We start from the raw sequence: 72,089 nt of genomic DNA, 5'->3' as shown, positions 1-72,089 counted from the left end.
TTCTCTGCCTACATTTCCCACAGGAATCTGGTGGTGAACTTGATCAATCCACTATTTGACCAGCTCTTTCCTTTTATTTCTTCCTAACCCTGGATAACTACTGGGACTTATACCATAAAATTTAAAAAAGGGTTCTGTTTACTGTGGTTAGCCACAGAAGACTTTTGTAAAACTATCAGGGATTGACCAAATTGTTAAAAAGCCAACTTTAAAAAATGTGCTTTTAGCGCGCGCGCAAACACACACACACACACACACACACACACACACACACACACACACACATGCCCTTACAAGAAGCATACGGCAGAATTGACTTGCACAATTTGACTCCTTCTACCCTCAGTTAACCCAGTTTGATCTGAAATTTAAATCCAAATACTTGAATGAAGAATTTAAGTATCCCCTCAATATTTAAAATATATATGGGAAAGCACAATTTTCTAGAAGTGGGTGTCCTATGGATGAGATTTTGGGTGGGCCGTAAGAACCAGTCAGCAGATGTGGGATGGTGAAGCGACAGAAGAAATGAGAGAAATGCAAAACTCCAATGAAAGACGCCGGGGTCTCAGAGGTGTCACTATCTAAATGCTTTGCTGTAAATTGGTTTTAGATCATAAACAGATTCTTTGCGAACAGGATGCTCTATATTTTACTGTGTTCCATCTTGCTGTAAAGATTCATGGGGCAAATCCTAGAAAGTAACCTTTCTATGAATGTTTTCTTTCCTCTTCTTTCACTTCTATGTACATCCCAGAAACATTCTGATCTCAGGGATGACTAGAGAGAAAAGAAAGACCAGAAATGAGGAAAGGTTACGCTAAAAAGAAGTGTTCTTCAAGTGCAAATGCTATTTGCTACTGGGCAAAGCCTCCTTTCCGAGGAATGGAAAATAATTAAGATAACCAAAGACTCAACAGAAATGGCCTCACTTTTGAAGGTGGAAAAATGGCAAATTTATAAACCTTAATGCAAAGGATTCTGTTAAATAACAGAAGCCCAAAGAGAACATTTTGTACTAATTATACAACAAAAATCTGTGCAGATGTCTTAAGACAAAAGGAGAGATAAAAACTGGCTCTAAATTCAACAACAGAAAGTGATAGAAATTTCAAACTTGAAGCTGCCAAATTACTGCAGACTAAACAGATTTTATTTTTCCTTGTGAGGTTTAAGGACAGAAACTGTGGGGTTTTATCTTCCGTACTTTGATTATTTTGAAGAAATATTGTAACTGATCTTTTCTCAAGCAATTTAAGAAACTAGGTAACAGCCATATACACCCAACTAAGAATCCTGGTGTTTCCTAAGCTGAGCTCCATGTCGGCCTCTGAAAAATGGATTCATCTTTTATCACTTCACCTGGGACCAGAACTGCTATAACTCATGGTAATGGGAAGCAGGCCAGAACCTGACTTCCAGATCCCCAGCAAGGCTAGTATCCACACAGATAAGAGAAAGATATTAGTTACTTTTCTCTTGCAGTGATAAAACCATGGCCAAGGGCAACTTAAAGAACAGAGAGTTTATTTCGGTTTTGGAGAGAGAATCCATCATGTCTGTGAGACATGGTAGCAAACTATTGGAAGAGCAAGAAGCTGAGGGATCACATGCCAACCACAACCACAATCATGAAGCAGAGATGGGAAACTGGAAGTAGGGTGAGGCTATATAAGCCCATAGTCCATCCACAGTGACATACAACCTCCAGCAAAGCTTGGCCTCCTAAACATCAACGGGAAACACCAGTAACTGGGGATCAGGTGTTGGCTGAATATTGAACCTATGGGGGGGGGAGTTTTCCTTTAAAAACACCACAGATTGCTTATGTAAAATAAAGTACAAAGGATTTCACACTAACCACACAGATCCCTACATGATACATTAGCAACCTCTATCACAAACACAGCCTCTATAAGCAAATATATATGTATAGCTGCCTATTTATTCAAGGTGTGTGTGTGTGTGTTCCTCGGATGCAAATTCTAAAATGTTACACTAAAATCTGAGCAACAATTTCTTCATTAACAAGAGTTGTAAACATTTTGAGGTATGAGACCATGAGTAGTAACTCAATTTAAATTTTCTTACTTTCAGCACAGGGAGACACAATGGTTAGGATCACGAACACTACAGTCACACATACTACCTGGCTTTGCATCCTGGACTTCCCCATGTTTACCTGTGGAATAGAGTGCTCTACTATATAATCCAAACAGCCTTCTCATTTGTAGGACAGTGCTAATGCCAATACTTCAGTCTAATATTGTTTATATGGCTCAGATGAAAGCAACATAATTCGTGTAAAAATGGCACAAAGTAGTGCATTCATGAAGAATAAGTAGAAATACCAAAGAACACAGTTTAGGGACCATACAGGACTTTCTTTAGAGATTTTTAATGTTATTTATTATTTAATAACTTATAGAGAAAAAATGCTCATTTTGTCCATGAAGGACAAGTTGTTATTGTTATCGGTAACTCATGGGTCAATAAAGAGTAAACATGAATTTGCACACTTCAGGCATTCTTCCTGGCTGGGACGAAGAGTGGCAGCATGTGTAAGCCACAGTTGCTTCTGGAGATGTTGGTTTGCTCCTCCAAAATGTGTCAGGCAATGAGTACCATCTTCCAGCTGGACTCAGCGTGGTAATTTCCAAAGATAGGAGAGGACAATTGGTGAACATAAACTTGCTAATTCCAACTGAATTAGTAAAACTAGCATATAATTCATTCATTAGATAGGAGAGATAAATAAGTCACTAATCATTACATCTATCTATTATTAAGTACTTTCCTAATTTATGTCCTAACATAACACTTTCTCCTTCATTGCCACATAGCTACTCTTAAGAAACAGAGGTAAAGACTACCCTTTAGGCAATAAGACAGGAAATATCCCCATAACTTAGCAATAGTATACATGGCATCCAAAAAAGACAAATCTAAAGAAGGCTATATTGTCACCAATTCAATGAACGGTGTCAGTTTTGTACATTAGCTAGTCATACAGCATGGAGGCCATGCGAATGCTTTGGCTAACAGCATTTGTGAGAATAAAGGACTCTGTGACCTTTAATGTTTACTAAGTCTCAGTTTGTTCACATATAAAATGGGTAATAACATCTCCAACACAGGGTGACTGATTTAATCACCTGAGATAAAGACACAAAATAAAGGACTGTTCATGTTGCCAAAATGCATTACTGTAATTATTTGCTGCTTAAGATATTCAGGATAGGTTAATTATGTCTATTATTATTATTATTATTATTATTATTATTATTATATTCTGGATTTTAATTAGAAAGTAAAATTCTCAAAGCAGGACCACATTCACACCCGGGTGAAATCAATGAGTCAGAATTTAAGCATATTCACGTGTGTTTAAATGTTATTCAAAACAACACTAGTGCTTTCACGGAATGGAAATGCTCTGTACAAATTCATGGAGACATTGACTCATATGGTTCCGAAGCTGGTGAGATGTAGAGGGACTGAACACCACACTCATCCTTGAACAAGTGTATTCATCCCTAGAAAAAGTGCCATGGTTAGCCTTCAGCATCTGAAGTCAAGAGTCTGCCAGTATTTTCACCCAGACTAACAGTTTCCCATACAAGCAAAAGTATGGTCTTTACTTCCCGCTGTGGAGAACGTCTTTTTAGGAAGAGCAGACCCCTGAAAAGATCCCAGAGTGTTTTTGAGCTCTGCGAAAACGAGGTGTTAAGACAGTAGCGCTCCTACAGAAGACCTGCGCGTGTTTTAGGTGATGTCATTTCCCATCGTCATCATCAGGTAATAATTCTACTTTTGTTCTGATGGCACAAAACAACAAAAGAAAGGCAGATAAAGACACCAGTGTTTACCTGGATAATTGGAATGGATTCTTAGAAGCTGCTTAACTTATACTTTGGGTAAATACATTTATTATTCAAGAAGATTAAGCATTACATATTTATATAACATTTTGAATGCATATGATTTTATAAACCCTGTCTAAAGTACATTGCACGGTAACAATAATTACTATAACCGGAAGCATGTCATAAAATCTTTATGAAACTTCATCACATTCCCAGCCTCTTTTGTATTGTTCCTGGGATAACCATGAAGGGCATGAGGGTTTTAGACTGCCATTGTGAAATAATCTCAAAGAACAATAATGATTTTAGTTACATATTTACCTTCAAACACAGATCTTATTATAAAATAAACTCACAAAACTGAGGTTGACTTATATGCTAATTGCAAAAATAATTCCAGACTGTAATTCAATCCTACTTATTGCATGTGGCAAATATTTTCTTTACTTTTCCTATTTGGCAAACTCGGTTGAGTATGTTGTGTTGTATGGGAGATTTTCTGCTGCTGTGGGGGCTTTTCTGTAAAGTGTGCAAAGTTTTAGAAAGTCAAAACTTCCACCTTCCAAACATTGCTCCCTGTCATAGACCTGGAATGCTGCCTGACACGGTCACGTGTATCCTGGTGGCAAAACTGTGACCATTAATAATGATTGTTTTGCTCTCTGAATCCTCTCAATAATCACGTGAAGCAATGTATCATTGTCTCCATTTTCTAGATGAGATGGCACAACCTTCAAGAGTTTGAATATTTGCCTGATATAATACAGAGAGAAATGGAAATCAAATCAGCTGCAGATCCAATAATTTAATCATTGCATTGAGCGATGCCTCACTCAAAGACTAGGCTGAATATTATACTAAGTTCTATGTACCCATGGAAATTTCCCTGGGCCCCACTAGATTGAAGACTTTGTTCCTTTGAAAAAGCAGACATCATTTCCCTGAAGTCTTTTGAGTAATTCTAAAGGCTCAAAGGCTATGAATTTTCAGTGGCTTCAAACACTGGCGTCTGCTATATTGTCATTGTGAAGTGACACGGACTCTGTTCTGTTACTCCAGGATGTAGGCCAAGGCGGAGGAGGACCTGCTGGGGACATGCCACCTCTGGTAGAGTGGTAATAGCAAGCTTCTTTGATAGGTCTTGCCCAGAAAGGACATAAATCTTTTTCATTAAATTTACATCATCAAAAATGTCAACATGAGAAGCCAGTGGACAAAGAAGAGGATCCCTCGCTCCTGTAAGGGAGGATTGGATAGACAGGGCCAAGATGGGCACCCTGCTAGGAAAGAAAAGTGGACTGGAAAGTCATACAGGGTGCATACAGTGAAACTGAAAAGAGAAAACAGGAACTACCTTACAGAAAGACACCTTTAAAATGTTCATGCCTGCATGGTTTAGGGCTTCTATTTGAAAATATCATCCCAATGAGGCAGCCAAGTGGAAGAGCTGAATCTGAGATCTCAGAGCCCTGAAGGCATCACGAGACAGGGACGCAGCATCAGGTTCCTCCCTGTGACTTTTCTGTGGAAGTAGACAAGTTCCCCTTCTTTGTAAATCTGTCCCATGATCTTGTTACTGGTAGGTCTCAAAAATTTAGTTTCTGTTTGCTTCCTAGATCATCCTGAGAAACAGCAGATAAAATGTCTGTTCCATGAGAAGTCATTTTATCAATCACAGGGCTCAAGGGGAGCAGCACCCTCCACCATGGTCTATTCACAATAATACCTGCACCGCTGGAAACTTCCATCCAGTCCTCCATCCTACTTTCTCCTTTATTCTCCTTGTACCATCTCATACATAGAAATAAACTCCACATACTGTCAGAGAAAATAACAAAAAATCATAAAATTGTATAAAACTTATTAAAATATTTTTGAACATTAAAAATAAGTCACTTTGACTTTTCCTTTTTTATTAAGAATTTTTTAATACAATCTTTTCTCATTTTATATAGTTATCTTAGTTCCCAATCCCTCCTCTTCTCCCACCCACCTTTCCCACCCCCACCTCCATCTGCTTCTCAGAAAGGATCAGGTTTCCCCATAGAGAGTCAACATAGTCTGACACATCACTTTAGAGACAAGAACAAGGCACTCCCTTTAAAACAAAAAGCTACCCTTCAAATATTCTTATATAATAATTGTGTTGTGTAGTTGCATCATAAATAAATTCCTGATCGAGAATTAAATTATAGTCAGAAGAGGGGAGGGGCAATAAAAGGAAAGGAAGGAGATTGGAAGAGGAAAGAGGATTTGACAGGTTAAAAACAGCAACAAACCCTGTCTTTAAGAGCTTCACATTGTTAGCCTAGGTCTTTGACAGTGTGTTTGGCAGATAAAATTGTGTTCCTCCAAAATTATTTTGAATTCTCACCCCTAATACATGTGAACGTGATGCTACGAAGCAATAAAGATTTTAAATGATCAAATGAAGGTGAAACTTATCTGGACTAGAAGGTGTGTGCCAGACTCTTCCTGGGGGGATAAGGTACACACATGTCTATTCATCTTAGAAAGACAACCCATGACAGACTACAATCAGTCACAATGATTGCACCCAAGTCCAGTTTGGTGAGCCAGTGAGATCACACTGAGCTTACCAACAGGGGTATGGGGATGGGGGTAGCAGACAGGAGCTGGAATTAAATCAAAGAAGCAGCTGCAACACTGAGAATCCCACTCCAGCACAGGGAACTATTCTCAAAAGATATGACCCTGGAAGTCTCTGCACAGCTTGAAGACACTCGGACAGTGGGAGACTCTCTCCTCTGCTGTTTTCCTGGTCAAAACTTCCCCCATCCCCAGTTGTTTACTCCTCCTACAAAGCTAGGAGGGACCTTCCAGAATCTTCCAAGATTCCACCGGCCCACACAAGACCTTTCGTTTTACTTCCTGAGTCTCAGGTGCCTTCTCTTCCCTCCTGGAGAGAATGCTGCAATTCAGAAAAAAATTGCTAGACTACAGAAAAGACTTTTAATTCAATGGCTGATACCTTTCCATGGAGTGAGATTTGGAGACACAAAAAAAATCACATAGGGAAGAAAGGACCACCATGAAGATTAGGACAAAAGAGAGAGAGAGAGAGAGAGAGAGAGAGAGAGAGAGAGAGAGAGAGAGAGAGAGAGAGAAGAGAGAGAGATTTAGTATTAAGCAAAGAAAAGAGAGATACAATATCAAGCCACAAAATGCCAAAGATTGTCAGCAGTCACCCTGCTGGGAGACAACAACCCTAGGGTCCTCAGCATATCCCTCCAGACACTGGAACTTCAAATTTCCAGTCTTCCAACCAGTGGGGAAAAGAGTAAAATTAAAATAAAATACGAATGTTCTGTTATTTGAGCAACTCAGGCTTAAGAAATTTGTTTTATTATTTTTGATATTTAATCTTGATTGTCAATTTTCTTAGAATAAAAAAATCCTGAACAGTTCTGTAAGCTGCTGGGAGAAGGAGAGACTTTTTTTTTTCTTCAGGCCAACCATGATAAGGTAAATAGAAACAGACCATCCAAAGGAAGTTCTTTACTTCCAACCATTATCACCCGCCAGTGTAGGACTCAGCCATCAATAAGTTTGATGGAGGCCTAGTCTCCGTAGTTTACCCTGAAGCAACACCTGGTTGCAGGAAGAACCACAAACTGAGATTACCCAAGCACCACTCAAAATCAGACCACCCAAAGGAAATACCCAATGTTCCAATCATTGTAGGTAGAATCACCTGCCAGCTCACATTCACCAGGACACCCGTAGACAAATGTCAGCCAATCAGGGATCCCGAACCTTAGGTATCCCTCACCCCCACCTTTACTACTATAAAAACCCAACTCTTACTGAGTTTGGGGCTCTCCAATTATTCCAATACATTGAACATGAGGAGAAACTAGGTTTACAAACTTAAATAAAATAAAGGTTCTTTGCTTTTTACGTACAGTATTTGGTCTCCTTGTTGGTTTTTGGGAGACTTCGTGGCTCTGGGCATAACACTAGCCTCACACAGGTTGTCCACACTCCCAAAGATGGCTACACATTCGTGTATGAACAGTGCAAACTGGATTCAGTAGGTAATTTTTTTAAAAAGCAAGAGAGGATAAGAAATTTGGATAGGGTGTATAGCAGGGTTTGGGAAAAGCTGAATGGGTCCAGGAGTGAAAGGTTAAAGTCTAATTTCCCTACCCATGCAACCTCAGTAGGTTTCTGAACAATTTATCAAAAAGTAATAAGTAAGCGGGATAGAGAATAATAGAAGGGAAGCTTAGTTTTATTAGTGCTTTTTCATGCTCTAGCATGAAACTAAAATAGAGCTCTAACTCATTCTCTTAATGCCTATAGAATATTATCCAAATATTTAAAGATTATAGATACGATCACTTGTGTCTTCAACACAAATCAACTTCTCAACACTATTAAGAGGTTTTTGCCCCCTGATAAGGAGTTTCTCCACCGACAAGTAAGTCAAACCAAGCCAAATTAAAATATAACAGTGGAGAGCATCTCCTGGTCAGGTCCTCTGGTCTTTAAGACGGGGGCCAGGGGAGTGGCACCTTCAAAGGGAAACAGGGAGGTTGGAGGCAAGGGGTGATATGTGCTCACCACAAGCTGGGTTTGTGACCAAGTATGATCAAAAACTTGATGCTTAGGTGGGGACTTGGGTGGCTGGCAACTTTTAGGAGAGTAAGTAACAGTAACAACCAAGAATGCAGAATGGGAGGCTCTCTGAGAAGGCAGGGTTTGAAGAGAGATGGGGGAGGGAAGAAAGGAGGGAGAGGTAGTGGCAAGCAAAAGGCTCCAACCAGGCAATTATATTTAGAACAAATGAATGAGTATTTGTATAATTCTGGATGAATATTTAACTGTAAAAATTTATTGACATCTGCTATTATTTCTTTCAAACAAACTATCTTTCTGGAAAATTCTAAGTGGTGATCATGACTTAGACACTGATTTCCTAGGTTAAACTTCACAAAGTTCAGGAAAATTTCTTCTAATAGAAAGGATTCAGAGTAGAACATTCATGACTAAAATGTTTGGCTACTAAATAATGAAGATAGAATTCATACACATGAACTCTTCTATAGTTAAGTTTCCGCTTTCCACACATATCCCGATAGCTCATAGGGTGCATAGTTCATAATCTATGAAAATATGTAAAACTGTGGAACCAGAGGGAAAAAAACAAGGTAGAATAAAAGTAATAAACTATGAAGAAATAGTTTAATTGATGTTACACAGTTATTAGGTTGAGTCTTATTCAGAATTTCCAGTAGATCGAACTATATGTAGAATAGCTCTCTTTGGCACCAAGGAGAGACTATATCAAGTGCAAAAGAGAAGCAATATTATTTATGTGATTCGATTCTAGAATAACATTTCTTGATAGGCAAGATGCCTGCACATTAAAGGTGCTTGCCACCAAGCTTGATCTCTTTTTTTATCTCTAACTTATCATTTCATATTAGATTCTCATTTCCATTCAATTTCCAGCATTATAAATGGACAAAATGCCACTGTTTACAGGCACTATGTTTTCTGCATCTGTTCATCTCTGACTGGTATCCAGTCTGATTCCATAAGTTGGTTGTTGTGAATGAGGTGCTGAAAAATGTTATGTAGGTAATGCTTACAGTAATTTGATTGTTTTCAGTGTAACCCCGATGTAGTATGACTTGACTAGAGTAAGGCTTGCTTTTATAGAAGTGCTATGTCAACATTCCAAAGAATCCGTACACTGATTTCCATAGGGAGAGATCTCATTTCCATTGCGGAAACCTTTCAGTGGTATAAGTTTCACCCTCCTCGTAGCCTCATCAAGAATTGCTGTATCTGCTTAGGTGTTGTTGTTTTGTTTTGTTTTAATGGTAGCATTCTGACTAGGATGGGACCTCAAAGAAGTTCTGATTGTCATTTCTTTCTTTGATTGGTAAAGATGTTCAGGTCTTTTCTGCCCATGTGTACTTAGGCTGATTGCTGCCTGATGAGTTTGCCTCTTTATTGATGGCATCATTAGCTCTTTTGGAGTTTACCGTTTTAGTTCCTTAAATATTCTGGCTAAAGGGAAAACCGGCACAGTGACGGGCTCGCTCCCAAATCATAGATTAGGCACAAATAGCACCTAAACACCTGTTTTCACAGAGAGATCGTTTATTACAAAAAATTAAAGTGACTGCTCTCTGATTCAGTCAGAAAAACAGCAGCCAATGTAATTTTTAGGAGGACTAAAGGGGAGGTCTGTATTAGAATGGGCTAGGATGCAGGGGAATGTTTTTATTGGGTATGCTAATGAGGTGAGCCAAAGGGGGTTTTTGACTGCTGACTTAGGTACTCAGCTTCAGGAAGGAGTCTGGCATAGGAAAGTGTCCAAATAAAGAAATAGACCTTGATGATTAGCGTTAAGGATGTAATCTACGGTTTACATGGGAGAAAGCAGAGTAAAGGGTGTGGCCTGCTGGTGCTATGTTTGCTAAACTCGGGCCTGCTAGAGCCCTTCACAGGCTATTGATTCTGTCCTGGATGGATAACAGCAAAGATTCACTCTGTTCAGCAAGGTTTCTTTTTCACTGTGTCGATAATTTCTTTTGCTGTGCAGAAGCTTTTTAATTTCATGCAGTGATGTTTCCTAAAGTGTGAAGAGTCCTATTCATAAAAACCATTGGCTATGCTTAGATCTAAAAGCGTTTACCCTCTGTTGTCTCTAGTAACTTGAAACTACAGGTGTTACAGTAAGATCGTTGGCCCATTTGAGTATTTTATACAGTGTAAGAGATGGGTGTCTAGTTTTAGTTCTCTACATATTTTACCTAACTTTTCGAGAACAACTCATTAAAGAGTATATGTTTTTTTTCCAACATGATTTGTGACTGTTTGTTTGCTTTTATAGTTTTATTCATAATCAGAGGAGTATAGATCTGAACCTATTTAACTCTATTGGTCTGTTATCTGCTTTTATGTTAGTACCTTCCTGGATTTATTACCTTATTACTAGTACTAAGCACTATAGTTTGATATTGGAAGTATCACAATAATATGTGTGTGTGTGTGTGTGTGTGTGTGTGTGTGTGTGAGAGAGAGAGAGAGAGAGAGAGAGAGAGAGAGAGAGAGAGAGAGAGAGAAATAGAAGGTCTATGATGCATGGCATAGCTAGTGGACAGCAGTACTTCTTATCTTATTCATTGGTGTCATGACAGGGAATCATAGTAACCAAGGTCTTAGAAACAAAAGAGAAGGGACACTCATTCATTTTGTATATTGAGAGACTAGCCACAAAGGCTTGTTTTATTTAAGGTTGCTCTCAATCTATTAGTTGCTTTTCACCCTACCCATCTTTCCTAAGAGGCATAAACCTAACAGTATAATTCAGACTCAAGAGGACACAAGAAAGTACTTCTGGTAATTTCCCTCTCCTCAAAATTGTGTTCTATCTTTAGAATTAAAAAAAAAAGTACAAGATAATCTGTGTACATTGTACAGAAATTCATAACAATGCATAGCTGTGAGTGATTGTTTATTTGCACATGGTATTCTGGCAAACAGAATTATTTGTAGTGGGGAGTTAACTCAATGCACTTCTCTTTCCTTTTTCACAATGCATTATAGTGTAAAATGTTTATAGCCTGTGGCTCATGACAAAGTAAAGCAGAACCCCTATTGCTAGAATCTTAGGAAATAAGGTGCCCATGGTGGTTAAACCAAGAACCCAGAATGTTGGAGGGAAAAAAATCAAAACTACAAGTGTCATTAAGAAATAGACATAATCAGTAGCAACCTCACTCTTAAGACTAAGAGAAGGGATGGGAAGAAGAAATCACTGCGTGCAGAAGCTTGGTGAAGACTTGTAAGAAGAGCTATACAGGGCTGTTTAATGCTCAGAGAGCTGACTTTTGTTATCAGCTCAAGGGCCAGATCTGGTTAAACTCTTCCCAGTTTTCACTCTGTATTCTGATAAAGTGGATTGATCATCTAAGCAAAGGGATGTAATGTTCGTAGCGTTTGGAGGGCACTAAGAGACTCTGCCCAGTACATACAACACTTAGCCACCCCAATAAAGACTAACACAGACCATTAGTGATGTGCTGACTTTTTTTTCTCAATTGATTATATGGATTCTGGGCTCCAGACAGACAGATTGGAGTGGGAAAATGTTCTGTGGTTCATATTTGGAAAAACCATGTGTATGCCCCACAAAAGAACCTTGCTGTGTGGGTGCATTCTCAAATTAATTGACAATCACCAATAAGAGTGAAAAAGTGAACATACTATTCTCCCAGGGGAGGTTATAGACTATTCAGAAGGAAGAAGACACAACACTATGTGCTATTGGGAAAGATCCTAAGAGATTATTTGATCAACTGACTTCCAGATTCTCCTCATGCACACCCTAGGCTGCCAGCACGGCAAGAGCATGAGAAGCTATTCAGGACATCTCTACTTTACCTGCAGCCACCACGGGCATCAATAGTGATGACTTTGATGTGCCTTACATTTTGAAGTTCTTTAGAACATTCCCGTTTGTACTGGGCATAGTGACAATAAATTTGGAAGCAGTTCGGAGAATATAGGAGATCTTCCCTGTTTGTGTCAACATCTGTTTCCCCTGCTTTGGGTCCCCAATTTTCAGAATAACATGACAGCTTCTCTGTTCTATCTGACTCAGGGAGAATGGATCTTTTGATTCACGAAGGAAGTAGTAAGTCAATTGGTTTATTTTATCCAGCCACTCTGGTCACTGTAACGGATTAGAGGAAGAATAAGACCAGCGAAGAAAGACAGAAGAGGGAGGAGGATGAGGAGGAAGAGGAGGATAAACAAACAAAAAACCTGGATCCAAAGACTGAGAGCTGTCAGATTAGCTATTATTCATTAGGGTCACATAGCATGGAGGCTGGAGCTAAGCGTACACCTAGAGCTGAACAATACAGGATGGTACCCACCTGAGCAAAGTACGCATGCTCTCCTCTGTTGAAAGTTAACCCTGAAATAGTATGCTTGAGGTTTTAGTTATGTAATAAATCATCATTTTCTTTTATAAGGGTTAATTTTCCTTTTCCTTTTCAATCCAGGAACCTTTCCCTAGGTTGGCTTTTTAAATGGAGAGAGCCAGGCTCCTTGTTAAGTAAAATGATTTCTCCTGAGTTTCAAACTTTACAGCGAATCACAAGCTGAGAATTCTCTTTGCCTTGCGCTTCCTCCTCTGGAACCTCGAAGCATAGTTGGTGCTTCTAAACCTGATGCAAGGATCTAAAACTCCTGTCTTACTTCAAATTCACTAAAGGAAGACACAGTCTCGTGTTTCCTCTTCACTGTATTTGTAAATTCTTATTTTTATAAATTTTAACTCAAATACTTGATTTCATTCTAACTGAGTTAGAGGTGCCTTGCCAACTCATGACTGTGGTTCAAAGACCAAAGAAGAAAGCCTGGCTAAGCTTTAGCTCCCTTGACCATTACTATTTGAGACTGTTTTTGCTCACCCAGAATTATTGAATCCTTAACTCTCTCTTGCTCAAAGGAGCAGAAATACAGCAGCAATAATCGACTGTGTCAAAGTTAAACAGAATGTTTCATGGGGATTATGTGCATTTGGCTTCTGAAATCTGCACATGACTGGGAAAATAGCCCCGGTCTTCTTTCCTTTTCACATTATCTTTCATTTTACAAAGGCGGTCTGTAAAATGTACATACTACCATAGTTCATTTGTGCTACTTAACTAACTAGTCCCTAAACTTGAACCAGGAAGATTACTTGTGTTGACCTTTCATGTGTTTTTGGTAGAATAAATCTTCTCAAACGCCCCCTTAAGATCCAGTAATTCCTCAAACTATATCCTTAAAATAGATTCTAAGCACCTCAGAGCTAAAATGTGGTGAAGGTCAGACAACCACACTTGGAGAAGATGGGGAATGACTTGGCCTGAAATCAGAGCTCAGCTAGAAATTTGCTAGAAAAGATCTTAGGTAAGTTGCTGAAATTCTCTAAAGTTCAATGTATAATTCTATTCATGCAGTGTATCTATATATGTGTGCTGGCCAGTGCCAGTAATATCGAGCATACAGACTTATTGAAGGATTAACATTTTAAGTAACATGTCAAATACTTCACTAAATATAGGTTTATTTTTTGAACTCTCAAACTGTCCTTTCCCTACATGCTCCAAAGAAATATACAATGGAACATCTCAAAGATGTTCAGTTCTGTACAGCACTGTGGGATGTAGTCATTGTTGACTGACATGTTGTTTCCATGGCTTGGTCCAATGACTGGTATCTCGAGGAAGGGACAGTGAGTCCTTTCTGTGTACCTGTTATTAACTAGGGGAATTTTACATTTGTTGTTCCTGTTGATCTCTCAGGACTGGGGGTTGTGAACACCTGCAGTGTTCATGTGTTGCCACAGAACCTATGACGGCCCCTTCTGATACCACTCACACCTTTGATTAATCCATCCAGCTCTAGGCTTGCAAACTTCAATCATCTGTATAAATTCTTCCCTAGATGATTGACGGTACCAATTCCAACCTCTGATATATGAGGAAATTGCTATATCATAGAAATATTTCAAGTATTTAAACTCTCAACCACATAGCATGACACTTTAAATGGCACACAAAATTGCTTTCTGGCATTTCCCACACTCTTCTTAGAGAGGTTTTTTCCCATTTACACCAAGTTCCCAATACTTGGTTGCACAGAATTCACTTCTTGGCTTTGTTCAGAGTTCTTCCCACTTCCTAGATCAAATAGAAACATCTGGTCTCTTGTTTTCTTTCTTCAGCCTTTCACCCTTGCTTCCTTACCTGGGTCCCTGTGGTTTTCCTCTTACTAACCCGGCTTATGTGTAACTCCTTCCCTACCTCAATTACTGAGCTTTCATTAAGGTTGTTCTGGCATCTTGGCTTCTGATTCCTGCTGTACTTCAATTATAGCAACAGAATTAATCACACCAGAAACTACATAGCAAAAGGATATTTTTTCTGGGTATACAGCAGCTCTTTGGGAAACAGAAGAGGAACACTGGGGAAGTAAAAACTTTCCAAGGTTCAATTGCCTTATATAGTATTTACTGTGTCATTTGAAGGCTCCCAAATCCCCCCAAGGGTAACCGGTCATGAGTTTGTAAGAGGAGATAGGAAAAAAATAAAACAAAACAAAAAAAACCTTCTCCTGAAGAGAGAACAGAGAAAAGAAACTTCTTTATATGAACTATTTTGAATGCCCTCTTCAGACATCCCAATTTAGTCACAATGAAAGCTCTTATTCAAAATTAAAGGAGAAATGTAGACCACTTCTTCGTTTCTTATTAGACACAGTTAGCAGCCAATTTCTTCAGAACTTGAAAGTTGAGAGGATTAAACACAAAAGCTAAACCAAAGAAATTATCATTCTTAGGACACATTTTTTATATAATCCATTCAGAGAAAAATAATATTTACTTTGCCCATTATAAATTTTTAATCAGGGATCATATTAAAATTTTAGAAGCCAGTATTCAGTTAGTGGAATTAAAAGTTTTTTAAAATTATTTTCTTTCTACTCATTGGAAAGCTTTACTTAAGTAAATCTGCAGCCATTTAAGTGGTGTGATTTTCTGTTAGTGACACCTGTCTTCTGAAATGCCATTCTCATGCACCATGAAGGACCCTGTCAGCGTATACCAGTCTAAGCCATCAGAGGAAATACTGTCCAAACTCAGGCTTCTAAAAGCATCTACTTAACTGTTCTCGCTACCTATTTGTCCTGAATCAGCTGATGGTCACACTGTGAAGTTGGCTAAATTAGCTGCCATCTTGAACGTTCTTCATGACTGAGGGTGAGAGTGCTCTGACCAGGCTCACACAAGAAACTTAAGGTTCTGGCCTCTCAGAAGAGGTCATTGATGCATTTGCTTAATCATTCAGTAATTATCTGTTGAACTCTATAGTAGATAGACAGGTACTAGTTAACTTGCCAGAATATGTCAAAAGAAAGACAACAATTAATTTTCAAAACAAAAATTGTAGCATACCACTTCAATGAATAAATGTTTTACTTAGGGCCAAAGCCACAAGGGAGTATGCACTCAATTCTGCTGATACAAAGATCAAGAAATGTTTAAGTAACTGTCTTGGGGGATGGGCACGGTAGCACACTTGTGTCATTCTGGCACTCGGGAAGCAGAGACAAGAGGATCAGCGGGATTGTGAGTTTAAAACCAGACTGAGCCAAATAGCAAAAGCCTATCTTAAAAATAAATGAATAAAATTGTGACTTTAGTGGATACACTGAAAGTAATATTGTAATAACCTATGTAATAACCCTGGAAATTACTGAGAAACTTCCTTAAATGTTTTCTGTTTGAGGGGACAGCAATATGATAGGAAGCTGCAATTTCCAAGCCTATGTCCCTCCGCACAAGCATCAATTTGAACAATGATCAGCCCATGGAAAAATCTTCTGCCCAAGAGCAAAGCTAATCAGGAGCCAGGTGACAAGGTATAGCATATGGGCATAGCACAATATTAGAAGATGCCCTGAGAAGTTTGAAAGGATAGCTTTATATTACCTAAGGCTCCTTCTCTAGTCTCAGGCAGCACTGTTAAAGGAAAACTCCCTACTTGAGGAAAAAAAAATGAACATTGGGCCTTTCTTTAGACTCTTTAATCCAGCCTGTCTTAACAAACACAGTGGCAGACAGGAGCTACAACCTCAGATTTCAGGCCTATAAACTACAGACTGAACATCAAGCACTGAGTCCTTGGGTTCTGACAGAGCAACCTCGACAGTGGTCCTGGAACTCAGGTTTATCCGGCAAACAGAACCATCTATTTGCTGGCATCATGTACACAGATTCTGAATATGTTTAGAGGTCAGTCTTGATCCCAACATCCTGACTGTCGCTAAAATCAAAACAATAAAACTACCCAAGGTCACAGGTTTGCCACAATTCCAAGCTGACCCTTGAATCCTTTGTTATTATGTTGGTACCACATACCAACAACCATGCCAGCTCCCATGGATATGACTCAGGAATCACCTAAGGCCAGACAGGCCTCTATGACTTTAGATTGTGTACCATACCTATCTTCGTCCTAGTAGAGATACTTGGCTTTAGGAGGTTTCAAGCAGAGGTAGTGAATAGAGGTTCTAGACCTACCAAGTCAGTGGTTCCAAGTGCATGCTCTAGAAAACACAGTGTTTATCTTATCTCAGAATAGCTCTGTGACATCTAAGTTTGATTATCAGCTTGGTTGTATTAAGAAGCATCGAGAAGACCAAGAATGCACATCTCTGAGTGAGTTTAGGAAGTCTTCTTCAGAGATCATTTGTTCATGCGGGCCCTGACATAATGAATGAGTGATTCTCCTTATGGATTCATAGTCTAATGGAGTTACTGGGAAGTAGTAAAAGCAATGAGACAGGGGCTAGTAAGGGAAAATAGGCCAATTGGAGAACAACCCTGGGACTAATACCTTTTCTACAATTCTCTTCTTCATTCTGGGTTCATTTCTTTATTTATATTCCACTAAGAAGCCTCGGCACACTTTCATCTTTGGAGCCCAAAAGTACTGAGCAAAATTAAGTCTATCCATCCTTAAGTCAACTTCTGTTAGCCATTTTGTCAAGGCATTGAGAAAAGGGGCTCATAGAAGTCCAGGTATAATCTGGATCTTATGGTTATAAACTGTATAATCATCCCTGTCCTTCAGTAGCTTTAGCCAGCCATAATGGCCCCAGGATTTAGGACACTGTACTTAACTAGTCTTCTTGGACAGCAAACTCAAACATCACACCCATTCCTTACATCTCCAGGCCACGGTGTGAGTCCTGACTATCTAGGCATTAGGCCAGCTCATCTCATCAGTTCATAAGAGCAGGTTTCAAACTAGAACCCATGGACCCAGGTTACATGGCTTCCCCATTACCAAGCAGTTCCTAGGTTACAAGCTAGTCCATATACCATTGGCTACAGTATACTCGAGGCAGGGACCTGTTGTAAGAGACTCTGAGAACTCACACATGGATCCACCCTCACAATTTAAGTTAAGAACATATCTAGTACCCTCGTAGTACCTATGGAATCAGGCTACAGGGTTATCCTAGTGGGCACCTATCCCAGGCCTATGCACCTGCCATCTGACTGGCACAATTGCAGGCGGCATTAAGCACACTGGTATTCACTCTCATGAATTTTAAAAGAGAACAGTCCAGTGATGCTATAGATTTTTATCAATCCTCGGTCAACTTTAAAGGATACCATTCAGTGTAGTTAGAGAAATGGATTTCCGTTCTGAGTCAAAGTCTTACTACATATCCCTGATTGGTTTTAAATTTCTAGTGATGTATCTATGTCTGTATTCAGAGTGCTTGAAGTACCAGGGGTGTGCTAGTCTGCCTGGAAGAGAAAGAGAGTTAGAAACACAATGTAAGCTTTGCTAAGAGTACTTAAAAGAAACAAAGTAAGAGACGTAACTATATAGTTTATTCTACATGCATGTAAATAAAGATCATTAATCTAGAAAGGTTTGAAATCGAGGATTATATAGATAAGCAGTGGTAAAACTGAGGAAAGATCAAAGACTTAGGTAGCAGAGAACTGCTTCTGGATGAAGAATCTGGAAATATGGGAAGCTTCAAATCTATCCATTATAAAAAATAACATTTGTAACATTTATTATCAAAACCACATCCCACAGGGTAAAAGTAGAATGAGTGTCTTGTTTAAGAATTATGTCAGGGCCACACAAGTCCGGTAAGGGAACACACAATCTTCCCGCCATTCTTATCTCCCTGGCTACTCCAAAGGGGCGGCTTCCCCCAGCTAAACCCCCTCTCCTCCTACACCATCCCGGCTATCTGCCTGGAACCCCTACCCTTCCTCTATCCTTTTTTCGGGGCTTAAATTCCTACAACTCAGCCTGGGTGGGCGCCGCGGCCGGGACGGGCAGTGAGTGCAAACGGGAGGGAGTTCCTTTGTTTTAATAGCCTGCCTGCAGCAAGGTAGGACTGCAGGCAAAGTGATTCCTGGATAGCAAGGGGCACTAATCCGGTAGCAGAAGACCCAGCAGAGGGAAGAGCCATTGGAGAGCATCTGAAGAAAGAGATGGGCAGGCGCCAAGGCAAGAATTCCTCCAACAATCTGAAAAACAACATGAAAACACCAGATCCCAGCGATCTTACGACAGAAGGACTTGAACACCCTATTCCGGAAGAAGTGGAAAACAGTGTCATTATGAAAGCAATAGAGTCTCTTAAACAGGGTATGAATAACTCACTTAAAGAAATAGAAGAGAAATATAACAAAAAGATGGAAGAAATGAGTAAAGAAATGGAAGAGAAATATAACAAAAAGTTTGAAGAAATGAGTAAATTCGTAAATGATACCCTGAGAAACCAAGAAAAAACAATCAAACAGGTAATGGAATCAGTTCAAGAATTGAAAACTGAAGTGGAGGCAGTAAAGAAAACACAAACCGAGGGCCAGCTGGATATGGAAAATCTAGGTAAACAAACAGAGACTTCAGTAACAAGCATAACCAATAGAATACAAGAGATAAAAGAACGAATCTCAGATTATGAAGACACCATAGAGAAAATAAACGCTCTGACCAAAAAAAAAAAAAAACAGCAAATCCAACAAATTCTAATCACAAAACATTCAAGAAATCTGGGACATAATAAAAAAAAACAAATCTAAGAATAATAGGAGTAGAAGAAGGAGAAGAATTGCAGATCAAAGGTCAAGAAAATATATTCAACAAAATTATAGAAGAAAACTTTCCCATCCTAAAGAACGATATTCCTATGAAGGTTCAAGAAGCGTACAGAACACCAAATAGACTGGATCAGAAAAAAAAAATCCCCTCAACATATAATAATCAAAACACAAAACATTCAGATTAAAGAAAGGATATTAAGAGCTGTAAAGGAAAAAGGTCAAGTAACTTATAAAGGTAAACCTATCAGACTTACACCAGACTACTCTATGGAAACCATGAAAGCCAGAAGGTCCTGGATAGAGGTACTGCAGAAACTAAGAGACCATGGATGCAAGCCCAGACTACTATACCCAGCCAAGCTATTGTTCACTATCAACGGAGAAAACAAATTATTCCAGGATAAAAACAAATTTAAACAATACGTAGCTACTAATCCAGCCTTACAGAGAATATTAGAAGGAAAATCACAACCCAAGGAATCCAACATTCCCAACACTGCCTACAATAACTCAGACATCTAGCTACACTTCACAAGCGCAACTCAAAGAAGGAAAACACATACATGCTACTACCCAAAAAAAAATGACCGGAGTCAACAACCACTGGTCATTAATATCACTTAATATCAATGGACTCAATTCACCTATAAAGAGGCACAGACTTAGAGATTGGATACGAAAACAGGATCCAACATTCTGCTGTTTAAAAGAAACACACCTCAACCACAAAGACAGACACCTACTCAGAGTAAAGGGTCGGGAAAAGGTTTTCCAAGCAAATGGACCTAAGAAACAAGCGGGTGTGGCCATTCTAATATCTAACAAAATTGACTTCAAACTAAAATAAATCAGAAGAGATGGAGATGAACATTTCATACTCATAAAAGGAAAATTCATCAGGAAGAAGTCTCAATCCTGAATATCTATGCCCCTAATATAAAGGCACCCACATATGTAAAAGAAACTTTTCTAGAACTCAAGGCAGTCATCAAACCACACACACTAATAGTAGGAGACTTCAACATTCCTCTTTCACCAATGGACAGGTCAATCAGAGAGAAACCTAACAGAGAAATAAGAGATTTATTGGAGGTATTGAATCAAATGGACTTAACAGACATCTATAGATCACCCCACCCAAATAGGAAAGAATATACCTTCTTCTCTGCAGCTCATGGAACCTTCTCAAAAATTGACCACATACTCGGTAACAAAGCAAACTTCCACAGATACAAAAAAATATTAGTAACCACCTGTGTCTTGTCAGATCACCATGGATTAAAATTAGAATTCAACAACAATGCTACCTCCAGGAAGCCAACAAACTCATGGAAGTTGAACAGTCAACTACTAAATCACCCCTGGGTCAAGGAAGAAATAAAGAAAGAAATTAAAGTCTTCCTTGAATTTAATGAAAACAAAGACACAACATACTCAAACATATGGGACACTATGAAAGCAGTGCTAAGAGGAAAGTTCATAGGACTAAGTGCCCAATTAAAGAAAACAGAGAAAGCACACATTGGAGACTTAACAGCACACTTGAAAGCTCAAGAAAAAAAAAGAAGCTGATTCACCCAGGAGGAGTAGAAGACTGGAAATAATCAAACTGAGGGCTGAAATCAACAAAATAGAAACACAGAAAACAATACAAAGAATCAATGAAACAAAAAGCTGGTTCTTGGAGAAAATCAACAAGATTGACAGACCCCTATCCAAACTAATCAAACAGCAGAGAGAGAACATGCAAATTAATAGGATCAGAAATGAAAAGGGGGACATAACCACAGACACAGAGGAAATTCAGAGAATCATTAGATCTTAATACAAAAGTTTATATGCCACAAAGTTAAAAAATGTAAAAGAAATGGACATTTTTTTAGATAAGTACCATATACCAAAGTTGAACCAAGACCAGGTGAACAATCTAAATAGGCCTGTTAGTTGTGAAGAATTAGAAGCTGTTATCAAAAATCTCCCTACCAAAAAAAGCCCAGGACCAGATGGTTTCAATGCAGAATTCTACCAGAACTTCCTGGAAGAGCTAATACCTATACTCCTTAATGTATTTCACAATGTAGAAACAGAAGAGTCATTGACAAATTCCTTTTATGAAGCTACAGTTACCCTAATACCAAAACCACACAAAGACACAACCAAGAAAGAGAATTACAGGCCAATCTCACCCATGAACATCGATGCGAAAATTCTCAATAAAATACTGGCAAACCGAATCCAAGAACACATTAGAAAAATTATCTATTATGATCAAGTACGCTTCATCCCAGAATGCAGGGCTGGTTCAATATACGCAAATCTATAAATGTAATCCATCATATAAATAAATTGAAAGAAAAAAACCATATGATTATTTCATTGATTGCTGAAAAAGCATTTGACAAAATTTAACATCCATTTATGATAAAGGTGTTGGAGAGACTGGGGATACAAGGATCATACCTAAATATAATAAAAGCAATATACAGCAAGCCAACAGCTAACATCAAATTGAATGGAGAGAAACTCAAAGTATTTCCACTAAAATCAGGAACACGACAAGGCTGTCCACTGTCTCCATACCTCTTCAATATAGTGCTTGAAGTTCTAGCAATAGCAATAAGACAACATAAGGAGATCAAGGGGATTCGAATTGGAAAGGATTAAGTTAAACTTTCGTTATTTGCTGACGATATGCTAGTATACATAAGTGACCCCAAAAACTCTACCAAAGAACTCCTACAGCTGATAAACACCTTTAGTAACATGGCAGGATACAAGATCAGCTCCAAAAAATCAGTGCCCCTCCTATACACAAAGGATAAAGAAGCAGAGAGGGAAATCAGAGAAAGATCACCTTTCACGATAGCCACAAATAGCATAAAATATCTTGGGGTTACTCTAACCAAGGAAGTGAAAGACCTATTTGAGAAGAACTTTAAGTCTTTGAAGAAAGAAATTGAGGAGGATACCAGAAAATGGAAAGACCTCCCCTGCTCTTGGATTGGGAGAATCAACATAGTTAAAATGGCAATTCTACCAAGAGCAATCTGTAGATTCAATGCAATCCCCATCAAAATCCCATCAAACTTCCTCACAGACCTTGAGAGAACAATAATCAAGTTTATATGGCAAAGCAAAAAACCCAGGATAGCCAAAACAATCTTATACAATAAAGGAACTTCTGGAGGCATTACCATCCCTGACTTCAAACTCTATTACAGAGCTACAGTATTGAAAACAGCTTGGTATTGGCATAAGAACAGAGAAGTCGACCTATGGAATCGAATAGAAGACCCGGATACTAACCCACAAACCTATGAACACCTAATATTCGACAAGGGAGCTAATGGTATACAATGGAAGAAGGAAAGCATCTTTAACAAATGGTGCTGGCATAACTGAATGTCAACCTGTAGAAGAATGAAAATAGATCCATATCTATCACCATGCAAAAAACTCAAGTCCAAATGGATTAAAGACATCAACATTAATCTGTCCACTTTAAACCTGATAGAAGAGAAAGTGGTAAGTAGTCTACAAGATATAGGAACAGGAGGCCACTTCCTAAGTTGGACCCCAGTAGCACAGAAAATAAGAGAATCAATGAATAAATGGGACCTACTGAAACTGAGAAGCTTCTGTAAAGCAAAGGACACTGTCAGTAAGACAAAAAGGCTGCCTTCTGACTGAGAGAAGATCTTCACCAACCCCTCATCAGACAAAGGTCTGATCTCCAAAATATACAAAGAACTCAAGAAACTAGACACTAAAACTCTAATTAACCCAATTAAAAAATGGGGTACTGAACTGAACAGACAATTCACAACAGATGAACTTCGAATGGCCAGAAGACACTTAAGGTCATGCTCAACCTCCTTAGCGATCAGGGAAATGCAAATCAAAACCACTTTGAGATACCATCTTACACCTGTCAGAATAGCTAAAGTCAAAAACACCAATGATAGCCTATGCTGGAGAGGATGTGGAGTGAGGGGAACACTCATCCATTGTTGGTGGGAATGCAAACGTTTGCAGCCACTGTGGAAATCAGTGTGGCGGTTTCTCAGAAAACTGGGAGTCAACCTCCCTCAGGACCCATCAATTCCACTCTTGGGAATATACCCAAGAGATGCCCTATCATACTACAAAAGTATTTGTTCAACTATGTTCATAGCTGCACTATTTGTAATAGCCAGAACCTGGAAACAACCTAGGTGCCCCTCAATAGAAGAATGGTTAAAGAAGGTGTGGAACATATATACATTAGAGTTTTACTCAGTGGTAAAAAACAATGACATCTTAAATTTTGCATGCAAATGGATGGAAATAGAAAACGCTTTACTGAGTGAGGTAACCCAGACCCAAAAAGAGGAATATGGTATGTATTCACTCATAAGTGGATTCTAGCCATAGTTAAAGGTCTTTGAGTCTAGAATTTGTCATCCTCGAGAAGCTAAATAAGAAGGTGAACCTGAAGAAAATCATATAGTTATCCTCCTGGATAGTGGAAGTAGGCAAAATTGCCAGGCAAACTCGGGTGCATGGGGGGTGGGGTGGGTGGAAGAAAGGGAAGATGGTCAGGGATAGGGGAGAGGGGGAGGATTGGGGATGGCTTGGGGGAATGGGAGGTGGGAGGGAGGAAGGATGGTTGTGGGAGCAGGGAGGTTTATATCTCAGCTAAGGGAGCCATTTTATGGCTTGCAAGAGACTTGATTCTCTACGGGTTCCCAGTAAAAATTAAATAAAAAAATAAAAAAATTTAAAAAAAATAATAAAAAAAAAGAAAATGCTTTACTGAGTCAGGTAAGCCAGACCCAAAAAGAGGAATATGGTATGTATTCACTCATAAGTGGATTCTAGCCATAATTAAAGGTCTTTCAGCCTATTATTCGTGATCCTAGAGAAGCTGGATAGGAGGATGAACCTGAAGAAAATTCAGGTAGTTTTCCTCCTGGAGATTGGAAATAGACAAGAGTCCCAGGTAACCTCGGGTGCATGGGGGGGGGGAAGGGTTGTTGGAAGGGGAGAGGGTTAGAGAGAAGGGAGCAGGGGAGGAATGGGGAATGATCGGGGGACTGGGAGGGGGGGAGGGAGGAAGGATAGATATGGGATCAGGGAAGAATATATCTCAACTAAGGGAGTCAGTTTAGGATTTACTAGAGACTTGATTATAAATGGGATCCCAGGTCCAAGGAGAGATCCCCAGATTGTTCTCTGGACAGAGGAGAGGGTGCCTGAACTGGCCTTGGCCCATAACCATACTGATGAATATTTTGCTTATCTCCATAGATCCTTCATCTGGCGATGGATAGAGATGGAGACGGAGACCCACATTGGAACACTGGACTTAACTTCCTAGGTCTAAACGAGAAGCAGAAGGAAAGAGAACGTGAGCAAGGAAGGCAAGATCAGAGGGAACCTTCATCCGACGAGGGATGGCCATACAGATGGAGACCCACATTGGAGCACTGGACTGAGTCCCCAAAGGTCCAAATGAGGAACAGAAGGAGGAAGAACATGAAAAAGGAAATCAGGACCGCGAGGGGTGCGATCACCCACTGATACAAGGGGACTGAACTAATGAGAGTTCACCAAGGTCAGTTGCCTGGGACTGAGCGAGCACATAATCCAGCCAGATTCTCTGAAAGAGGTCGGATTCTCTGAATGTGGCTGGCCTGGAGTCTTTCTGAAAAGCCATTGACAATGACACTGGGACTTATTTCCTAGGCATATACTGGATTTTTGGGATCCAGTCTGTTTGGATGCTCACCTTCCTGGACCTGGAGGGAGAGGGGAGGAGCTTGAACTACCCACAGGGTGGGAGACCCTGACTGCTCTTGGGGATGGAGAGGGAGGAGGGAAGGGAGTGGGGGAGTGGGAGGGTGTTTGGAGGAGGGGCAGAAATGGAGACGTTTGTATTTTAATAAACTTTGAGAAAAAAATAAAAAATAAAAAAAGAATTATGTCAGGATCACTGAGGATGAAAATTCAATGACTGACAGGGAAGAGTGTTAGAGAAGACAATTGAAATGTATTTAGGCAATACCAGTACTAGAGAGCACTGGAATTAATATTCTTAAGAAATTGCAGCCTTTTGAATGATTGACTAGGAACACTACAGACCATTTCCAAGGCTATTGGTTACTCTCCACTACTTGACAGTGAGACCTTATTGGTGAAGATACCAGAATCTTATGTCACATAACATGGAGAAATCTAGCTGATATTCAACTGGAAATCCCTAGCTAGTGAACTGGCTAGTTTTCATACTAAAAAATGACACTACACATGCTGCTGGAGGAGGAATAATAACCATCAATTTATGAACTTGGTAAGCCACTGATATAAATCTGCCTGTAAGGCATGCCTACTACTACCATGGTGGTACAGACTGTAGGATAGTAACCAAACACTTTTGGTTGAATTTAAGGAGTGCTCCACAAAGTGGGACTTATACCTGACACTGTCAAGGAAGCCAAGAACCTGAGGCTAGGAAGGTCACTACTTCAAGGGGAAAACCAGTGACTATAATCTGCTAAATAGACACAGAAAGAAAAGAACTCCTAATGGCTTATTGCTATGACCACATGTCTTCAATAGAGATGCTTGTTCTTACAGTAAATAAAAATCAACTATAAAAACTTACAGCCAGACAGCATGCAGAAAATAATGCCCCGACATGGAAACACAAAAATAAGCACAAAGTCCTATCTAAGGCCAAGAAGATATTTGCAGTTACTAGCTTCTGGGAAGTAAAAAATTAGTTTTCTTTAATGGAGCAACATTGCTAGAAGGGCCAGTCAACCCAAAGGAGACTCATTGTTTTTTTTTCCTGTTTTGAAGAGAGATAGAAAAAACATGAAATTGGGAAGGTAAGGAGGTAGGGTATCATCTGGGAGAAGTTGTGAGAGCAGAAAGAATACTGTCAAAATATGTTTTATGGAATTCTCGAAGAATAAATAAAAATATATGTAAAGGAATAAGAGAAAATGTAGGTTCTTCACAGAATTTGAATTCTTAAGTTGTGTGTTAGAACTTGGAGAATGCTTGTGTCTATGTAGATATTGATCATATATATATATATATATATTAATATAAAGTAATTTAAAATAAATACCCAAGCTTAAAAACTTATATAATATATATATTAATATAAAGTAATTTAAAATAAATACCCAAGCTTAAAAACTCAAGCACAAACCAATATAAATAAGTTCTGCTAGCTGAATGATTGTGCCTCCTCCAATTCATATGCTGCTGTCCCAATCCATGATTTGAAAGCATTTGAATGATGAGTAGTTCATGAAGGCAGTGTTTTCATCCATGGTATTTGTGCCTGCAAAACAAGAGCTAAGCTGTTGGTTATAAGGATTATTCATCATGAAACTTCTTTTAATACAAAAACGTTTGAAGGCCAGAGACCAAGGATTTCCTTTCAAAGTTACTGATAAGGAGCTATCTGCCTTCTGCACAAGGATGCAAACTGCTTGGGAATTTACCACTTCATTACATGTGCGGTGGTTCCAGCTTTTTGAAAGTTCTTACACTAAGCTAAAATCTGCCTCCCTATAACTTTGATCAATTGGTTCACATTCTTGCTTGGGGCTATTTAATTGCTAGTAGAGATTTTAGTTGTTTCCCTAAAGGTAGAAGACTTAATGTTTTGTAGCTATTATTGATCTTTGGCCAGCATTGGCCTGTAGCTGGACAGTTAGATAATTTATTTCTCTTTGAGGTTCTCTGATAATATCTCTGGGGAACATTTTCTATTTTGCTTCTTGAAGATTTCATTTCTTTATGCAAAAAATTGAACACATGTTTTTTTTTTATTTGAGCTAAACTTTCTTTTATGCATAGGTACCAATTAGCTCTTATTTAATAAGTGTATAAGTGAGAGGGCACTGATATATATTTACAGCCAAATGAAAACTTGAGATAATTTATATTAAATATTATTAACTCTGTACAACACTAATGCTAAGAAATTAAGTAATGCAACAAGCAGCCGAGAAGGGGTGCATAATGACTGTCCTTAGAGGTATTAAATGTAGAAATAGCCACCTGTTGGAAAATATTATTTTTGAGCTAATTCCATCTTCCCATTATCTTCTCTAGATGTATGAATAGACTATCCTGCTCAGGTTATTTAAAGTTTAGTTATATTAGAAAGTTAAATTTGAGCATATTTATATAAACACATACCTAAACTATTATATCAAAAGTACTTTAAAATTGCTACTCAGTATGTATTTATTAGTTCGTTAAATCCTCAGAAAATAAACAAAAAGCAAATAATAACTAATATATATTATAACATTCACTACAGCAAATTTGTAAGGGTTTATAACTTATAAAAACATTAAATGTCAAAGTAATAAAATGGTTGCATAATATATGGATCATCCAAACAAGGAAATATTAGATTGGATAGTCACTAAAGTTGTAGGCATAGTATATTATGAAATAAAACTTACATTTCTAACATTCAGTAGTGCATCAAAGTTTTAACTTGCTTTTAAAACAACTTGATTTTAATAAATATCCATAAATATATAAATATTTCTAAATAAAATATTATTTATTATAAATTTGGTATTAAGCCTGAGTTGGATGCTTCAAAGAGGCATCATGAAAAATCTAAAATTTAAGTGTATGGAAAATGATAAATCAGGATTCAAGTTAAATGGCATTGCCAGGTACTACACAGAGATATAGCATTATTATTTAGGGAACAATTTATCCATAAAGATATGATTTTGAACCAAGATAAACACAAAAGTATAGAGTATAAAAATTATCAACCAAAAACCAAAACAAGCTGCACAAAAATAAACTCCAAATGGATCAAATACCTCGACATAAAAAGCTATAAAGCTGATAGAAAAAAAGTCAGAAATACAATAATCATAAGTAAGGGCTTTCTAAACACTATACCAATAGCTCGGGACAAAAGGCCACCAATTGTCAAATGGCATTACGTGAAAGTAAAGGGGTTTTGTACAGCATCACTTGATTGAATAAAAATGCAGCCTATTGGATGGGAGAAAGCACATGTCACCAATATATCTGATAAAGAATTAGTATCTAGAATATATAAAGAACCCAAAAACTAAATATTGTAGTAATGAGGCAAGGAGGCCTGCTTTTCATCCCACCCGGTTCCCACACGGCTAGCTTTACACTTGAAATATTGCAGCCTATTGGATGGGAGAAAGCACATGTCACCAATATATCTGATAAAGAATTAGTATCTAGAATATATAAAGAACCCAAAAACTAAATATTGTAGTAATGAGGCAAGCAGGCCTGCTTTTCATCCCGCCCGGTTCCCGCACGGCTAGCTTTACACTTGAAATAACAACACACAAATTGTATTCATTTAAAAACTGCCTGGCTCATTTGTTCTAGCCTCTTATTGGCTAATTCTCATATCTTGATTAATCCATTTCTAATAATGTGTGTAGAACCATAAGGTGGTGGCTTACCAGGAAAGATGTCTGATGTGGCAGCTGGTTCCATGGCGTCTGCCTGACTCTGCTTTCTTTCTCCCAGAATTCTGTTCTGTCTACTCCACCCACCTATGTTCTGACCTATCAGGACAAGCAGTTTCTTTATTAATTAACCAATGAAAGCAACACATAGAAAGAAGATCCACCTATATCACAATATCAAAAAATAAATAGTAAAAAAAAAACCAGAAAAATGAAAAGGAATTATTAACTCAGAATCTGAACAGAGTTTCACAAACAAAAAGTATTAGTGGTTTATAAGCACTTTTAATAGTATTCAATATTCTTAACCATCATAAAAATAAAACCTAAAACTAATTTGAAATTCCATCTTACCCCAAACACAATGGCAGTTATTTAAAAAAAAATCAAATGGCAGCAGATATTGACTAAATTGTGGGGAAAAGGAAACTCTTATCTACTGTTCATGCGTATGTAGGTGGTTCGGTTGAAATCATTATGAACCTTCCTCTAGATGCTGGAAATAGATTTCATGACCCATTACACCTCTTCTACGAATATATCCAAAGGACACACTCTGTCTACTACAGAGATGTTGCTGATTCATGTCTATTGAAGTTGTCTTCACAATAGCTGAAAAATGGAATCAGTATAGATGACAAGTGGCAAATGAATGGATAATGTAAATGTGGTACAAATAAGCAATAACATTCTATTCATCTGTAATGAAAAATGAACTATGAAGCTTGCAGGTAGATGAATGGAACTGGCACAAATTATACCGAGTAAGTTAACCAAAGGCTCAAAGTGACAAACACCTCATGTAGTCCCTCATATGTAGACCCTAGCTTCAAGTCTACAGCTTTGTAGGTTTAATTTGGCACACATATAGGAATCAGAAGACCAGAAAGGGCCTATGGCACAGGAAGAGAAGATGACTTAAGGAAGGGAAGAGTAGTAGAATGTAAGTGTTATGAATATAGAAAAAGGGAAATATGAGAAGTGGAAAGATTCAAATAGGGATGGAGAGAATGCTTAAAGAATTATTTATCATCCTTAGCCATGAAGGAAATGCAAATCAAAGCAATCCTACTATTCCATTTTAAACCTGTCAGAAGGGCTAATATCAAAACCACAAATGAGAGCTTAAGCTAAAGAGTATGTGGAGGAAAGGGAACATATCTCTACCTGTGGCCAGGTCAGAGGATCATCAAGTGGCAATTGAAGTTCAAAGTGACAGCCCACTAGGAAGCAAATCCCTGACAGATGAATGTTGGATAGGCAAGGCCCTGAGACCAAAGATTTTAGGATGTCTTTTGCTTCTGCTGTGCCTTCACATGTGTGCTGCTCCCATCTTTTTTCCGCTATCTGGAATGGTATGAATAGATGTGGGGAGCGCCCCACTGCCTGTAATGTAGTGTGTTTATCTTATGGAAACATCCTGTCCTACTGGGCATTTTTCCCTGTGGATTATTTTTTTAACCAGTGGATTATTATGAAGATGATTTCTTCTTAAACTGTACTGTCTAATTGATAATAATGTTAGTTTAAATAGTGTGCTAATGATAAAAAAATAAAACAAGGGAGTGTCACACAGCTAGAACACATGAGTTTCTTTTAAGGAGCCATATAGACTGTAGGTTAGGTTAATGATTAAGGAAAACGATAGAGTTCTAGTAGCCCAGCTGGTTTAAACTCTTTTAATCTTAATGTTGGGAGATGTGTTCACAGCTTTCAGTGAGCATTATGACTGAAACAGTGCTTTGGAAACAACTTAAAATTAGTCTGAGATCTTTTTGTTAAACAGTTTTAAGGTGAAAAACCTAGGAAGACAATCTAAAGCTTGAGAAACGTATCTAGTTGAGTGTGGAACTCATCAAGGTCAGGGAACAAGAACAAAGCAGCCCAATTATTATTAGTTGATGTCCCTTTTTTGATAGGATTGGTTGATGATCAAAGGTGATAATTATTCTATATACCCATTTTTCCCTCAATATCCTGACACACACACACACACACACACACACACACACGATGAGTGGGGATGTACCTAAAGATTTAAAGTATAAAAGTTTAGGTTTGTGATTTCTTAAAAAATTACCTTTCAAGATAAGTAATAAAGTGATGGTTCCTTCTTTGTAACAACAGCCTGACAGTAAAAGAAATCATGCTTGCTACATAGTTAGTAACAAGCTACTTGAGTATGAATGTGTGTGGGTTCTTGGATATTTGTTTTTCACCTATAATATGGAAAATGTTTAATCATGTAAGGAATATGGATAGTGTGCTGTGTTTTACTTGTATTCACTGTAGTTATTCACTTGAAAAACAGATGTAGCCACATTGTAATTTTTAGATTACTTGAAAGATTTTGCTGGGACATATAAACTGAAAGGAAAAGATAGAGAGAAGAAAGAAAACAATCAAGAATGAGAGAATTAGGAGGAAGACATCAAGAGAGACAGAAAATACATTTCTGGATAGAGATAAAAACAGAAGAAGAAGAATAGAATAAAGAAGAAAACTACCAAGAGAGTTTGTGAGTATTTCTTTCCCCTTACCCCCTCAGATTAAAAAAAGTCACAGTATATCAACTCTGCTGATTTCTGTTTGAAACTTGTGCTGCTGGAGGCTGATCCCTGTAAACGGAGACTGTGCTTCAGTTTCCCACCATCCAGACCAGAATAATCACACAGAAATTATATTAATTACAACACTGTTTGGCCAATGGCTCTTGCACATTTCTATCTAGTTCGTACATCTTAAATTAAGCCATTTCTATCAATCTGTATATCACCACAAAGTTGTGGCTTACCAGAAAGCTTCCACTGGTGTCTTTCTCCTTCAGTAGCTACATGTCATCTCCTTGACTCTGCCTACTCTCTCTCGCTCTATCTCTTTTAGCTCAGCTATATTCTGCTTTGCCATGAGCCAAAACAGCTTTATCCATTAACCAATAAGAGCAACACATATACAGAAGGACATCCCACATCATCTCCCCTTTTCTGTAAAATTAAAAAGGAATTTTAATATAGTAAAATTACATATACAAAACAGTTATCAAGCAAGAATTATAGTTACAATATTTAGTCCATCTACATTTGTCAAATTAAAGAAAATACTCTGTCATCTAGCCTATCTTCTGAGGCTAAAGTTTTACACCTAATATATCTTTTATCATAACTAAGAAAAATTATAATTATAACTATCTAGACTTCAACTCCATGAAAGATCCCAGAAAAACATAATATTAACTAAGTAAACAAGAAGTACTTTGTTGATACCCATGGGAGATCTGCCATTTTCTGAACAGAAATATAAGAGGAGTGGATAAGGGGGGAGCAGAGGGGAGATGGGGAATGGAATGGGAGAAGTGGAGGGAAGGGGAAACTGTGGTTAGTATGTAAAATAAATAAATTATAAGAAAAGAGACATGGAAGTGATGGAGAATTAATCAAAGTGAAGACAAAACCTACAGAGAAGCCGCGTGCAAATCTATGATTATGTCACCAAATTAAAATATGTGTTAAAAGTATTTAGAAAGAAATTTTCTGTATACTAAATAACAAAAGCCATTGTTTCTCAAAAAAGTCTCAGTGCCAGTGGTGAGGTACCTCCTTCTGAGTGGTGGTTTTGATATAGTCTCAGATGCCCCTAAAAGAATACAGGTGTTACATTCCTCTTAGTTGCCTACCAGAACAACATGATGAGATCCTATTGCCGAAAATACCATACATTTATACTTCAATATAAAAATAATGCAAGCTGGAATTAATATGGAAGCATCCTTCATGTTGACTAGTCTTCATTATTCTGGAAAGTGTTATCCAAGCTGCTGTGGAGTATAGGGTAGCAATAGTGTTGCCCAGCTGTGTATCCAAAGAATTACAATGCCAATCTTCATAGCAAGATATGCCCACACTTGCAATGATGGCAAAAACGTTATAGGTATAACCAAGACCTCTTAGATTGGATTTGAGTCCAAGGTACTGTGAACTCAGTCAAAAATCTCTGATTACGGAGGTCCTAAGGCTTATTGGGGAACTCACTACCTATGTTCTGATAAATTAGCATGTCCTCGAAGTGCCTTATAAATAATAGTGCTTATCCAGAAAGAAAATTGCTGTTCTCATTTTTAATCAGAAAAACTTCCCTTTGCACTGAACGGTGGTGAATTAAGAGACTCATAACTGTTCAAGACACTTAGAATCAAAACCTGTTGCATGATTAACCCTAAACATAACATTGACAAAGTCCAGGAACATATTAGAAGAGGGAACAGCAGAAAGAATATCAGAGCCTAAAGGTAGCTAGAAGGGCTATGACACACTCTGTTCGGGTCAGCTATTGCAAGCATGATCTCACAGCAGCTGTGAGGGCTTGTGCTGGCCGTGCACAAGTCTGGATAACCACGGACCTTGGAAGGACTTGTGGATTCTAATCCTCTCTAATGAACTATTGGCAACTTTGGAATTTCACAGAGGAATAGCCATTGCCTACACTTGGGAACTAAACTGTGAGCCCACCAGTCTTCAACGGATACAAATGCTTGACCACACAGATGGTTCCTGTTAAAATCACTCATCACAAAAATAAAGCTAAAAAGTATAAGTGTGGGAAAGAGACTTTTGGGGAAGTGGAGGGGAATAACGGGAGTGAGAGGGAGGTTTTTTTTTTTTTTTAAAAAAAAGTGAGGGTGAGAGTAAACAGAACACACTACGTACATGGATAAAATTATTAAAGCATAATTTTAATCAATAAAAAGTCTCACAAGCCAAAACAATCAAAAGATTGCAATAAAGAGCCCCTGAGGAAATGATACAGCAAAAGACCAAAGATACATTTAGCCACCTGAAAACAGACAGCGTGAAACAACAGCACTGCGGAAATGTTTTGAAGCTCTGGAACTTTTCAGAGACTTAAACTCCCAGGAGAAAGGCATAAATGTTAAAGTGATTGATTGAGCTTCATCAATTACTATTCCTAAGTCCTCAGTGTAGCTTCAGTTATCCATTTTCTGTCACCTTGACCCATGACAGAAAGTTCTATCTATCTATCTATCTATCTATCTATCTATCTATCTATCTATCTATCTACCTACCTACCAACCTACCTATCTTTCTATGTATCATCTATCTATCTTATAGCTATATAACATATATCTATGTATAAATAGATATAGATATAGCCTGAAGCCTATACAGAACTGGACACTCCTTAATTCTCAGGGATTTCTTCCTTGAGTGCAGACTGATGCCTCTCATCACACAGGACAAACAGGAGGTAGTTACTGTTAAGCACCACCCTCCATGGCTACAGGCCACTTCTGTCTGGGTAAAGTGAACTTATGATGATCGAAGAGAAATCCATCAGTGTGTCTTTAACCTCTGCCTTTTTTATATTCTCCTCTTATGATCCAGATGTTAAAGACAACAATATTAAAGACCGCAGTTTTCAAAAGCCACTACCCACAAAGGGAAAATTTGGAAACATTGAGCAGACCCACAGAAAAGGTTGGCTCTCAAAAGATTAGAAAGACATTAGGTTTATACTTCTTAGTACATGTTTCCAAGACAAGAACAAAAAAGAAACCCATGGCATAGAAAGAAAAAGAAAAATATATAATATCTTCAAAGGAAAAACAATAACAAAACCAAAACAAACTAGGAACTGACCTGAAAACAGCTGATGGCAGATCCACTACAAAGAGATTTTTCAATGAACTATTTTTTTATACCAGTTAACTAAAGGAATAAAGGAAGTCAGTAAATCCAGTTATAAATGGAATACAAATATCCGTAAAAAGATAAAAAACATGAAAAAATCAGAAAGGAATTCTAGCTGGGAAGTACAATAAACTGAGATTTTAAAAAGGTGAAAACAAAAACAACCCTTCCACAGAAAAGATTCAAAAGCAGATTTGAGAAGGGCGAAGAATCAGAAAATTAAAGATAAAGACAGGACAAAGAACCCTACCATGTGTGAAGAAAAAAAAATCTGAAAGACTGAGAATAAGCAAAAGGTGCCTACAAGACTGTAGGAGAGCATTCAGCATACGCAATGTGGCACTGTCTAAGAAGAGGGGACAGAGAAGCAACTGAAACAGTAATGTCTGAAAACCTTCCAAATCCCATGAAAAACATCAATCTAAATGCCCAAGGAACTCAAGAACTACAAGAAAATAAAACTCTAAAATACATCAAGATAAATTAAAATCAAACTGTTTATTAGAACAAGAGAATGTTTAAAACAAAGAGAAAAGTGAGCTGTTGCACACAAACCATCATCAGCAACGGAATTAGATCAGGTCACCGAACAGTAATTTTGGAGGAAAGGAAGAAGAAGTAAGATGATGTATTCAAAGTGAAGACGGCAAAACATCTATCAAACCGAACCTTACCCCAATCAAAACTGTCAAAAGTGAAGGGAAAACCTCAACATTCCCAAGTAAAAAAAAGTTGAGCATGCTTGTAATTATTAACCCAATCCTGAAAGAAATATTAAAGAAAGTCTTACAGGTTGGTATAAAATGATACTACAAAAAAACCTGAAAAGCAAGTAGGATAAATAAAGATCTAACATAAAAGACCTGGGAGAGTAATAAAGGCTGTATTTCTGTTTTCTTTATCATTTTAAAATTAACATTTACAGTAAGAGAGAAAAATGTAGGAAGTGTTTAAAGATTCTGAATTCTAAAGCTTTCTGATCATTTCTTTATATGGGAGAACCTTGAAGCATTGAAGTTTCTCTAAGGGAAGGTTGTTGCCGCACAGCCAGAACGGACTCTCTTCTGGTTGGGAACCTGCTGCTGTCTCTTCCCAATCCAGGAAGAAGGCTTGACCACTGCAAGGCACGCTGAGTGAAAAAAAAGCTAGCCATAAAATGACAAGCACAAATCAAACAAACAAACAGAAGATAAATAAGCATAATTCTACGTACACCTCTTATCTAAAGTACTTAAAACAGGCAAAGTTGCAATGACAGGAATAAAATGGTAATTGTCATAGCTAGGAGGATGGTGGAATGGGATTTATTACTTAGTGAGCATAGACTTCCACTTTTGCAATATGAAGAGAGTTTGGGGAAAATATGGTTGTAAAGACTGGGCAACAGTCTGGATATATTTACTATTACGGCATGAACTCAAAAAAATTAAGATAATAAAGTGTGATTTTATTTTATCAGAATAGAAAAATATTAGAAAAATCAAGAGAATGCCATTGTAGGACTAATAATATTAGAATAATCCCCCAGATTCCTTTTAACTGTGCCAGGGCTCCCATTTGATTCTGAAACTATTTCATATTTAATCTTAGGTACTTAAAAGCTTGCTATGTATAGTACTCAGTCTGAGAATGTATTTGTAAAAGGAATATTGTTATTATATATGTTGGTATGCTTTATTAAATACACATATAATGGAATTACTATGAGTCACACATACAGTTCCCAAAGTGAACAGTGAGTGTGTGAAGTCTTTACTCTGAACTATGTAAAGATATCCAAACAGTATGTGGTTCCTAATTTGCAGCTCCTGAGCTTCAGAAGACTGTCTTCCAGTTTAGATGACAGAGGTGTTTTTCCAAGTGAAGTTTCCTTTTCTCATGACTTTCCCAGCATCTGCTACCTGCAGCTCTCCTCAGCTGGCTTGAGATTATTCAGCAAGATCTCTGACCAGTAAAATCTTCTGCCTCCTTTCTACTACTCCAATGATCTGTTCTGGTTTTGCACTAAGGGTTGTATTTAGTGAGATTTATATCATGTGAGTAATCCTAAGTACACATCTCCTTCCAACTTCTAAATTTATTAACAAGCCTTGAGAGTAGCAGCAATGATATTTCTTCTTATTGTGAAGGCACAATATTTGACCAGTGTTACTATACTCCGTTGTACTTCTAAAATGAGTAGACGTAACATTTTCATTTGGGCCTTGCATATGGATACATTTTGTGACTGTTGTGTGTGTTTTGATAAGAATGCATCTATTATTATATCCCTAATTCAGCTTTATCATAATAAAATGCAAAATCTAAATTTTCACAATTCTTATCTGCTATTTCATTTATTCTTTAGAAAATATTTATCAAAATGAGCATGGAGTTGGTAGATAGAGTGTAATTTCTATAAATTTTTAAGCTACAGGCATAGGCTCATGTGGAAACAGCTCATTAGAAGTGTTCCATTGTTTCCAAGTATAAAGACCCACGTCCCATTTCTTCAAGATGAGCACAAAACATGGAACAGAGTATTCACAATACAAGAAAATAACTGATTACGGGCTTATTTATTTATATTAGTGTCATAAATTAGCAACCATAACTCAAGGGAAAGAATAAAGCCTTCTGGAAAGAAAGAGAGGAGAACCAAAACACAATAGTGGTCTTACCTAGAGATAGGAATGGTGGGCATATTTAAATATTCTTTTTACTAAATGTAAACATTTTCTAATTTTTTACTTCTGTTATCAGAACAAAAAAAGATCATTTAATCATTTAAGAACTGTCTGTGGAGCTTGCCTCTAGACATTGCTCCTGATTCTGAGCTACTACTCTACTGAAGGTGTTAAGACTTAGGAAGGGTTCCATTTTATGATTATTGTCATTGTGCGAATTCCCTCACCACACTAACTACCTACGGCAGTGCACAAGTTGATAGCATCAGCATTAGCGGGGCAGAAGGAGTTCTGGGTACTGAAATGCGCTACCGCAGGGCAAAGCATCAAAAGTCAAAAATTTTCAAATTAAGCTCATTTTCCTTTCTAACGATTACTTCAAATGTATAATTTTGACTGTTTGACAGACTCAATGTCAAGGCAGTGTGTCCTGCCTGTTTTGACTGATACTAGTCCAAAGATAGTGGTGACTTTTGTAAGTGTTGCTTACAACACCAGACCCTTGGATTGATAGCTTCTGATTTTTATAAAGATGCTATAACTTTTATGTTAAGGAAAATACCAGGCTCAAAATGGCAAAGTAGAAAATGCATTTCAGATTTGAACAGCAGAAAGCATAGCTGCGCCTCCCGATCCTCTCTAGTACCTAGTCATGCTTATTTGACACAATTTACACCTAAATTAGTTAGATTTCAGAAATTTTTTACAATAGTTACACCAAAAAATTGCATTTGCTCCATAGACATTTAATATACCACTGGATAGTTATTGATTTTTTTTCAAAGTCTTTCTTGACACTTTTAAGAGAAATTGTCACCCTCAGCATCTCATTCTTTAGACTGGAAAATGCGATTTTATCACGTGCAATGGGTTTAGGCCACAAGAAAAGCCTTTTGACTGATTGTACTTTCTCAAGGTTGTTCAGGGTTAGTTAAAAATGGGCAATATAAGAGAAGCTTTGTGTCTTAGGATGGAAGAGAAAGAAACAATGGATTTCCCAGCTTTTTGGCTGTTCTTAGAAGGCTATTCCTAAGGCTATGACCTATTGTTCCTAGAAACTGAGAGACTTCAAAGAATGCTTGGTTTGACAAAAATAAAATAAAATAAAATAAAATACCTTAGTGTTTAATCTGTTCCTGTATCGCTTTTCTTAAAGTGAGTAACTGCAAGTGTATGTGAATAGATGTGAGTATGTGTGCATGTGTGTGTGTGAATGAGCATGTAGCAGGAACAGGGGAGTTGAACAAGATACTCCACTGACATGTTTTGGAAGGATAGAAAATTAAGCGATGCATTCATTTTGAGATTCAAACCAAATGTTCTGAGGTTTCTGGTCATTGCAAACCTGATGCTTTAAATAATTAAACCATCCCTTCTGGTTCACCTTGGGAATAGATTTCCATATGGTTTGTTGTGATATATTGGGAGAGATAAATTAGAATTAATTTGCCATTTATTTATTTCACTCCCAATTTCTTAAAAGGGTCACCGAACGTTCACATTTCTTCTATTTCTAGAATATTCTCATCTAATCTACTAGAAATGCCTGTGTCAAAGTAATTTATTTGACTAAACTTATAATTTTATTTTATAGTGATATTTATTTGAATAAAATCAGAGTTCCATCTGATTCTAACTAAGTAGAGGAGAACAGAATCACCGACACTGAAATGCCTAGCTTAGCATAAAGGAAGACTCTGTGTTTATTCTTACACTAAACAGATCAGAAAATATTGTTGTTTCCTGTTTACTAACTTACCCCCAAAACTTATTTTATATCATTGAGGAATCTGTAAATAAAAGCATATTTTCTGAGTTTTCTGATGAGATAATTTCTCCTGTCTCCTAAATAGATAAATCATAGATAGATAGATATAGATTTTAAAAAGGAAGGAAGGAAGGAAGGAAGAAAGGAAGGAAGGAAAGAAGGAAGGAAGGAAGGAAGGAAGACAGAATTTTTAAAAATCTATGCAAGTCTTGAATAACTTTTAGAACAAAACATACATTGTTTCTCAAAGGAAAAAAAAAGAGTCAAGTTTGCTGACTAGACCACACAGGACCCATGTTACATGGATCCCAGGAGAATTTGTAAGAAATACTATGTTATATCTTCTTGAAATATCCACAACTTTGCATATGCCTGACATAGAACAGATTTTCCATAATTATTGCCAAAATTGAGTAGAATAAATAAAGGAGTAGAAAGTTAAAGCAGCAAGTTATAAGCAATTTCAAAGGTTTCACTAAATCCTGAAGACGTTTTGTAACATAACTCAGTTTCTTTTGTATCTGGGGCTTCAGGGACCAAGATCTCGCATACAGTAAGATGTGAGGACCAGAGAGATAAAAATATCTCATACAACCTATAGCCACAAGTTATAAGATACTAGTACGTGAAGGGACTCCCAAATTTGCTGAATGCTAATGCCCAGAGCTGCCATCTAGAGATTTCCATTTCAGTGATCTGGTGATGGGACAGAACCATCTACATCTTAAAAATAATTATTACAAGTGATTTGGGTTTTGATAGTCTTTGAATCTTATTTCTGACAGTAAGAAAGTGGATCCTCAATACATGTTGGATAAACACAATTTGGCAGATGTTAGCCCTGGTTAGATCTCACTTCTTCAGCCATTTTACATATGTTTCTCCAAGGCTCCCAGACACTGATCAAGTAACTTCCTGTTTATTGGTGTTACTCACAAATTTTTGTCCTGGAAAATAAGTCATACAAGTCACTAATGACCATCAGTTCTATAGTGCCCTATCCTTGAAACTTGAAATAGCTTTGATCTCCTCAACTCTATTAAATATTTCCTTATTATGCCCTAGAAGAGCTGAGTCATTGAGAGAAAACACCGTGTCATCCCTAAGATGCTAAGCCATGCTTCCTCCTCACCTCTCCCCTAAAAAGCAAAAATAACTCACAACAAACAGTAAAATTAACTTGTTACCCATCCCACCCAAAAATGATTGCTTTAACATAAACAAAAGTATTTAAGAAATGAAATTATTTTATGTACCCTTAGTGTAACTCATCGGGCCACCCAAAATCAAGAAGATTGCTACCTGGGACTCAGAGACCCTTCCGCCACCCACAAAAGTCTGTAATTCTTATCTTTAACAAAACTTTTCAAGTACAGATCACTGAGGGGTAATTTTTCTTCTTCTTCAAATCAATGGCATGCTGAAAAGGAATCGAGTCGGGATTCTCATCAGGCTGTATCTACCAGTCAATTTATATCAGAGTCCCCCAGGTATGTATTGCATGGTCATTTCCAAGGGTAAAGGAGGCACGTGTCACTGCCAATGTGCAGGCAATTGCACATGAAATACATCTGTGGGGTGTTGCTGCCGAGTCACACCTCTGATCCACAGATCGGCTTGATTCAACCATTTTTCACCCCGTTAATGCGTTTCCCTGTTTTAAATTCCTGCTTAGTGGAAAGTTTCCCCATTGAGTATCTGATTTAATTTTGTCTGCTTGGATGCCCTTTAGGTAAAGGACACCATTCAATATCAGAATTAGAAGCATTCTATTCATTTCTCCCCCTGCAGCCAGGCAGAGAGAAAGGAGAGAGCAAAGAGGCAGAGACGCACACAACACTAGATACAGCAATTCTCCAGCCGCTGAGCAATGAGGTTTCATACGCTGCTGGAGGACCCATTCATCTTAATCCATCTGGAACGAGGGCTACATGCAATATTTCACCATCTAAGTACTTCCTGACAAATCTATTAATTATGCACTCAAACAAATTATTTGCTGCCTGTGGAGAATTGCCACTGGATTTTTTCTTGTGCCAGGATCTGTGTTCTTTTTCCACTTTTACCTCATTGCCATCTCTGACGCCGTCATATTTGACCCCCATTTTTAATTATTCTCTAAATTTTACACATGGCCACTCTTAGAGAGAAGGAAGATGCAGGGTTACGTACGTTTTCTAATCACTTTCCTCACCTGTGATTCTCTCTCTCCTGTCCCAAAGCTCATAGACGTTGTCTTTCTACCAAGGAAGAGATAAAACATTTGCATAACCACATCTATGTTTCTGCCAGCTGCTCACTTCTTTTCCTTGGTTCTGAAGACAAGGATTCCTCAGCTTTCACATCCAAACTGTTAAAACACACAGGAAATGGGAAAGACTAACCTCGAGTTGCAATCACACATTCAAGAATGTCATTGGAAAGGTTTAACTTATTTTCTTTTAAAATGTTTTCTCCCCTTGAAAGCACTATGTACAGTTATATAAAAATAACAAAAACAATTTTAAATGCAATAATGAAAGTTTCCAAGAAATAACATTGGCAGTTCTGGGCATGAATCCTTAAAGTACTTTTATATATCATAAAAATGTGAGTGCTATACATTATAAAGCATGCATTTCAGTTTTACATGTATTCTATCTGATTTTTTCATACGCATTTTCCCATTACTAAGATTTAGATTTTGTTGTGTGAAGGTTAATATTGGTTATCAGCTTTATAGGACCCAGAATTGTCTAAAAGACAAGACACTGAAAATTTCTGTAGGGGATTTGATTGATGAGGTTAGCCGAGGTGGGAGACCTTCCCTGGGTGTAGGACAACACTATTCACTGAGCCGAGAACACATAAGAAGGGTAGAGGGGGCAGAGATCCAGCATCCTTCTCTATCTCCTTCCTTAGTGTGGAGTCAACACGGTTGCCTGCTTCAAGCTCCTTCCACCACAGCGACATCTCCTCTGTGACAGAGGAAAAGCAAGACAAACGTTTTCATCCTTTTTAAAAAAAAAAAAATAATAATTTATTTAACTTTATTTTATGTGTATTGTAATAATGGTGTCCGATTTTCTGGAACTGGAGCTACAGATAGTTGTGGGCTGCCATCTGGGTGCTGGGAACTGAACCGGGGCCTCCAGAGAAACAACCAGTGCTCTTAACCACTGAGTCATCTCTCCAGACCCCTTCAGTCATTTCTTATGTTGTTTTATGTCACAGCTAAAATAAAGGTAACTAATGCATTTAGAATTCTTACCTAGAAAATCCCTACCAAAAAAAAAGTGGAAGGGAAAGAAAAATTATTTTTGAGTAATATCAAATCAGGATATCACAATGTAGCCAAAACTGGCCTTGTACTCATTGGCTCTCCCAACATGCCTAATCAAGTCACTGGAGTAACTGAGACTACACATAGACAGTACGGTGTCCAGCTCTACTCATAGATTTTAAACTCTGACCTTGCCTGTCATAAAAAACAAAATGTATAACAATCTGTGTAGCTATCCACCATTATTATACACTAATATTTTAAATGATCCTACTTTTAATATTAGACAATGCACATTTCTTTGAATAATGCTACCAACAACTCTTCATTTTTACCAAATGAAATTTGTCTTTGGAACAAGGAGGAAAATATCACATATTGCCTTCAGGAATCTATATATACATTCTTACCTTATATTCACAAGCACATATAGCTTGTAAATTTTTGATAGTTTCAGTGAATTTTAGCCTGTGTGTGTGTGTGTGTGAGCGCGCACATGTGTATCAAGCAGCTAGCCATTTACACACAACCATAAATCAAATGCTTGAGAAAAAGTGATGCTCAGATCCTTTCTGTAAGTCAAACAGCTGGAATCTGAATACAACTGTTTGACTTACAGAAATATGGAGTATTTATGTTCCATCTCCTGATGATTAAGGCTTCTCTTCCATGAAAGCGCTCAGTGCTGCAGATATGAATGGCGAATAGCTATACTTTCTGATAGTAGGAAACAAAAATTTCCAAATGGCAGTGGAGTGGCTTGGAAAAGTTAGTGTGTATCCAAGATGAAAATGGAGTCAAACACTTCATTTTCTTACCTTACAGGAAAGGCATGCCCAGACTTCTTTTTAATTTCCCTAAGCATCTTTGGAGTAAGTGAGACATTTTGCTGTTTTATATCTAAGGAAACGGAAGCACACACAAGGGGTCGGTCGTACAACAAGCAATTGGCAAATCCAGGATTTGAATTCATCACTGTCAGATTTCAATGTCCCTGTCATTTTCATCCCAGTAGGGTGACAAAGACAGTCATAACTGTCGGCTATTTTCTGTCCCTTGCTCTGGAAAGCATCTATGTCAAATTAATCTGATTTCATAATTATTCCTAGAAAAGGACACTGGCAGATGTAAGAACTTGTAAATGAATGAAGAGCTCACAGCAGGTTTCACACAACAATTCAGCATTTTCAGAATGTAGGCAGAACGAATATGGAGAAGAAGCCAGATGCAAGCACACAAGATGGGGGTGATCAGCTTGATTTGCCGAAACTTCCTTTTCCAATATCAGAATAAAATACACGCCTCCTCCCATCCAGGACCATTGAGTTTATGGAAAAACTTTATTGGACTGACAACATCACACAGGCTGTTTCACTCTGCTTGCTGAGATTTAGCAGGGATCAGATGTTGTTTCAAAATAACCAAATTAAAAAAAAAAGAAATACCAAGGTGCATCATTAAAAATTTTAAATAATGGTAGAGAGTGTAGTTGTTTATTTATTCATTTATTTTTATTTAGTGTGTCTGTGTGTCTATATGGTTTGTGTGTGAGTGTGTGGTATGTATGTGTGTGGTATGTTTATCTGTATCTGAGTGTGTCTTTGTGTTTGTTATTTGCATATATGTATTTGGTGTGTGGTTTTGCAATATTTATGTGTATCTGCAAGCATGTGTTGTGTGTGTTGTGAGAATGGCGTGTTTGTGTATGTGTGTAGTGTGTATGTATGTGTGTCTGAGTGTCTGTGTGTGTGGTGTTTTTGTATTTGTGTGGGGTATGTGCTTGTATAGTATGTGTGTGAGTATCTGTTTGTGTGGTGTGTGGGTGGTATTTGTGTGTGTGGTATGTGTATGTGTGTGTGCCTGTGTGATGTATGTTTCTGTGGTGTGAATTAAGTGTGTGTATGTATGTGTGTGTGATGTGTATGTGGTATGTGAGTGTGTGATATGTGGCGGGTGTGTGGCATATGGTATGTGTGTGGTGTGTATATATGTGTGTAATGTGTGTGTGATGTGCAGTGTATGTGATGTGTGGTATGTGGTGTGTGTGCGCATGGGGGGAATGTGTGTGGTATGTGGTGTGTGTGTGTGTGTGTGTGTGTGTGTGTGTGTGTGTGTGTGTGTGTGTGTATGTGTGTATTCTCATGTATGTGCCAAGGCTTGGGTATGAGGGTCAGAGGATAACTTTTGGAAGCTGGTTCTGGGTCTCCTCTTGAGACAGGGTTTCTCCTGTTTCTGCCACTGTACAGCTTACTCCAGGTCAGCTGTCACTAGAACTTCTGGGCAACTCACTAGTCTCCCTTTCCGTTTTGGGGTAGGAGGGCTGAGAGCACAGAAGGAAACCACCACGTTGAGCTTTTAAGTAAATTCTGGTAACTAAACTCAGGTTATTAGGCTAAAATGGCTAGTATCTTGAACAGCTGAGCCATCTCCCTGATACTTAGTTCTTCTTTTACCTAAAAGTTTTTCAATGCCCAATTACAGAAATTACACTGGAACAAGTTAGCCATAACAGCTACCTTTCTGTTTTATTTCTCTATTCTAAAAGTGTGCCTCTTTGGGGAAATATACTGGTAAACCTTGCTTTTAGGTTCTCATCTCAGCCCCTAAAGATTATGGTATATTAATACCAGCCAATTTTTCTGCTAAAGACAAAAAAACAGTTATTATTATTTGCTTGACTCCTTAAAGAAATATAATTGCGATAACACTTTTTGATTATAGTATAAAATTTCAATCAAGTTGAGGTTGAAGGAAATATAGATTGATCACTGAAACAATATTTACTGACTTAGCTGTCCCTAAAAGATATGTCAGGTATCTTAAAGAATCCAGATTTTGAGACTTATGGCATATCTCTGGAATGTGGAATATGTCACTAAAGAACACTGTCTTACTAAGTATCTTCTTATTTCACACACACACACACACACACACACACACACACACACACATACACACACACACACACACACACACACACACACATATATATATATATATACATACACAAAAATTATTGGTTACTCCTGTATGAAAGATAAGGAAGCAGAGTTGGGAGAGTTTCCAGGCAATTGCACAATATATACGTGTCTGTGTATGTGCATGTATATGAGACAACTTATACATGTAATGACAAGAACAAAGGAGTTGTATAGAGGAACCATAGATACAGAAGTGTAAGAACACTACAAGTTATAGCAAGGCCTCTGTTGAGCTCTACTCTCATCCTTAGTGCAGACTGGCTAGCTCTCAACACCAAGAAAGAAGGTCCATAAATAAAGAGAGATGCAGGTGACCCCGGCAATCAAGATTGCTCTGGAACATAAAGGTTAAGCAGTGAAACCGGAATTCGGCAGGAGTGGGAGTGAACAGGAATGAGGGACAGAAACTCTTGCCATGTTAAAGCAATAGTGGCAAAGTCCACTGGTGACCCCGAAGCACCAGGCTAACATTGCAGTGCCCACTGATGGAAGATGTGGGAAGGACCGTGGCTGAGCTCTCCTTGGGCCCTGGAAAAATACATGAGGAGGGGATTAATTGTTCATTAGCAACTGGAGTTTTAGAGTTAATGAAATGGAGCCGTGTTAATGAGATATAATTTGTACCCACTCTCCAGTCAGGCCTGGCCCATGAACTTCATCAACAGATTTTGCTTTCATCATCTTTAAGCCAGTGAGTTTCTGAAGGCTTTTCTTTTGCTTGTTGCAAACAAAATATTTCACGCAAAGGAAAATATCCCCAAAGAAGAAACGCATACCTGCCTCTAGACACTTCCATTGCCATCTCTGCGGAAAGTCACTTTGTAGAAAAACACTGAAAGAAATGTATCTCATTTTCAATGTACTGTTTACTCTGCTAGCCTCATTAGAACCTCACAAAGGAGCCTGAGAGAACTCAAGAGGTGAAAAGAGTATCAACAGTTAATTAGGAACCTCCGGTGTACCAAGTCTCAAGCCAGCGTTATTTGACCTAACTCCCACCTCTAGGACTAAATAATGGTCACCCCGGTTTGACTTACGAGGAAGCTGAGTCAGAAGATACCCCAAGCCCTCCTGTCCTAAGTAACTTCTGAAACTCCCTGTGACATCCACAGTTGACCTTATGTTCTTCCCTCTCTTGAAGTCCTTAGAACAACCCTGATTCTAAATTAACCCTCTCTCTCCTCCTTTCATTCCGTGACCCCACCCCTCACGTATTCCCATCTAACTACATGAGAATTACGCTGATAAGTTGAAAGCAAAATGGCTGCTTGCCCGCTACTGTAGTGTGCTCAGCCCAGGGTCTGAACACTTCAATCACTGAAATATATTCTTGCAAGAAAAATGAAAAGCCAATACTGGTCAACTAAAGAAGAAAATTAAAAAATAAATCTCTTTTAAATGTACAGGGTAATCTCCATACTAAAGAGCCAGAGCAACGGAACACCGATGGCCAAAAGAGAAGCTAGGTGGACAGTAGACACCAATGGGGCATCTCATCAAGTCTCTGCCAGGATGAGGCGGGTGCACAAGGCTTCCAAGGCAGCATCACCCTACTCAATTTAGATTCCGGAAAAGAGGAAGATTTCTCCATCCTGGATCGTGTGTCCTGCCCACACCCCAGCAGGGACAAGGAGGTTCCTTAACTGAGTACATCCAAGGCTGTCTGCAGCAGGGGAGACATTCCCCACCGGGAAGATCAAGAGTGCTGGGCTGGCGAAATAACAGATCCCCACTACAATAACGAAAGGTCTCCTGTGCCCTCACAAATGTCCTCCCTTGTCACATTACAGTGAGTGGTTTCTGCTTACTCACACATTCCTCACGCAGAGCCCTCTGAAGCTGCAGCCGAGCCCAGGAACTCGGTCGCTCTCACTATCACCACGCGCCAGAGCTGCTCCCAGCTTTGATTCATTACACACATCACTTCTATCTTTCCCACCAGAACATGATATATATGGTAATTTATTTCACTGTTTTGTACTGGCTGCCGCCCCCTCACGTCCTATATCATTTAGGCTGAGTTCTGCATCAGCAGCCATGAACATTAGGACCCGCCCCTCCATCAGAGGGAGAAAGGAATTCTACCCTTCCTCTTTTCCTCCTTACACACAGATTCAGCCCCAGCCCAGCAAGCCGGCAAAGATATTACAGAGTAGCCACAAACCGTCTGCCAACATCTGTATTTTTAATAATGTGTGTGCGTGTGTGTGTGTGTGTGTGTGTGTGAGAGAGAGAGAGAGAGAGAGAGAGAGAGAGAGAGAGAGAGAGAGAGAGAGATCATATCAATGAAATGGAAGAAGTACACAAGTACACTTGTACAGGTGCTGTGTTTCCTGAAACGGAGCACTGCAAACAGACAGACTGACTGCCCATGGATAACGGTTTAGGAATCTCCTGAACAATGAGGCAGAATTTGTGATTCTGAAATAGAGATAATTTGTTTGAATAATCCACTTCATTAAGATCGCCAAACAGTTGTTTTGATGTATTAATATGACATTCAGAATAAAAACATACGTAAGCATTGCACTCATAATTTAACCCAAGCTTGTATAAGAAGAAAGAGGAAAAGAGGAATGTTTATTTGCCAGCAAAAGCAATGAAATACAGAATCTGCTTTTTATCTGATGGCTTCTGAAGCAAAGTATAACATGCTATTAATGGCCAGAAGCTTGGCGTCAGACAGAGACTTCCAGAAAATCAGGAAGGTGGGGCAAATATGCCTTCCTTGTACCTCATTGGGAAATTTATTAGAAAAGCCTGAAGTACCTGCAGGCTAAAACGGGAGCGGGTCACAGGCCCAACAACACACTTTCCATATCTTTTCCAGGGTGCACTTCCCCTAAATTTCAGAGTGACCCAAAATGTTCAAAGGGACATAAATGGAATAGAAAACACTTAGTACCTCTGTAAAATGGAAGGGCTTTTGGGGATCCAGAAATTAGGGTCCTTGGCTCTCTCTTACACTTCCATGCAGGTGGTAAGAAGGGCTAATAGTAAGGGCCCTGAAGCCAAGGGGCTGACTGCCTTCTCTAGGTCCTTACCCCCTGGTTTTGTTCTATCTTTTCTGTAATATGTGACACCATTCTGGAAAGGAGGGGCAGGTAGAGAATGTCTCTATCCATGTTTTCAGTCAAAACTGTAAATAGATTCATTTTTTTTCAATTCTCAGTATACTTTGTCATTTTTCTCTTAAAGCAAGAAAGCATTCAACCCCAGAGTCAGGGCTCATGACTGGACTGAGGTCCGGTAACACTGATGATAATTTTTTTTTTTTACTTCTCTCCATATTTGTTTTGGAGGAAACAAAGAAAAAGTATGCCAGAAGCAGAGAGGGAAAGAAAGCAAAACTGCTCTTTGAACACGACATTTCGGGACACAGATTATTGGCAGCAAATGTGGAGGTTTGTATGCTAACGACCTTAAAGCTCTCCCCATCTCCTTCACATTGAAGATCTGCTGCAGTAATGAAGGCCACATTTGAGTTGAAATCAGTGGGGGGAGGGGAAAGACAAGACTTATTTATTTCAGATGTGAAATAGGCAATTAACTCTACCTTAGCAAGGTTTTCCGGTTTTGTAGCAAGTATTTAGACACTGGTTTTTGCTAAAGAGTACTGATTCCTCCCTTGATTCCTCCCAGAAGGCGACTCAAAGCAGGATGAAATTCTGGAATTCCTGCCTTAATTTTCTATCTTTCCCCTTTGCTTTAAACCTGTGAGTCAGGTTCGTGCTTAACTCTGAATACAGGTGAGTTAGTCACCCAAGATTCACCTGTCGAAAATGCCATGATTCATACACTCCCTCTGCCCTTACTGACTCTCTTCTCACACGCGGTACATCGGGATGGATGACTGAGCTTAAGCTGTTAGGACTACAGAAGGTGAGACTTATGTCCCCAGGCTCACTATCAAAGGTCATGGTGGTTGCATGGGTCACAGAGTGTCTCACTCCTTGTTAGAATGACCTATGCATAACCAACTAGTTATGATGAATGTTTTCTGAAACGTTTTCATGTTCTCATTTTTCTGAATGAGTCTCCAGCTCAAAGAACAAAACTGTTCTGTTAACTGTGGGAGCGAACAAAGCTAGATTCTGTTGACTGGGCCTAAGGCTGCTGATATGAAGCTCTCCCAAAGGTTGTCTCACCTTGTTTCTCCAACCCACAGAACCACCTAACTTAGCCAGGCTGACATTTATTCTATGTCTCATGTGTTCTTGGAAGTCATGCCTTCTCTTATGACACTTGCCATATTGGGAATAGCCTCCTTCATTCAAGTGCTTCATTTTCACTAAGTTTTAGTTCACGATTCAGAAATTAATTTCTGCCTTAATTTCCCCACCTGTACTGAATTTTAATTTCTTACCAAAATTATCCTACGTGAAGGTCTACCTTGTATGCGCAAAAGCTATCTGGGACTGTATTGCTCTTATCTCCAACAATATTGTAGAACACTTTAAGAGAAATAATCCATTTATCCGCTTCTGGTAGCTTTCAAAGCAATGAACTCTGGGCTTAATGCAGTACATACTCGGTGCTAAACTTTGTTGAACAGACAGTCTTCTTTAATTAGAAACAGAAGAGGTCACTTATATGGTTTAAAAACCTAGTGGATTGAAACCATAAGTCAGTTAGAAGGAAGGGCAGGATAAGGCAAACTAAAATGGGGCTGCCTGCTCCAATCCTAGGGCTCTCTGAACCTCCATGCACATAACAATACATATGTCCAAAGGGAACTCATGTTTTTCACCCTGAGGCAGTGCGAGTTATCTAGGTGTCTTTCTTTGACTCTATGCTCATAAAAGCTCTTGTATCTTTCTGGGAAAAAAATGGGAAACTTCAGAGACCCATTTAACCATTTATCTAAGAGCTTGAGAGACCCATTTAACCAGTTATCCAAGAGTGTCCTATAGAATGGGAGCAGCAGCAACACCAGTGTGCCCAGAGAGGAATCGGGATTACGGGGCTTTCACGGAAGCCTTCATAGTGTTGGAAAAGCCTGAGACCATGCCAATGACAAACACGATGCTGTCAGTGCTACCTAAGAGTTGCGTTAACACAGCTCCAGAAGCCCTAGGAAAAGCTTAGACAACGTTCATTTTAACGGCATACTCTGCCACACCACTGTGACTTGCCCTAGAGAAGGACAGAAAGTGGTCTTATTGTCTAGGCTGCAAACGTCAGAGGAAAACCAATAATAGTCAATTGTAAAATGCAAGAACATTTGTATGAAGACTTGCTCTGCTTCACTATTGGTGATATATGCTGTTGTTGTTTTCCCAAATCTTCAAAACTCCCATGTCCTGATTTTCTTCCTGTTAGCCTTCTGTTACCACTTGGCAAACTATTTGCCATGGTTTCATTTCTCCTATTGCAATAGAAGAATGGCTATTTAGTGGTTTTTGACTTGCAGTTGTAGAAGGGACCGGAGCATTTGCTAAATGCTCTTGAATTTTTATTGAATAAATCTTGCTTTTAAGTAATTGAAATGAGTCGTGATAGTTTCAGACAGAGTTCCAGTGCACCAACTTCTGGCTTTGTAGCATAACCCCACCACAGCAGCCTAACTAGATAGTGTCAGCTTCATTTGGCATTTGAACAACAGCCTCGTAGCTCTTTCTCAAGATAGTTACAAGGATTAAGAAGCACAGTACAGAGCTTGCAACTAAAAGACAGGTTGATGCAATGTTTAAGACTTTACTACCAGATAGTTCACTTCTCCTTCACACTCCCCCCAGCACATTTCTTTAATGGGAAAGCGTTTTTCTCTTTGTCTTCAGTGATGAACAAATGTCATGTTTCAGGTGTCTGTCTCTTTACACCCTGGACATGCAGTTCTCTATAAATGCTCAAAAAACGTGTCCTTCAGACATTAAACAATGAATCCTGGAATGGACTTTCTCTAATGGGACCAATGACACATTTTCTGTTATGAAATAGCAGTGTCTGTAACCTCAATGGTGCTAATATGAATTGCAAATGTGCTAGATTCATTATTACCACCAATAGCTGGTCTGAAACAGTGTTTCTGTTGTTTCAGAGGTGGGTTGCAAATGGCATTCTGCTTTGTCATCTTCAGCTTCTTACTATCATGATTATGCGTACAAGATGGAGTCCAGTAATGACCACCAAGAGTTAGAGTTCAGGAAGAACACAGTAACTTGATAGCAATTCATGTACCCTTCTTCACCCTTCTCTCTTCTTCTGTCTCTCTGTCTCTCTCTGTCTCTATCTATCTATCTATCTATCTTTCTATCTATCTATCTATCTCTATGTATATATACACATATATGTGGGAGTGTATTATTACACACACACATATCAGTTTTTTAAGACTCTATATAGTCTTGACTGTACTAGAACTCTGTAGACCAGACTGGCCTCAAACTCATAGAGATTCACCTACCTCTGCCTCTTTAGTGCTCAAATTAAAGGTGTGTGCCACCACCACCTAGCTAATGTGAAACGTTTTTAGTTGTACCTGATAACTGGCATTCCTTTGCTCTTTTCTTCCTTTCTTCCTCCTTTATTTCTTCTTATTTTGTGATTTTAACTTTTTTGATTAATTTATTTTTTTTATTTTTTTGAGACAGGGTGTCATTCATCTGAACAGGCATCAGATTCATTGTATAGCCAAAGGTGACCTTGAACTTCTGGTCCTCCTGTCTCTGCTTCTTGAGTGCTAATATGGCTGACACATGTCACCATTATGTTTATATGGTGCTGGTGATAAAATCCAGGATTTAATGCTTTCTAGGAGAGCACTCTACCAACAGAATTAAAGCCCCAGTGTCTTCTTTTTTAATCATCGGCCAGAATAATATGTCTCAATAAAACACACAAAACCTTTGCTGCATGACTGTAAAAGAATCTGATAAGGCAGATACATATTTACCTCTATCTTTCTCTGTATATTAAAACTGTGTATTTGATAACTTGACTTGTCACCAAGTTTGATGTTTATAGATGGATAGAGGTAGATACATGTCTGTGCACACGCTTTAATGGGACCATGAAAACCAGAAGAGGGTGTTGAATTCCCTGGGGCTGGAGCTAGAGGTTGTTGTGAGCTACTGGATTTGGGTGCTGGAAACTGAACTCCTGCTTTGAGATATAGCAAGTAATCTTAACTGAATTATTTCTCCACCTTGCTGCTTGTTTTTATAAGTACAGAAGTGTCTACATATGTCTTCAGGTTGTTGAGTGAAGTAAGTAACATTCTTCCAAGATCTGCTGGACTATATCCACCTAGAAATCCATGTCCCTGTAACTGACAGGAGAAGACAGTACGCAAGAGCCTCAACCTTCAGGACATAATTGTGTAGGAACTCGGGCCTCCATGCAATAACCATGTTCCTCACTGCTCCTCAGTTTTATAGAGTAGGTATCTTCTGCTATCTTTGCTATGGAATGGCCCTCTTGTTATTCTATGCAGAGGAAGAGAGGTTATTCCCTGGCTGGGGAATGCCCCTGAGGAAATTTAAATGCTATTGCTCCTTCGTAAACCAGCTTTTCCATCAATGCTTAGGATTTATACTTTTCAGGGTCTCCTTAAAAAAAAAAAATAGGTAGATTCTCGGAACTCGCTTTTCCCAATGTATGAGTTAACTCTTGAAATCACAGGTTAGCCCTGACTGTTTCCTATGTTGTCTAGATTGTATGAGGTTAACAAGAGGAATCTATGTGTTCAATCCACCAGAAATATGCTAGCCGGTCTCTCTGTAAGCATTAGAGTTTGGCTGGATTCAGCAATCAAAACGAAAGCATGGATTCTTGGGTTTTCAGTTCATGGTGCACAGTCAGTAGAAACCAAAATACTGAGTGAGTAGGTGGACCAAAGACAGCAGGGACACATGAAGAAGACAGACTCTAGCTGCCAACAGATGAGCTGGCTCATCCCCCACAGCGTGGTGAGCTATCCTTTGAAATGTCCTTCTGCTGTAAGCCGTCTTATCTGCTCTCCTGGTCACCAAGCGTTTCACTGATTTCAATCACAGAGCATTTCTGTTGAGCTGGTCCCGAGTGACTTGTCTCTTTTCAAAACTTTTCCTCTTGTCAGGGCTTCCTTGCCCTTTGACCCTCAGAGTAGCCAGCTGGATGCTCCAGGCATCATATTCTGAATGGCGTTACAGAAAGTGAAAACCACTGCATCCTCTCCTGGCATTCCTGCTACTCTGAGAGACTGTGCCTGGCCCTCAGATCTCCAGGCTTTTCTGAGCAGCACTGTAGGGGAACAGTACACTTTCAATGATTTCTGTTCTGCATAAGAGTTTTTTTTTAATTGCATCTAGCATATAGTACCATAGTGGCAGAATTCATGAATATTTTACTTATCCAGGGAAAGCTAATTGACCTAAGTAGGTTTTGTTTTGTAAGATTTCAGATTTCCTTCTCTTCTCCTCCCCATCCCCCGCCCCCTCATGAGTTCCCTTTTCAAAAGTCTACATTAAACAGCCGCTTTGAAAGCTTCTCTTTCCCTTAAAGGGTTTTTAGACTTACAGACTGCGCTCCTATGATCTAATAAAATTAAGCTATCAGAAGGAAATCGACGCATCAGAAAGGGCTGGAAAAGAGTTGTGGAGCGCCAGACATCTCGCTAGAAGTGCATCTCCAGGGACGTCGCTCTGGGGAAGAAGTGGTGGGTGGAATTGCTGAGCTCCTTGGTCTGTTAAAGCTGATGCCTGCCTTCCCACACTTGTCTTCTTTACATAAGCATTTTCCTTTTAAGGCAGCCCACAGTGCGCTGGAAGAAGCCCAGGCGGCAGGCACAGTGATCAGATCTAAATATCCCAGAAAGGCGATAAAAATAAAGTGTCTGGCTGAGTGAGTGACCTCCAGGCACTCAAGACCCTGAGGCGCTTTGCTAACTATTGTCAATGCCCGTCAGATTCCCCCACCCTCCAATTTCAGATAGACTTCTAAATTTTAACTTCCAAAAGGCAGCATACATCCCAGATTGGCAGCTAGAACAGCAAGAAGACAAAAAGACTGAGCTCCCAAAGCCCCATAAATGTTTTTCTTCTAACTGGAACCGTGAATGTCATTGGCAGTTTAGGGAATAATCATCTAGTCATACACATTCTTTCTTTCTTCCTTCCTTCCTTCCTTTCTTTCTCTTCCTCCCTTCCTTCTCTGTTCCTTCTTCCTCTCTCTCTCTCTCTCTCTCTCTCTCTCTCTCTCTCTCTCTCTCTCTCTCTCTCTCTCTCTCTCTCTCATTTTAATAGTGACTGTTTCCCTAAAGGAAAATGCACAATGGATAACCAAGTCTCCAACCTGAGTGTTAAGTGGAATTACTTGAGAGACTTGACTTAAAGCACAGATTTGGGGGTCTTTCATGCTTTGCAAAGTACAATACCTGTGATATTTTGAGAAATACTTGACATCCTGATCCCAGAATCAATAAGGGATACACACAAATTGCAAAATATTTAGTTTGGTATTTACAAAATCTAGGACAGGAACAGAGCTGGATTTTGTTTTTCTTACACCCTCAGGACACCCCACTTCACTCTTCCTGGTTAGTATTTATTTTGCTCTTTCTGACTATCCAAGGCTTTTGAAAATGTTATCCATTAGTTCTCCTCCTGTTCTCCACTTTGAATAAAGTGAGCAGCCACTCAGCTGTTAAGTGAGTGCTCTCCCTCCTTCCAGTTGCCAGGAGAACTAGAGCCATTAGATGAGTGAGAAATCATGGCGAAGCATCAAGCCTCTTGGGCCAAGGCTGCTGGAGGGAGAAGAATTGCTACAGCAGATGCTCTGAAAGTATTTGTGGGTCTACATGAGATCATGGAACGTGGGACATTTTTATGTTAATATCAGTTCCTCTATGGATCCACATGACTGCATCATTGTTTAACAGAAATGTTCTGGCTTCTGTTTTTTCTGACTTCCATCACTTACTGGGTATGTTCTTCTGCTACGTGCAGAGTAACAGAAGGATGACCATCGTGACAACAGTATGACTAGATATGTCCAAAGCCAGGCTTCTGGGCAAAAATCATATGAAATGTACCATGTCATACCCTAAAATCATTGAGGAAACATTTCTTTTTCCTTTCTTCTCTTTTCACCATCTTGTCATTGTTCTCTCTTGCATGAATGTTTTTGTTATATAAAAATAATGACTCAAAGTTATTTATATCCTGTGGCATTTTGCCTTCTGTGTCTCACGGCTAGAACAATGTCTATCTCAGAGAAATCTTACGGAGAAGTAACGGGGCAATATTTGAAAGGCACATAGCATAAAACCTATTGCAATAGTTACATTTTTGCTGGCACCAAACAACCTGTCTAAATCAGCATTTGCAAAGAAAGGATTATATTAGCCCACATTCAGAGGGGACATTGTCTATTATTGTAGGAAAGATGGCAACTGGGACTGGCTTGGTCCTGGACAGCAGGAACTTGTAGTCAATTTATCACATCTACCCCTAACTCCCTAGTAGAAAGTTGAGGCAAGAGATATGACCTGATTATAGCCCTGAAGGCCCAGCAATTATTTCCTCTGGTTCAGCCCCACCTACTACAGTTCCATATTCTGACCATGTAAGAACCAAGCATCCAAACACATGGGCCCTTTGTGGCAGTTCACATGCCATCATAATGTCTAACATGTAGTACAATTTAGCCAAAGTCATTGTGTTGATGATGCTCTCAAAGTATGAAAAAGAGGTTTGTGTGTTTCCCATAATAAGTTTAGGTCAACCTCTTCAGAACTCAATTTCAAATGGAAATTGTTGGGAGATGATGCATTATCATTTTAGAAGTAAATGAATAACTTTAAACTAATTATTTTTTGACATATGAAATGATATGTACTAGATATTTGTCATGTGAGATACCACTAGTTTGTGATGCTATCCAAAGTCTATTGCAAAATATTTAGGTATTTCATGCAGAAGATATCAAGGAGGTAGAAAGACAGACAAACTGAAAAAGAACATATCATATTGGCTATTTAGAAATTGAAGAGTGAATTACACTCAATTTAAAACACTTATCACACCAAATATCTAACTCTTTCCTTTTGAGCAACTACTTTGATCAAAGAAATGTTCCTAATCGAGCCAAAAGCACTGTGTTCCGTGTTTCTCAAAACCCAGCTGTTAGTTATCCACAATAAATGAATTTTCACAATTCGTGGTAAGGTTATTAAGGGGAGAGGATAGTGCTGGGGTAAAATAGAGAATCACAATAAGCTATTGAGTGACATTTCTTTCAAATATAAACCACTTATTTATTTACTCTTATTCTCCTTCTTGGAGCTTTTTGGTTTTGCTTTTTGATTTGTTTTTGTTCTAAGGAAGGCTACGGTATAACAAAAGGGTCTATCATGAAAGATTCTTTAGAGGAAATTTTAACTAAGCATTATACTCTGTCACATACTTACTGCCAATTCCCCTAACCTAGCTTATTCACAGTTCTGCCACCCGATCGCATGCAAAAGAAACTAGAGTTGTCTGGAGTCATGTCAGTTTTTTTTCACTTCTTATGTATTTTGTCAAGCCAGTCCATCTCACTCCATCCCTATACACATCATCCTAGTATACACCACTTTTATTTCCTCTTCTCTGGTCCACCACAATGCCATCTGTCCAAGTTCATCAAGTTTCAGCTCCCTGCATCCACAACCATCTATTATTCTTACTACAGCTCCTATGAACTTTTATATTCCAACTTGAATCACTCAACTCCTATACCCTTCTCATTTTCCTTAAGGAAAAGATAAAAATCCAAATCTTGGTTTATAAGGTTTGGATATAGTAATTGCCCATCCAGTACGATATAAATTCATGTTTAAAATTGTTAGTTATAACAATGCTTTTTCATTGTACTTTAAAGTGGGCTATTTTGGGAAATGTGCTATATCCAAGATACTGCTTTTTTGATGATCCATAGGATAACAGACAAAAGCCCAGAGAGGGAGACTTTCACTTTCAGTTGTTGGTAAGGGTAATAACAGGAATTACCCTCTTCCCTCCACTCCCCCACACAAAAAAAGTACAGGCTCTTCGCATTTCTCTTGGTCATCAGCCAGAACTAGATAGTAAGATTCTATTGCTTGAGGCATCACACATTCTAGTCACAGAACATGGAGTAATCAAGCTTGTACGGACCTTTCTGCTGGCTAACTTTCACAATGGTACAAAGTACTGTATGGGCTGCTAAGGGAGAACCTTTTGAACTGCAATAATGACCACCTCAGTAAGGTATGCCTAATAATGCAATAGTGGTATGAATGTTTGCATATTCTGCCCTGGACTCATGGCCTGCTCTACAGAAAAGAACTCAAGAACTCATGAGTAATGCTGTAAACCTGGCTAAGAGGCCCTGGATGGGAAGGGCCTTATGGGAGAACCTACTATTAGCACTTTACGGATAAATGGATATAGCATCAAGCTGTCTTTTAATACTTATCTGTGTACTCACCAGTTAGTATATCCCTGTCCCTTATCAGGGAATTTTTTATTGTGGTAGATAGTGGCTACCATAGTGATTCACAGCTAATCAAAGCATAGAAAGAAAATTAATGTGGAGTGTCCGCCCTAATGGGCCATCTACACCATCTTCTCCCTCAGGATCAAGGGAAATCATGTAACAAGGGAAGAAAGATTTTAAGAGTGAAAGAACAGAGAAAACTTCTGGATACAGTAAGTCCTTACACGCATGAACACACTGAAGCTGGGACTGCTTTTCGAAGACCCGTATAAGGACAACCAGTCAACTTTCCACCATATATAGGGGAGGGGTTTATGAGGTTCTTATTCCTAGATGGCAGTAGATGGCTATTGGAGGAGGCAAAGTCAGCTTACTTCAGTGCTGTGGCCTCACTGTCACGTATACTAATCATGGTCCTGTTGATGGTCCTACATCCATGGTCATATAAGAAGCACTAACTGTACTATAAAGAAAAAAAGATAAAATATGAAATTTGAGGGAATGTGTACAAGACCTAAAAGTTTAAGAAAGCTGGGAGATATATATATATGATACATATATGAAGTATATATGTTCACATATATGAAATTCTTTAAAAATAAAGTTAAGAAATTGAAGTTTATTTCTTTACAAATAAGTTTTTTGTGACTGCTATACAACAGAAGTCGGAAGCTTTATGTGTGCTATGGTCCATATTTATCTAACTTTGTGAATGAATGGGTCTAGTACAAATAGCTAGAGGCATGTGAAGCAATGTATTTTTATCCCTGCAGATGAACTCTCTAGTGAAGATGGGTGGATAGTTTCACTTCTTTGAGTTATTTCCTTTCACTGAAGTGGGGTTAATAGCAACATATCAGATTTGCTATGCAGTAGTCAATGAAAGTATAAACAAACATGATGTGAATAAATGATTAGCATTTGGTTTTCTTTTAATCTCTATCTTTCTGTTTATCTTCTGTTTTTCTTGAATTTCATTGGTAATTTAACATTGAAAGTCACAAATTGCACTTCAGCTATTTCTCATTTAGAAACATGAAGTATTTAGGTTATGGAAGGATGTAAGAGATCATTCAGTTCAACATCTGCATTTTGCACATGAGAAATCTTAAGTCCCAACTGGTCCAGTGGGTCATAGTGCTATTAGTGAGACAACGGAGACCAAAAGAAAGAACTAGTCTAAATTTTAGTGTAAGTAATTTTGTGTTAGACCTCACTAATAGTGCCACTCTAATGCTGTGTGTGTTTTTTCATCTTAAACCATAACTTCCAAATTTTGACATAAATTTAAGCTGGTGTTATTTATGGTTTTGAGAAGGGCAGTCCTGACTGTGAATAGATTATGCCAGAGTTAATGCTGGGAAAGAAAAAGATTGGCACCGGATACGCAAATCTGCGATTTACTAACTTAATAACCTTGAGCTTACTTTCTTTGAGCTTCAGTAACCTCATTAGTTAAATGGGAAACACAACACCTCCTACAATCAGTTACAATAAAGAATATATATGAGATAAACTATGATGCAAAGAGCCAATTAGAACAGTGCTGAGCACCTAGTAAGTGTGCAGAATGCTAACTTCCTTCCCTTTCCCAGATTCTGCAGAGTTGAGCCTCAAAAAACACAGCATCACACATTGGAAGGTTTCCTATTAGATCCAAGTCAAGGTGTAAGGAGTGATAATGGGGGCTTGCGCAGTCATGATCACTAATAGAATTCAGAATATCAGTTTAAGTTTGTTTTCAAAGTTAAATAGAAATCCAGGCACTTTAAAGTGTCTTTGAAATGAACTGTCTTTCTTCTACTATTTCTGTTGAAAAATCACATATAAATTCCTCTTTTCTGATAACGAGAGAAAAGAGAGCGATCAGCAGGAGAATTTTTACCTATGATTGATGCTTCCCGTCAGCTTAAAAGAGCAAGTATCTCAGATGTAGAAATTCTGACACATCACTTTCTGACAAAACTACATGAAGCAGCCCCAAGTTTAATCCATTAACTCAACTCTGCAAAACGACCAAATTAAGTCTTTGATATTAATATCCTTCAAATAGTTCTTCCTCTCCCCTTCACTTTCCCCACACACACCCTCATGGAGACAGGATTAAATATGACTCTGCTTTTGAGTCTAGCAGGATAAATAGATATCTTGCACATTGACTTCTTGGATGTCAGTTCAGGATACCAAATTGTACAGTCATGGGGAAGCAGGGCTGGAAACAGAGAGGGAAAGGCACGAGTGTCTAACCTTGGTGTCTGTAGTCTAGTGTCTCAGGCTGCTTTTTCTTGTTGTGAGACACAAAATAATGTAAAGCAGACAGAGAAGTATATTTATTTTTAAATTTTTATGTGTGTTTATCTGTGTCACCTGTAGTATGACACACATGGGTATGTGCCCTCATAGGCTAGATGAAGGCATTGGCTGCCTGGCAGCTGAAGCTGCAGGTCATTGCGAGCTGTCTCACCAACCTGGGAACCAAACTCTTGTCCTTCAAAAAAGCATCGAGTGCTGAACCACCATTTCGATCTCCAGATACGTATATTTAAAACCAAGTTACAGCTGATAAAACTGAAAAGTGAAGAGTAAGATAAATGTTGATAGAAACAAGAGCTCAGAGGTCAATGTGGCCATGAAAATTCCCCTTTGAATTTTTTGAGAATTTTTGAAGAAGACATTATGAGACTTGGAATCTCATTGGTGTGGGGGAGAGTTTACCTCTATTTTATCCAAAGAGTAAGTGGCAAAATGAAAACCCAGCACCAAAATATCTGTTGTCCCTTAATTCCAGTGAAGACATAACATGCAATCTGAAAGTCTCTAGAAAACGGAGACCATGTGTTACATTGAGAAATTTGAAAGACAGAATAATATCAAGCTTGTCCAACTATTTCACTGAGCTCGTACTACAGTAATGGGCTGTATGTGATCTCTTATTTAATAGCAGTCTGTGTGTGACAGCTCATCCAAGTCGTATTGGTGGGGAATGTTAAGTACTTCAGTATGGGCATATAAGGAAAACCAGGACAGGAAGCATCAAATAATCTGTGCATCCTTGCTCACTGAAAGAAGCTTGAGTTCTTGTTTTCTAAATCCAATTACCATAATTCTCACCGAACCAAAACCCTTTCATGTAAGAGTTCATCTCCCCTTTTCTTTCGTCTTCTTTTCTGTCTCTCTCTTCTCCTTTAGTGTCCAGATTTTTCCTGACACAAGGTGTCAAGGCAAAAACTCAAAGACATTCCCTTAAAGCATTAAAAATACCTACTTGTTTCATTATGAGTAGGAAAACAAATTTAAATTCTGCAGAAAGAATTTACAGTGTATCTACATATGATCAGAAGGAACCCAGTATGTCAATCCTAAAGCCCATTATCATAAAAGCAAGGTTGAGGCAATGCCATTGTCACTTAGCATCCCCAAGGGACTCTGGTTTCTCTTGAAATTGCCTTTTATTTCGGGCTTCGCTGTGCTCAGAATCAAACCAAAGGTCTTGCAAGTTCAAGAAAGGTTAACACCTAGAATTTTGCTGGCTTACAACTAAATATATCCAATGTACACTAGGTCTGCAAAGAGTTCAAGTAGTTGGGAGGGAATGCGGTAAAGAGGTGTAGCAGGACTTATTGCTGGGGGGAGAGGGCAGCATGTGAACAAAACCCACTGTATCCTTTTATAAAATTCCCAAACAAAGCTTTTTAAAGATGTTAGACCCATATCTCTACCACCACCATTTTGTTGTCCTGGTAGAGCTGAAGTTGGGAAAACAGAAATAATAGGTTTATCTGAGAAGGTTTGTATATCATTTGAAATTTAAGAAGAATGACTTGACAAGACAAGTGTTGCTTTTGTGACTTAAAGAGACTAAACTGTATTATAGTTTGTGTGTTTGTTTGTTTGTTTAGTCTTCCTCAGTAAAAGCATTGACTTCTGCCGTCCTACAAAATTCTTTAGTATTAAATAATTACCGTAGAACATTAGAAAAATAAATAGTCTATTAAAAGAGGAGGACAATCAATAGCATCTAAAGATTTGGGAGAGTGAGAAGTCTTCAAATTTCTCAGATACTCATAGACAAGAATAGGTATGTTAAGGAAAGTAATACAGATATTTAATGGAAGCAAGGAAAGAAGGAAGAAAAGACATAAAACAGTTTGAAGAAGGAGGATCAAAAAAGAAAAGGAGGCAAGGGAAAATGCATTTGACATCTTAGAGTAATGTAAGACTAAGCTCTCCACTGAGCATGAATACTATACCTTGTTTTCAAAACCCATCATTGTTTAGGTTGCACACACTAATTATGCCTTTATTTTCTTTGGTCCAGTGCATGTCAAGTAGGTAAGAGCAAATATACACTTTGAGCCACTTGGTAGCTAAGAGAGGCAATAAAGAGGTGATATTTTGTCACTTTTGTAGTAATTCTTTATACAGAGTCTTTTCAGTTGTATGATACTTAGATAGAGGTAGCAAAAAAAAGTTCAACATAGTTGGGTACATTCCTAAATCCTAGCACAAAAGAACTTAATGAAGGATGATCAGAAGTTCAAGGCCATCTTGAAATACATAGCAAGACCCCGTCTGAAAAATAAGCAAATAAGAAGCATATGTATAGTCATGAAAAAACTTTTCTTCATTTACTGTGTTTTCTAAGTGAAGGATTAAAAACAGTCCAACTCATTATTATTCTAAGATTGTCTACACTACCAACAAGGTGACATTCTCTAGAAGTTGGTATTAATTATCCCAAATACATTACTATCCTGTCAAGCTCTTACACAAAAAAAATTGGATATATATATACACATTCACTCTACTTAGTAAAAGTAGATCTCAGTGGCCTGTTCATGTCTCCTCCTTCCTCTACTTTTCTCAAGGTTAAGGATATACTTTAACAACTTACATGTTCATTACAACACCTTAATGATGTTGTAAGGATGCCTTCTTAACTCTTCCAGTAAGCTAAGATTCAATAAACTATAAGCAGCATGATTATATAAAGTCCCACAACATGTCCTTCTTTGTCCAGACTACTTCATTCTAACCATTTGCAAGTACCCTGGGATTCTCTGTGGTTTCTGTGTACATTTCTACTCTTTTATTACCCAAAGATAACTTTTTTCTTTTATAACAGCTGTGCATTCCAGAACAGTATACTATAGGCACTCAGTAGAAAAGCATTTAAGGAGGTGATTCATGGGAATGAATGAATGAATGAATGAATACACCTATCAAATGTAATACAGAATCAAATCTCAAACTCAGGTGTTTTCAACCTAACTTTACAGTGCTACCTACTCTGTGAAAAATATCTATTCAAAGAACAGAAGTTGAAAATATATTGTCAACACTGTCATTAGGATGTTAAAAAATAAATGGTTTTACAGATTAGAATGTTTTATTTAACAACACCCAAGTCTATATTTTAACCTGTGTAAGGTCACAGAAAAAAATACTGTAGCTGCAATTTTCCAGGAATTAATGACAAATAATTTCTGCGTATTTTTTAAGGTTTTGATTTTAGAGGTGAAACAAATGGATTATGGAGAATGACTGCAGTTGATCATTACATGATCGATCAGTCAGCATCTTTGCCTAAGCATTAAGGTTGCTGAGAGAATAGCTCAGATTTATAATAGCTGAATTTCATGCCAGCATAAAAACCATAACCTACCCTGAGTTATCATGATGCTGGGGGAAAAAGTATGGTGACAATTTATCTATCCAATTGTTACATAAACAGAAACACTATGAGAATATTGGCTGAACACCTTGATCACCTAATTCAAAATGTCTCCAAAAAGCCATACAAGAGTTTAAGGGAAGTACTAAATTCTAGATAAAGACATATATAATTTAAGATAAGTACATATCACACATATTTCACTTTTTGTGCTTGATCTATGTATTAGACATCTGAATCTGTTCACCAGGAGATAAAATATTCTGATTTTTCTCTGCTCCTGTCAAGATATTCTTTTACAGTTTCATTAAAACTACTATGTTTAAAAATATACCTTTCCCACATTTTTCTCAAGAAGATTCTGGTCTAGTAAAATCATCCTGGCTTTCTGGATAGAGTTATACAGCAGCTATGTGAGTCTGGGAAGGTCCTGGAACTTGTGAACCACTCAGTAGCTCTTAATAGTTACACTGCAGCAAATACTGGCACTCTACCTGCCAAAAGTCAGTGGCATTTTCTTCTGGCAAGAACTAGATGATCAGCCATGTCTCAACATGGTGATATCTTGACATTCCTGACAATTCCTTCACTTGGTAAGCAATCACTCAATAAATGACTTCAAGAGCTCATACAGGAGCAATGGAGCAGACTCGTACAATGGAAGGAGGCTGTGGCCTGCATGAATTTTGTTTTTTTAGTCTTTGAGAATTTTCTACATACATACAACGTATTCTAATCATATTTGTTCTCCATTCTCTCCACAACGGCTCCCAATTTCATGTCCCCTTTGATTCTTTTGTGTGTGTGTGTGTGTGTGTGTGTGTGTGTGTGTGTGTGTGTGTGTGTATGTATGTGGGGCCATTCACTGGCATGATAAACTTCAGGAACCAGTGACAATAGAACCACAGGTAGGATTTGGAGCTCAGGTGCTCTTTCACCATCCACACTGTAATGCTGACTGTCTTGGTCAAGCCCTGTCCTGAAATTATGACTCTAAGGGTCTTGTCTTGCCCTCAATTTACTATTTTTCCCAGAGCTCCTGACATTTAGCTCTTAAAGTCACTCCACTCCCTCTTCTGAAATATTCCGTGAGCCTTAAAAGATGCCCCTACTGGGGCTGAGTATTCCACAGGAACTCACTCTGTGCATTTTGACCAGTTGTGGATCTCTGTATTAACCACTGTCCACTGCTTAAACGGGTCTCTGATGATCAACATGGTTGACCATCCAGTCCTTCCCAGAAGAAAATGCCTCTTGCTTTGATGGGTACAGTGCCAGTCTCTTCTCCAGTGTAATTACACAGAGAAACTGAACTTTCCAGAAGATCCAGAGCCTGCCCAGACTCACATAACTGGCAGATAACAGGGCTGACTCCTCTATCCAGAGAGCCAGCATAATTTTCCTATACCAGAACCTATTTGAGAAAAAATTGTGGGAAAGGTACTGCTCTAGTCCTTGCTTATATATATCAGAAGGAGCTTGTTACTATGACCATTTAACAAAATAATGAATTTTCTTATTCTGACTTCTACTCCCAACTCATTACTGATGTGATTTGGATTACAACATGAATGAGTATTTTGACTATATAGCAACTAAAATATTGTGATTATTTATTTGGAAGTTAACCTAACCTGGCTAATTCAAATGCAAGAGTCCACTTTAAGAGCTACTGAAGTATAATGTAAGTTATTAACTGAACTTAGTAGAGCTTAGTATCCTGTCTGACACTTTGGTATGGGCGAATTCTTTTCCTCCATTCACCAGGGAGAGTCATTTACATTTCAGTTTTTACGTCCTTCTGTCTTTGACTTCCTGACTCTTTTGCAATTATGTGTAAAATAATCAGTACCTATGGATGGTAACCCTTTGTGTAACAACAATGTGAAGTCTTTCCCTAAGGCACCTATTTTTGTTATTGATGATGCCATCATCTTGTTTTACCTGTCACCCAGCTCTTTTTGATGCTTTCAGTTAAATAATTTGAAGAAGAACGAACGTGAGTTAGAACACTATTTAAATGCATACCGTAAAACAGAAGCGCTTACATATTTTTTCCTGTGTACCAAAAAAATGTATGGCGTTTATATCAAAATATACAAGTAAGAAACAGGGAGCCAGTGCCCTCCTGTACCTACAGACAATGGGTGGCATAGGAAGCCACCTATTGGTGACCCAACTCTTACCAAACTAGGTGTGAAGTCATCCCAAATGAGTCATGGTGCAGTGGGAAATATTCTATTTAGATGAAATCAATATCAACAGAAAATAAGCAATACTGAGAGGTAGACATTGCTCTACATTAAGAGAATTTGTAGTAGAAGTAGACATTGCTCTAGATTAAGAGAATTTGTAGTAGAAATGCCTTAATTTTTGTGCTGCATTATCCAGTGTGCATGCCATAGTTTGGAGTGATTATTTTATTTAAGCAATTCTTAGAAATACATATATTTTGGTGGCATATTATCAAGATAGTTCTTCTTTCATAGAGTCAGTTTCAAAGTCCTAACAGCCATAACTTATATTTTAAAACAGGTAGGTTCCTGAAAATTGAAAATCCAAATAACTGTGCCATTTTGTACATGGGATCTGCTATCTATGTCTCCTTTTATGGAAAGTCTACTATGAAGCAGCCTCCAATAAATAACCTTGAACGTCTGTTTCATTGGTGGCAGCCCTATGAAACAGTGTCTCTCACCTCACTGTTTGTGTGAAACTAAGAACAAAAGAGGTGGACAGACGAACCTTTTAGTAAGGATGTGTGTCAAGTAAATGCCTACAGCATCCACAGAGCCATAATGTGTAACCCAGAGAGAACTGCAACACCGCTGACAGCGCTGGAGAGGATCCTAGCCTCCTGCTCAGAACCACTCAGAAGCCTCCTCTCCAAGCCACTTCCAGTGTCTGTTTCTGTTGAAGAGACCGTCTGACCCTTAAACATGGCTTTGCCTAGGTCACGTTTCGTCCTCTCCCAAAACAATATTAGAAGTAACATGGCTAATTCTAAACATAAAATTTTAAAAAATTACATAGAAAATCCAAATTATCTAACCAGCCACCTAACAGCACATTAGATTGGGCACAAAGTGAGTCGATGTCTTAAGACATAAAACTTAAAAGTCTGCCATGACATTTTTAAGCCTTGTAGAGCCCAAAGAGAAATTATGAATTTTACTTTTTCTTAGATACTCCTTTCTCTGTGGGAAGGGCTCCTGCATGGCTAGTTGACTTCAAGCATATCAGGTTTACTCCACTAGCTCATGAACCCAAACTCATTACATCCTCCTGGAAGGGGCCACAGCAGCCTCCTATTAGAGGTTAGTTCTTTATTAGTACTATTATAGGACTCCTATACCAGAGTTCTAGCTAATATCCTTTGAAACTGTCCATAGCTACTTCTTAATACAAGTACACATTGAAAAAACTATGTAGCCATCAGAAGAATAAAGTAGATTTGTATTAAATTGTATATTGGTAAATAGAGGATGTGTAGCATGTTCTATGTATGAGGAATGCATGATTATAAATAAACATAGATCATGGTTTGCCTTTTCTTTCCTACAGTTGGAGGATTGAACACAGGGCATTGTGTATGTTGTTAGGCAAGTGCTCTATCAACAAACTTTTCCTCCAGATCTATTGGATGTTTTTAAATGGACAAAACTTCCAGAAGAATAAACAAAGCATTGGTTAAATGGGATTTCTTGGACCATGGATAAATGAAGGTCACTAAGGGACTTGCCGCAGTGCAGTAAGTGTTCATTAGATAACTCTGTATAGTTTTGACTTCAGATTTATGGGTAAAAAGTTGGTCTCTTACTATAAAAATATAAAATTTAAAATAAATTGTTACCACCAAGAGAAATTTGCACAACTTCTCAAAGGGATGAAAGAAATGGAAGACATTCATAAGGCCAGTAGGTTGCTATTAAAAATAGGTTTTGATCTATTTGTTTTTTTAAATTGAAATGTTCATTTTTATGTAATTTTTTAATTGAAAATGTTTTTCCATACAATATTCTGACCCTACTTCCCCTCCCTAACTGTTTTCAGAGATTCCATCCATCCTTACCCACCCAACTTCATGTTCTCTCTCTCTGTCTCTCCCTCTCTCTGTCTCTCTCCCTCTTTAGAAATAAAACAAAAATAAAAACAAAAAAACAATAAGACAAAATGATACCAAAGCAAAAGAAAATTAAACAAAAAGCCCACCAAACAAAAATACCATAGAGGACATTTTGCATTGAACAATTACTCCTTGTCATGAAGCCTACCTTGAAGTGTGAATGATACACCCAGGGATACTCCCTTGGAGAAAACTGGTTTTGCCTTTCCGAGTAGGTACCAACTGTAACTAGTGGGATTTGAGTATACTTCTCCTTCACTGTTCTGGGATTTTGTCTGGTCTGAACATGTGCAGGTCTGGTACACATTATCACAATTTCTGTTAGTTCATATCTGCATCATACTTGCTATGTCGGAAAGACACTGTTTCCCCTGGAATCATCCACCATCTTCAGCTATTACAATCTTTTCACCTTCTCTTCCACAGAGATTCCTAAGCCTTGAGGAGAGGACTTTAAAGAAGACACCCCATTTAGGACTGAGTGCTCCAAAGTCCCTCATTCTCTGTACATTATCTAGTTGTGGGTCTACCTTCATATTAATAACCTTCTATTATGAGAGAAAATAATAATAAAAATTTAAGACATTAAAAAAGAAACTGAAGATACCAGAATATCAAAAGATTTCCCATGTCATTGCTGGCTATTACTGTAAAAATGGTCATCCAACCAAAAGCAGTCTAGGACTCAAGGCAATACCCATCAAAATTCCAACACAATTCCTCACAGGAAGTGAAAGGACAATTTTCACTTAAAATTGAGACAAAAAAAACCCAGGTTAACAAAAACAATACTGAAAAATAAAGGAATTCCTGGTGGCAAGATCATCCCAGATCTTAGGTTGTATTACAGAGCTACACTTATAAAAATATCACTGTATTGGTATAAAACAGACACATTGACCAATGGAATAGGATTGGAAATGACCCAGACACATCCAGATACATAATTTCTGACAGAAATTAAAAGTACACACCAGAGAAAAGAGTGTCTTCAACAAGGTGTGCTACTCAAACCAGAAAGCTGCATGTAGAAGACTGAAAATACATCCTTATCTATCATCCTGAGGGAAAAAATCTCTGAATGGATTTACGACTTCAACATAATACCAGATACCCTGAACTGGATAGAAAAGAGAGGAGGGAATAAGTTTTAACTCCTTGGCCCAGGAAAGGACTTTCTGAACAGGATACTGATACCACTGTTAGTAAGAAAATTAAATTGGACTTACGTGAAGCTAAAAACCTTCTCTACAGCAAAGGTCATCATCATTTGAACAAAGCAGCAGCTTGCAAAATGCGGGAAAACCTTTACTAATTATACATAGATACATGATATCTATGATATCATGTATCATAGATACATACATACATGATAGAGGATAATAACTTCAAACATACAAGGAAGTTAAAAAATTAACATCAAGAAAATAACACAATTAAAAATGGGGTTAGGACCAAACAGAGAGTTCTTAAAAGATGCAACACAAATGGCTGGGAACATTTAAAACACAGTCAACGTCTTCAGCCATCAAGGAAAGGCATAGCTTAGAAATATTATTTATAGATCTCATCTTACCCTAGTCAGAACAGCCAAATATTGTGTAGAAAATCAAACTTAAAGAGGCTGTAAATGAAGAAAACAGAAGAGAACAGCACAGGCCTTATATCTGATTTTATATAACATAAATCAAGGTAAATTTTACCACATTATCTAAACCTAAATTACTTTTTAAAAAATATTATTAGTATTTATTTACACATGTCTATATGTGCACATACTCAGGAAGGTCAGGTGGGCCTGGGTGGAAAACCCTGGTACTGAAATAACAGAAGTGAGCGACCAGGTGTGACGACTGGGAATCAAACTCTGGGCTTCTGGAAAAGCAGAGATGCTCTTAACTGCTGAACATCACTCTAGCACAGTCTCTATTATTCTTAATAATGTATTCTGTTGGGAAAAACGTCTTTCTACTATCACTTAAACATTTAACGCTCTCAACACAGAGTCAAATGTTTAGCCTTCCCTAAAGAGTAATGCTAAACAGACTGAAAAATGAAAGTTCAAATACTTAAAGATAATCAAGACCCATGGTAGCAAGATTATATATCCAAGTAGTTTGAGAATTTTCAGACATGGACAACTTGTTATCACAGAAATCATACATGTTGATCTTTATTTAGTTAAAAGTGTCTTAACACTTTTGATTATGAGCTTGTGTGTTTAAAAAAAAAAAGAACCACACTAGCTAGCTGGTCACAGTGTCTTGTGGCTGTCGTTCCAGCACTCTAGGGACTAAAGCCAAAGATTGTCTCAAGATAGGCTACACAGCAAGTGAATTCCAGGCCAGATTAGGCCACAGACTGTGACCTTGTTTGTTCCAGCAAGCAAACAAATGCTTTACTGTATGTCCTATAGTCTGGGCATTTATATAGAAAGCAGCCCCAGCTATTTCTCTGGTTCACACTCTTTAGGGGAAAGCATCTGGAACAAAGGCCCTAAATATCTTTCTTGAAAGAGCAAGATTCTTAATTTTGTGAATTTTAGGGTTCACAGTTGGTCTTTGTTGAATATTTGACTTTCTAAATAATGTTGTAAAATATTTAAAGGTTGTATGCCAATACCATGCTGTTCTTATCCCTATAACTCTTCATTAGGACAGGAACAGCATGAAATCTGGAAGGTGACATGTCCTCCAGTTCCTTCGCTATTCAGGATTGTTTGGTTACCTTGGTTTTTGTGTTTCTATGTGAAGCTGAAGATTGTCTTTTCAGTTTCTAGGAAGAACTGAGTTGAAAATTTTATGAGGATTGTGTTGAATCTGTGTATTGCTTTTGGTGGGATGGCTACTTTTATAATTAGATCCTACTGATCCATGAGCATGGGAAACCTTTCCATCTTAAAACTGTTATTATAGAAATATTTCATTTGTTTGTTAAAACTATTCCAAGATATTTTCAAGGCTATTATGAAAGTTACTTCCCTAATAACTCTCTTCGTATATCTGCAATTTGTATAAAGAAGGCTACATACATGAACTTAGAGATTGTGATAGCATTCATAGGACCTGACTAGTTCAAATCAGAAAATTCCGAGCACCAGGAAGTGGGTAGGGGCACAAAATGCTACCTCTAGACAAGAAACCATTTGCAATTCATGCCTGCTGGGTTAAGCAAAATACAGCTTTCCCACTGGAACATCCCTGTGTATATCAACCACACTGTTGGGGAAGCTTCACGCACAGAAATAGTTGCCAGCACAAAGCAGACTCGATATTTGTTATTGTTTTGTTGTTGTTGAGTTTGTTTCATTTTGCTATCTTATTCTACTTTTTCTAATCTTATTCTTTTGATTGTCTTGTTTTTGTTGTTTTTCCTGCTTTTCCTTTCAGTTTGGTCATGAAGTTGGGTGTGTATGGAGGCATGGAGGATCTGGGAGGAGTTGTGGGAAGGGAAAGGATACAATCAAAGTATACAGCTTAAAATATTTTAATAAGAAAATATTAAAATTTTAATTTTGGCTTATATGTGTCACCAAATCGTCAGAAGGCAGATTTGGTCTGTAGGTTGTAAGTAACAGCTCTGATTGGGGCCTCTAGAACTGGTGACTGCCATCAAAAAAGGAATATTAGCATAGAGGTTGGAGAACACCAAGAGAAAAAGACCTTCTAAACACAACAGGACCTTCTCACATATAAACTCAAAGAGACCGAGGCAATGTGCACAAGACCCACACAGGTCCACACCGGATGGAGTATTAGAGATGAAAGAAGTGAACACATTTCTCTATCCCTAACACAGATGCTGTCTTCTCTTGACAATTATTTGGAAATTAGAATTTAGTTTACTCCAAGGGAATCTCGCTGGGAATACAAACCACACTTAAGGTTAAGCCTCATGCTCCACATTAGATAACCAATAGGGATCAAACTCTCAGGCATCTTTGGTGATTTCTTGTCTCACAATGACATAAGGGCCCTTTCCTTTCTCTTTTCTTCTTTTTTTAAAATTTTATTGATCTAATTTTTATTTTATTTTTATTTTCATTTATCTTTTTCTGTTTTTAACACCATAAGTGTTTTACATATATATTATGGTTTTGGTACGTTTTGTGGAATTCTTGTGTATGTAAATGCATATGTCTTATTATCTACATATGTTTCTTGTGTTCTTATTGGGCTTTTTCTTTCTATTTGCCTACTTTGTCCTATGCAAATGAGTTTTCTTTTGTTTTTTATTTAATCCTATTATATTTCATTTTATTTATTATTATTATCCACTAGAAGCCTGTTTGCTTTCTAATAAGAAACAGAAAATGGGTGGATATATATGGGAGGAGAGGTAGGGAGGAACTGGAAGGAGTAGAAGGAGGGGGAAAATCTATTTTCAATGAAAGAAATAAAGAAGATCTACTCCCTTGATCTAATCTACAT

The sequence above is a fragment of the Myodes glareolus genome, chromosome 3 (genome assembly GCF_982192425.1).
Source record: "Myodes glareolus chromosome 3, mMyoGla1.1, whole genome shotgun sequence".
Classification (NCBI taxonomy): domain Eukaryota; kingdom Metazoa; phylum Chordata; class Mammalia; order Rodentia; family Cricetidae; genus Myodes; species Myodes glareolus.
The sequence above is the reverse complement of the archived record's forward strand: the minus strand, read 5'-3'. Positions refer to the sequence as shown.